General features: G+C 40.8%; 1 protein-coding gene across 1 annotated transcript; it reads right to left on the reverse strand.

Annotated features, from left to right (window-relative positions):
* Positions 1-4014: 4014 nt before the first annotated feature.
* On the reverse strand, positions 4015-52835 carry LOC307117906 (uncharacterized protein; the record flags this gene model as incomplete). Its single annotated transcript, XM_079803143.1, has 5 exons — positions 52403-52835; positions 31893-31922; positions 31601-31708; positions 11406-11492; positions 4015-4078 (listed from the first exon to the last, which is right to left on the reverse strand). Exons 1-5 carry the CDS (start codon positions 52636-52638, stop codon positions 4015-4017), a joined length of 525 nt encoding a protein of 174 aa, XP_079659269.1. The 5' UTR covers positions 52639-52835.
* Between the last annotated feature and the right edge of the window lie 19254 nt (positions 52836-72089).

The following is a 72089-nucleotide window of genomic DNA, read 5'->3' on the forward strand; positions in this document are numbered from 1 at the left end:
AAAAAACCTTTAATTTCTGAAATGCGCATCCAGTGGCCATCTCACTATCCCATGAGGCCACGGGAGAGGAGTTGTCAGACTCAAAAATGTCTGGGAACATGGCTGATGTTGTGCTGTAGGTCAGGGGTTTTCAAACGTTATGATGCCAAGGACCCCCAAATATGATTAACCTTTATGAGGGACCCCCTTCCTAAATCCATCTATTTTAATGTACGAAAAAACATTTAAACTGTTAAATAAATAGTACGTCTGACATTATAAATACAACATAACTTTCACAATAAATGTATGTAAGCAGCGTATGTCCTGTGTTAAGAAAACTGCCTTAAACCCCAGTGAGCAAGATAAAGGGGACTATAGTGAGAAAAACTCACTAAAGATACAAAGCAAAAATATACAATTCTGCAATGTATACTGCAAGAAAGGAGAGAAGCATGAAACAGAAATGAAACAAAAAGACAAGGCAAAAATGGATAAAGTCTACTGAATATTCTAACTATTGTATGAAATATTCTGGGGACCCCTTAGAACCTTCTGGAGGACCCCTGGGGGTCCCGGACCCCAGTTTGAAAACACCTGCTGTAGGTTACATGACACTGTATAAGTAGCTATGGTATGGCGCACTTTAAAGAATGTACTTTATTAACCGTCCTCAAGCACTTCACCAAATGCAATGGTCTAACTCAACATCAGTGTGTGAAACGTTGCATTCTGCACATTTTGATAATCTGACACTGACAGAAAATGAATGTTCTGTTCACAGAAGAATGCATGAGTAGAGACTCTTGCTAACAGGGAATGTTCTCAGAACGTTCTGGCAAGGTTCTCTCAAAGTTATGAACAAACGTCCCGTAAACTGAACAACAGAATGTTCCGTTATCTGGTATTTAACAATGTTCTCAAAACGTTAGCACAAAAAAATTATTTATACATCATTCATGGAAAAAAAAAATGTTACGTTCTCTGAACATTCCCATAATGTTGGCAAAATGATAAAATGGAATGTTCCCTTAACATTTTTGGACTTTTAAACGTTCAGAGAAAATACAGAACTAATGTTTTTATAACTCTATGGGAACGTTAACAAAACATTCTTAGAACATATTTTTGTTCGCAATGTTTTAGTGTTTTACGATTTGACCTGTCCTGCATGTCTTTGTTCAGGCCATTGTTCAGAATGGCTGTGTTTTGAGAGAGGTGTGCTGGTGTCTTGACCAGATATATAAACTAGCTTAACCGCCTTTAACCCCGGGTAGAGCAACATTTTGCACTTATATAATCTATAAGTAGTGCTAGCAGCTCTTTTGACCCGGGGCTGTGAAACACTGCAGTGTTAACTCCGCATTGCCATGCCAGACTTGCGCAGTGTGAAACAATGAGAATGTTTGGCTAGATCAGGGCTGGACAACTCTGGCCCTCAAGATTCATTGCCCAGCAGAGTTTAGCTTCAACCCTGATCAAACTCACCTCTTTGATACCAATCTTTCATTTGAAAGCCACGTTTCTAGCATCTGTAAAACTGCTTTCTTCCATCTTAAAAACATATCTAAATTACGGCACATGCTCTCAATGCAAAATGCTGAACAGTTAGTTCATGCGTTCATGACCTTGAGGCTAGATTATTGTAATGCTCTACTGGGTGGTTGCCCTGCTCGCTTAATAAATAAACTCCAGCTGGTCCAAAACGCAGCAGCTCGAGTTCTTACTAGAACCAGGAAGTATGACCATATTAGCCCAGTTCTGTCAACACTGCACTGGCTGCCTATTAAACATCGCATACATTTTAAAATCTTGCTTATTACTTACAAAGCACTAAATGGTTTATCTCCAGTACTTGAGCGAGCTCTTAACACATTATCCTCCATCACGTCTACTGCGCTCTCTAAACTCTGGCCAGTTGATCATACCGAGAATATCCAAATCAACTGCAGGCGGTCGATCCTTTTCCTATTTAGCACCTAAACTCTGGAACAGTCTTCCTAACATTGTTCGGGAAGCAGACACACTCTGTCAGTTTAAATCTAGACTTAAAACACATCTCTTTACTGTGGCATACACATAAAACACTTTTTCAATGAAATGATTGTTAGGCTGCATTAACTAGGTCAGCCGGAACCGGGAACACTTCCCATAACACCTGATGTACTGGTGACATCATCAGAAGAATGGCATCTACGCTAATGATAGTCTCTCTGTTTTATTCCCGAGGTTTACTGCAGTCAGCCGGATCCGGGCCGTATCCAGTTCAGATGGTGGACCTGCGCCCAGAGAAGACCAACACAGGACCCCGAAGTGTCTGAGAGACCGTGATTAGACGCCCCTGCAACTGCCTCATCGACACGGCATCTCAATAAACCCCGTCTCCGGCGTGATGACTCAGATTGTTCGAATATTACAATTAAATAATACTTAAATCGATATGTCATCCTCAATAAACCCGTCTCCAGCGTGTTGCCTCCGATCATTCGAATATTGCACTTTAATAATTATTTAATCATCATCATCCTCAATAAACCCGTCTCCAGCATGTTGCCCCCGGTCCCTCGAATATTCTGATCTATTATGACCTCCGAGCTGTAAAACTGCCAGAATAATAATAATAATAATACGCTGTTTGTTAATTGGCCAGAGGAGAACTGGCACCCCGACTGAGCCTGGTTTCTCCCAAGGTTTATTTTTCTCCATTAGGTCGCCTGATGGGGTTTTGGTTTCCTTGCCACTGTTGCCTCTGGCTTGGCGTGCTCAGTTGGGGACACTAAATTTTTCAACTAAACATTGAAATAAATCTAATTAATAAACTAAATTAACCATTTAAACTAAATTACTGATCAAATTATTGATCTAAAGCCCACACTGTCACTGTATGATAATTGACATCAGCGTTTTCTCCAGAATGGCTATACAGCTGAATAAAATTATGCTGCATTATTTTCCTGTTTAACACTGTAAAGCTGCTTTGAAACAATCTACATTGTTAAAAGCGCTATATAAATAAAGTTGACTTGACTTGACTTGACTTGACCTTCTTGGTAACTTTGTAGTAACTTTCTAGCTAAACTCTTCAGGAAAGTGGATCTCAAGGGCCAGAGTTGGCCAGCCCTGTGCTACTTGCTTATACATGAAGATAAACACTATACTGAGTATACAATAGTACGCAATGACTGCACTAATGCCAGTAACAAGTGAGATCTCACTTGTTCATTAAATATACATGCCAAACAGGATACATTTAGCATGTGCATCTATGATATATTTTGAAATGAAATAGATAATTGATTCCATGGCTACAACTCTACAAATTCTACAATTTAACTTAATTTTTTTGAGTAATCAACTTAAAAATGTGTGTTCCTGCTATAAATGATACAGTTCCTCAATGTAGCTTGCTGGTTGACTAATTTTATTAGAAGTTGTCATAACTCAACAAAATTGATGCAAACAGTTTTGTCATATTTTTCACAATATTTCTAGAATATATTTCTAAAAACACAGGAAGTAGTACATACTGAGCAAAATGAATACAGTCCTTATTAATCACAAATTAAAAAAGAAAAACATCTGCAACTGTTAATCATATACAAGAGGGTCAAAAATGAAACTTTAATTTGAATCCTCTTACATGTTCAAGACAATAAGCTACTGATATCAGGCAAAGCAAATACAGTAGTGATACAGTAATTGATATGTAAATAGATATTGCTTTTTCAAGTCACGCATGCTCTTTCACTCTTCCACACGGTTCAAAATACACTCCGTTCTGAATCTTTGTATTAGAGGTACACGTTTGCGGTGAAACGCTCAACTGCATGATTCAGTTCTAGCACTATGGTTGTGTTTTTCCAGTGTTTATGGACTGAGCTACTGCAGAAAGATTTCCATCTGTCCAACACAGTGATGTTTATTCCCCAGAGGAACACACTGTTCCCTCAGGAGACGGGCCGAGGGATGGAGGGATGGAGGGATGGAGCTCTTTTGGAAGAACGCTTTGTGGCTGGGCAGGAGATGTTCTTCCTGCTATCTTGAAGGACTGCTGTTTCCAGATGGAGGACAACAGAACTGATGCAGCACATGATCATTCCTGTGAGAGAAGCACACTATAAGAACAGCACACACACTGCTTACTCTAGGCCAGCAGTTCTCAGCAAGTACAGCTTCAGGACCCACTTGACATCAAGGAGCGGCCCAAATTATTTATTTATCGCACAAAGGTGAACAAAAATGAACCGCATAGATGCTAAATTATTAACATGATCAGTGGCGGATCGTCCAAGCAAGAGAGGCTGAGCCTCCGCAAAAAGTACTCAAAAATTATCAGAGTGTATATTCACACCAAGTGCAAATGGCGCGCCTTGTTGGCAAATGCTATTCGCACTAGCGCCGTCTAACAATGCCTGGTTGGGCCACACAAGATTTTTAAAAGACGTGCAAGGTTCACCATCTTCAGTGGCGCAGTCAGTCAGTAAAGCATATGGCTAAAGGCTCTTGGTTTTGACGCAATTGACCCGGGTTCGAATCCGCCTTTTGCAGAGCTCGCTCTTATCTCTTTTCCAATCACAAATCACATCGGAAAGGCATTTACTCATAAATTGGAAATAAAGTGCCTAACAAAATGTTTATTAATAATAATAAAAGCATTTATTGGGTAGGGTTAGGGGTAGGTGTAGGGAGGGCTCTATGTTATTTAGTAGATTAACTTAGTAAATAGCATCTACAGCTATTTGCACTTAGTATAAATATAATCTATTGCTATAATCTGACTGCCAAATTACTTGTCTGGCATGCATAACACAGTGTTTTTAGTCGTTTTAGTCGTTTCCGCGATCCATGTGAACAGGAATCATTTTGAAATCATTTTTATCTGTACAGAGGACAAGGGAGGAAGGCCTTCACAGGGGAGAGTCGAGCAACGTCATAAGCTTCTGTCAAAAACACTTCCAAAAAAGGGAGGCAAACTGAAATGTGTTCCAGAAAAATAACCAATTACAATCAAAAGCGTTGATCTGCCATTCCTAAAACCAATTAGCTTGAAGCAAGCCTGCCATTGGTTACGAGAGAAGCTCAACCTCACTGTAATCGCAGGTGTGGAAAATGAAAAGAAAAGTGAAGAGCAACTCTCCCGTTTGGCCAAAATATCAACTAAGTGGCCATTTGAAGGAGCGGAGAATGAAGATCCTCTACGAACAGGCGAGTAGAAATGTTAGACTGAACGAGGCCTTCCATTCACACATGAATTGGTCATAGTCCTGTAGACGGCACTGTGTGGTTTGTTCTAATAATTTCCACCTTTGACAAGCGTTGGTGATCTGATTATAAGGTGATTATAGGTTATAAGGTGTTGTCATTTATCAAGTCTTTATATCTACTTATAGCAGAGTAATTATCACAAAAATTATAATAAACCCAAGTCTAATATTGCTTTATTAAAGCTAACGATTTCCAGCCCACCAGCCGCCACTGAACATGACAGGAGTAAATGAATTAGAGAATTGACAATTCAAATGCGATGTACCTGGATTTAATGTAGAATGTAATGTCGTTTTTTTTTACGTTTTGTTCATTGTTTTGAAGGCATGTCATGTTGGCATCTGTATTATTTGGTGTATAATAAATGTGCCAACATATGTGACCCTGGAGCACAAATCCAGTCATGCGTCTCACGGGTATATTTGTGGCAATAGCCAACAATACATCGAATGGGTCAAAATTATCAATTTTCCTTTTATTCCAAAATCATTAGGATATTAAGATCATGTTCCATGAAGATATTTTGTACATTTCCTACCGTAAATATATAAAAAAATTATTAGTAGTAGTAATATGCATTGCTTAGGACTTCATTTGGACAACTTTAAAGGTGATTTTCTCAATATTTAGATTTTTTTGCACCACCAAATTTCAGATTTCGGCCGAATATTGTCCAAACCATACATCAGTGGAAAGCTAATTTATTCAGCTTTCAGATGATGTGTAAATCTCATATTCCAAAAATGACTGGTTTTCCAGGGTCACATATGTTTGGTCGGACGGACGTCAACAATAACAAATATGAAAAGTGTTTCCTCTTTCTTTTTAACGGTTGACAAGTCTGTTTTATTCATTAGCATTTTATTACGCGCTTTTATTCCTCAAGAAGGCCTGGGACTCATTTTGGGTGGTGACCCATCAGTTGAGAACCACTGGTCTAGGCATCCTAAAGCATACATCATCTGACTTCTCATTCAAGCTTCACATATCTATAATTCTGATTATAGACCAATCCCAATGTCAGCAAACACTGCAGCACATGGACACTAAATGATGGCAAAATGTTGTATGGAAAAAATGCATCTTCAACCCATCTCCCCCCGCAAAAAAACCCTGATGTGATGGTTTCTATGGTTCATCTGCTCTGAAACAATTTGTATTCTTCTTAAAGGCACAATATGTAGTTTTTCACCACTAGAGGTCGCCTATTTAAAACAAAGGCATAGCTTGATGACGGCGAGATTGAGTGTGGATTCATGGGAGATGTGGTCTTCACCTCTACAGCCGGTGGGAAAGAATCAGACGGGCCTCGGGCAGAAATCATGTATATTGTGTAGTGTGAAGTGTTGTGGAGCTGAAAGAGGCGCTGGAGCGATTGCTGATGAGAGACGAGCGACACACACGGCTCGAACGCAGCGCTGTTTTATCATAATACACACATTTGAGTGTGTTGAACATGATGCTATAACATTACTCTGTGCGTTCGCTCCGTTCATGTACATTCTTGGAAACAGCTGGGATAATGTACATAAGTCAACAAAATATATAACATTGTTCTAGTGGTTTTTGGATTTTTGAATGCAAAAATCTTACATATTGTGCCTTTAAATCTCTTTTTTTCTATCATCCGGCAATGGTTGTGTAATTGAACCAACTGGCAAAGGCATGAATGGGCACATATACATGTTTACCTCACTGCGACAATAGCATTTGACATCAAATTAGCACTTTTTCAGGAACTATTTTTTGAATGTGTCCCATACTCGAGTGCAGGATTAGAGTGTAACGGCAGACGGGGACGATGATCAGAAACAGGCGTTTTGACACTCAAACAAGAGTTGATTGTGCAGCACAACATTGTAAACTGACTAGATAGTGTTGTGTTTGTGCTTTGCGTTAATCTTTTTAGATTAAACACTTTTTCGCCATCACTTCTGCGTGACATAAGCTGTGACATTGATAAAAAATTGGTCTATAATATCACATGGGTCACATCATGTTCATGTAAAAAAATCAGGTAATGAAATTCCAGTTCATGAGAATAATAGGACAGGCATCTTTTCATAGCCTAAAATGCAGAAGCTTCAAAAACCTCAAGGAATCTATTAAACACAGCTAATGAGACACAACTGCAGAACACACATAAAATATAAATCATAATAAACTGTGGTTCTTTTGTGCCAACAGTGACTACTCAAGAAGGAAGCAGATTGAGTCGCATGCAAAGACGTTCCCCGTTTGGAGTGCAATGTCCTGTTCACACTCAGTTCACTTCTGAACGAGACTAGACTACAACTCAAGATGACCATCTTAAATACAGGAATCCCAAGTGTGTTCGGGGACGTGATAAACAACGAGCTGTTGACTACGGTGCATATGGGATGAGGCAGTGAAATCATAGAAATCATTCAATCATTCATCACCTGATGTAAATACCTTTCACTGTTGTTATTTGTACAAATTACTCAATATAGATGCGTGGAACCCACTTGACACTGCTTTTTTAAAGGGTTAGTTCACCCAAAAATGAAAATTCTGTCATTAATTCCTCACCCTCATGTGGTTGGACACCCGTCAGACCTCCGTTCATCTTCAGACACAAATGAAGATATTTTAGTGTAAATCTGATGCTCTGAAAGGCCTCCATTGGCTCAATGCACGGTTCACTCTCAAGACCCTTAAAAGACACTAAAGACGTCGTTACAAAGTCCATCTCACTACAGCGGCTCTACAATAACTTTATGAATCGGCGAGAATAGTTTTTGTGCGCAAAAAACCCCTAAATAACGACTTATATAGTGATGACGATTTCAAAACACGGCCTCATGAAGCTTCGAAGCGTTATGAATCAGTGAGTCGATGTCAAACCGCCAAACTGCTGAAATTTGGCGATTCAAACTGCTGAATCGACTCACTGATTCATAACGCTTCGAAGCTTCATGAGGCCGTGTTTTGAAATCGTCATCACTATATAAGTGAACGGAGGTCTGACGGGTGTCCAACCACATGAGGGTGAGGAATTAATGACAGAATTTACATTTTTGGGTGAACTAACCCTTTAAGTATATCCAACACATTTTTTTTTTGAGTGCAACAGATTCACACCCAATAGTACATTTTTGATTTAAAAAAAATCACATTGAACCATTCACAATGCTTCATATTTGATTTTGGATAAAAGTGCAGTTTTGTAGGTTTAAATCATGTGAATTGTAATTTTATGTAAGTATCTTCTTGAATTATGTTTTGATAGGTGAAAAATGTAAACAATTTATATCAAATGTCAAGTAATTTTAAGATCTTCATGTTTTTCTATAACCTTGTTGGGCAGTTTGATAGTATGGAAACAAACAAAAATCATTCTCATGAACTGGAATTATAGTAAATGTCCAATAAAATCACATTTCACAATATTGCCCTGACACAACAGATATTCCTTATTCACAGCTCTTCACTTTTTCCACATTTTGTTATGTTACAGCCTTATAACAAAATGGATTCAATTTATTATTTTCTTTAAAATTCTACAAACAATACCCCATAATGACAATGTGAAAGAGTTTGTTTGAAATATTTGCAAATGTATTAAAAATAAAAATAAATAAAAATCACATGTACACGAGTATTCACAGCCTTTGCCATGAAACTCAAAATTGAGCTCAGGTGCTCCTGTTTCCACTGATCATCCTTGAGATGTTTCTACAACTTGATTGGAGTCCACCTGTGGTAAATTCAGCTGATTGGACATGATTTGGAAAGGCACACGCCTGTCTATATAAGGTCCCACAGTTAACAGTGCATGTCAGAGCACAAACCAAGCCATGAAGGCCAAGGAATTGTCTGTAGATCTCCGAGACAGGATTGTGTTGAGGCACAGATCTGGGGAAGAGTACAGATTTCTGCAGCATTGAAGGTCCCAGTGAGCAGAGTGGCCTCCATCATCCATAGATGGAAGAAGTTTGGAACCAGCAGGACTCTTCCTAGAGCTGGCCGTCCGGCCAAACTGAGTGACCGGGGGAGAAGGGCCTTAGTCAGGGAGGCGACCAAGAACCCGATGGTCACTATGACAGAGCTCCTGTGTTTCTCTGTGGAGAGAGAAGAACCTTCCAGAAGAACAACCATCTCTGCAGCTCTCCTCCAATCAGGCCTGTGTGGAAGAGTGGCCAGACGGCACATGACAGCCCACCTGGAGTTTGCCAAGAGGCACCTGAAGGACTCTCTGACCATGAGAAACAAAATTCTCTGGTCTGATGAAATAAAGATTGAACTCTTTGGCCTGAATGGCAAGCGTCATGTCTGGGGGAAACCAGGCACTACTCATCACATGGCCAATCCCATCCCTACAGTGAGGCGGTGGTGGCAGCATCATGATGTGGGGGTGTTTTTCAGTGGCAGGAACTGGGAGACTAGTCAGGATCGAGGGAAAGATGAATGCAGCAATGTACAGAGACATCCCTAATGAAAACCTTCTCCAGAGTGCTCTGGACTCATCTTCCAACAGGTTCATCTTCCAACAGGACAACGACCCTAAGTACACAGCCGAGATAACAAAGGCGTGGTTATGGGACACTTCTGTGAATGTCCTTGAGTCCAAAGAAGAATGGGAAAAACTTCCCAAAAATAGCTGTGCCAAGCTTGTAGCATCAAACTCAAAACGACTTGAGGCTGTAATTGGTGCCAAAGGTGCTTCAACAAAGTATTGAGCAAAGGCTGTGAATACTTATGTACATGTGATTCAAACAAACTTCCTTCACGTTGTCATTATGGGGTATTGTTTGTAGAATTTTGAGGAAAATAATGAATTTAATAAATTTTGTAATAAGGCTGTAACATAACAAAATGTGGAAAAAGTGAAGTGCTGTGAATACTTCCCGGGTGCACTGTAGCAAAGATTTAAAGATCTTCAACAATGAAGTATGTTTTCTCAAATGACCATCATATTATCCAAGATCAAGCTAGTCAACATTATTATTATTGAAAAGCTGCATTATACATGAAACCTTTAAAATTAGGGTGCGTTCACGCCATGTTTACCAGATAGTTACGAGATTTGTAAAAAGCGTTCACGTCCTCTTGTAATCTGGGAGTTTTCAGACCGCTCCTACTTGTACCACGTGACGCTGCAGATTCATTTAGACATTGATATTTCATATTCATATTTCTGAACAGCTCACGTGTCACGGACAACAGTCACGTGTTGTCATCTCGAAATTGCGGTAATTACGAAATGGCGTGAACACAGTACACTCTCAGAAAAAAAAGGTACAGTGGAGGTACAATTTTGTTCCTTAGGGAACAAAACGTATAACTGTACCTTTAAAGGTACACAATTGGTTCTTAGGGTACAATTTCCCCTACAATTAACCATTGGCAGGCAAGTTCGGTCCTAGTGAGCCGATGTCCTGCAGAGTTTGGCTCCAACCCTGAAAGACATCTATAGAAGCTCTAATTGAGAATTAACAGTTTAAGATGTTGATGTTTTATTGAAAATATTTGGTCGCCATTATGGTGATCAGTGTTTCCTTTAGTTGGGCAGTTTAACTCTTGGCTTTTTTATTTGAGTTTGTGGTTTTTGTTGCAGTGTTAACAAAACACAAAATCTGTTAAAGTCAAAAGAAGCCATAAACAAAAATTGTCATGAAGAAAAATGTTTGACTAAAACTATTAATAAATTATATTCACCAACAATGCTTTCTTGACACAGATCAGGCATTCTGAATTTTGATTTTTAAATACATTCTAGGGGGGAAACAGTTTAGACGCACACAGATATCAAGAATCAGCATATGAATCTCAACAATGGTGACATACTTAATGCTGCAATGCATGCTGGGAGCCATGCGTTTTATACTGTGGTGGTTTAGTAGGGTTGGAGCTAAACTCTGCAGGACATCAGCTCTCTAGGACTGAACTTGCCTACCCCTGACTTAGAGGTACAAAAATGTACCCTTAAGGGTACAACCCCAGTGACGGACACTTGTACCTTAAAAGGTACAATTTTGTACTCTTTTTTTTTTGAGAGTGTATATGACACAGACCAAAACATGAGACAAGTTGATGAAATGCATTGAACTTCACTATAACATGGTGACCAGGTAACTTTTCTCTAGTTGAGTGTGATGAGCAGCATTGGGTCAGTTTTGGCCTAGAGCGCCTCTTACCTGCACTCAGAGAGAGGAGCAGGTACAGCTATCTGCTTAGAGCGACACGGAGCAGGACAGCAGTACTGGTGCAAAGCATTTACATACCTACGACACAAGGAGAAACAAACACGTCATCACACTTCAGCCTTCCTCAGGTCTGCATTACTCTGGCCACGGCTGGCCATTGAGCTGCTATGATGATTCAAACACACACTCATTCCAAGACAGGATCTGATGAGGTCGTGTTTAGACAACGGAAAATCCAAGTTTGCCGTTAGGGGAACTAAAACACACGTTTGTGCCTTTTAGCATCTCTCTAGATTATAATCGCTCTCATCCTTTGAAGTGGTGTACATTTCATGTACAGAAATGAGTGTGTCTGGTATTGATGAATAAATGACAGGTGAAGATGTGAGTTCATTTCTCCATGAGTCTTTATGTAACTCTGCACCAGACTGCCGTCTCACACACACAGCGTCACTGCTTCAGTCACAGATGCACATTTTCAGACACTTCAGCCAAAGCCTGCATGGACGTAACAGGGGAAGTTCACAAATGTTCCAGTGTTTGTCACACGTAATTGCTTCTCTTTTGTTCCCCCCAGCAGATTTAAACATCACAAATATGTTTGACTTCCACAAAAGGACAAAACTATTAATGGCATCATCTTGGCATCATTTCAAGTGGCAAATAATGTTCATAGCTGCAATATGAAATAAACGCTACTAGGGCTGGGTGATATGGCAAAAAAAAAGGAAATCTTGATTTTTTTTTTCAGGATGATTGACCGATTCAGATTTCGATTAAAATGTTTAACTAGTCAACCTAAAAGCTTTCAAGTAACATTCTCTTTAGTAACAATCTGATTTAAAAAAGTTACATTCCAATGGACAGATTTACTAACAGCTCGCGCCAGTGCAAACCCTCTTTTGGCGTTAAACTACTGTCTTGATTTACTAAAGACACGCTGTCACAGTTATGTTCTGTTGGGTTTTGTTTTCATGGACATTCAGTTTGGTCTCATCTGTCACATGTCTTCCTTTGTTCTGTTTTCCCGCCATCTTCAGTCACCATGGACACTAATCGTCTTCATCTACTTCGTCTCCGTCTTCATCTCCCTAGAACCTGATTGTAACAGAATACCAGACCAGTACAGAAAGATGGATCTAGCCTCCATCAACGTTGCCCCGATGAGGGGTAACCAACTTTTGAAAGGAGTGACAGTGTTTGTGTTTCAGCGTGGCAGAGACCTGGACCGCTACGTGGAGGAGTTCCTCGACCTCTGCCATCTAGCCACCTGCGACGACGTCTGTCTGATTCCGGTGTGGCCTGGACGAGGCCCTCCGCTTCATCATGCCACCCGGCGATCCCGGCTGGACACTGAAGGCATACATCAACTTCGCGCTGTGGACATGGGGATCCACGGTCACAGTGAGCGAAGCGGAGGGCGACAACACCCTTGTTCAGCCACACCCCACAGACGTCTCGCAGGCCGACCCAGAGCACAGCCCACCAACGCCCTGCACCATGGAGACGACACCGCCTGAGCCCCCCGCAGACGGAGAGCTTCCGCCCGCCACTGACACAGGGCCTGTGACGACAGCGCCCACCGCAGCCCCGGAGCCGAAGATCCCAAGCAGAGGTGGACAGTAACGAAGTACATTTACTTGAGTAATGTACTTAAGTACACTTGTTGAGTATCTGTACTTTACTGAAGTATTATTTTTTAGGGAAACTTTTACTTTAACTTCACTACATTTGAAAGACAAATATTGTACTTTTTACTCCACTACATTTCTATCAAGGTCCTCGAAGTCAAAAGTCGTTTCTGTAGCAGCTTTGCAAGTCAGTGAATGATTTTCTTCTTTAAACGTTTTTTTTTTTTTTTTTTTTGCTAAATGTAAATGTCTGGGAGAAAGAGAAGCATAGACATATGGATGAATCTGAAAAAGCATGATGAAAGAGCTCAGTTCAGTCTGTTTTTTTGTGCCTCTGAGATGCCAGAGCACGACTGAATAGAGCTTTCTTTTGTGTTTTTTTCGCACTTAAACAGACCAATACACACAAAATGTCAAAAGTTTCATTTTGGAAAGTATTCACGTAAACAAAGTTGATTATGTCTTAAGTGAACATAAAGAGTTGGGGGAATATCGGATGTGTATCAGTGTGTAGGATTTGTGCATTCTGCCTTAAAGTGACAGCAGCTTTGTAAAAAACGTTGTAACTTTTAAGTATTTAAATTAGTTCAAGGTGGTCGTATGCTAGCATGTTGGATGGAGCATCACTGACTGGCTTAAACCACCATGGCATAGCGTGCATTTATACAACAATGCAACAATAATAAAATAATGCATTGACATAAAAAAGGGAAATTTACTTTTGATACTTAAGTACTTTTAAAAGCAAGTACTTCTGTACTTTTACTTAAGTAAAAATAGTTTTTAACAACTTTCACTTGTAACAGAGTAATATTTGACCAGTAGTACTTTTACTTTCACTCGAGTAATGGAGTTGTGTACTTTGTCCACCTCTGATCCCAAGTGAGTCTGACCAGTGGTGTGAGCCGGCAACAGCCGTCCCAGAGGGAATTCTGGTGGAGCTTAACACTGGGGAGGACTGGCTCATTGACTGGGACACTGAAGTACTGTCTCCCACCCTGATTTATGTGAACTGTCTCCTGTGATCCCTCTTCCTTCTGTGCCATTTGAAACTGCCAGTCCTCCAGCCCTGCCTCAGCTGTCCTCGTGCTGGCCTGTGCCTTCTCCTGTGCTTCCCCACAGTGCGGATAAGCCTCAGAACCAGCACTCACCGGTCTCGTCCATTCAAGTGGATCCATGGGTTCTTCCTCCGGCCTCTGATCCTCTCGCCTCACCTCGGCCCCGTGACCTGATGGCTATACCGTGGCTCCTCCCACCCTCGGCACCACCAGAATCCCTCGACCTTGCAGCTTCACCGGGTTCCTTCATCCCTCCGGCTCCCCCTTGGTCAGTCATCACCCTTGCGCCACGGACTTACGATCCTCCCGCTGCGTTTCGGATCTCCACCCCTAGGGCTGCAGTGGGATCCTCCTTCCCCTCGGACTCGCCTTGGTCTTCAGTCACACCGCCTCCGCCTCAGGCCTCGAGAGTTCTGGTGTCCCCTCAGGTGCTCGTCCCTACAGCTCCGCCCAGGTCTCCAGTGCCAGCAGCGCCGCTCGGGACCATCGGCTCTCCATCATCACATGGGGATCCCCTGACATCGGTTGCGTCTCCGGTCGTCCCACGGAGTTTGTTGACCACGCCCACTCCTTGGCTTCTCCCTCCATCAACGCCACCGTGGGCTGTCGTCAGCTCTGTGCTCTGGGTCTGTACCATCTGGCCACTCCTCCCGTCAGCGCTTTCAAGGACACTCCCTCCAGTTCCTCCATGGAAGCTCTTGCCTGCCTGTCGGTCGACCTGCCCGTTTCTGCCCGCTCCTCCTTTCCAGCCCTTCTCCTGCTCCTCGCCCGCCTCCAAAGCCTCCACCCTCCCTCATCTGTTTATTTTGTTCTTTTTACGGCGCGAGGACGCGCCTTCTCGGAGGGGGCGTAATGTCACAGTTATGTTCTGTTGGGTTTTGTTTTCATGGACATTCAGTTTGGTCTCATCTGTCACATGTCTTCCTTTGTTCTGTTTTCCCGCCATCTTCAGTCACCATGGACACTAATCGTCTTCATCTACTTCGTCTCCGTCTTCATCTGCCTAGAACCTGATTGTAACACACACAGTGATAAATTAGCGCTGAAAAGGTTATTTTTGCAGCTGATCTTATCAATTCACACAAGGTGAATTACTAAGGTTTGCGCGAGTCAATTTACTGGTGTTTGCGCCATTATTTACCGCCCAAAAAAAGCATGTCTTTAAGTTAAAGTATGTCTTTGACGCTAACTGGTAGATTGTGTTCGGTTGCGTCTGTGTGCTTTAATGTGTGTCGTCAGTAGATCACACGCTAAACTTTACACTCCCATCAGCGTTTTTATGAATTTGCTCTGTTTAAGTAAATCTGGCCCCAAGTGCACACACACCTGAAGTGATCAATGTAAAACAAATGACTTATTTCTTAAAGCTACACTGTGTAACTTTTTTAGTTTATTCTTAGCTAAAAACACTTAGTTCTTTCAAAAATATATGTGCTCATTAATGTATATTTACTTCTTTCAAGTAATAAAGTATTCTGGTAAGTTTATAATATGCCATTGTAAACACATACGGGTGAGGGTTTGAATGCGGGTCGCCATGTTGCTCCTCCATCTTGAAAGTACATTAGCCAAAGAGGGACATTCCCGTAAATTCAAGCTTCGCCTTTGCCGTTTTAACACTCGATGGCACCGTGTCGAATGTGGACGAGGTCGAGCTGGAATTCATGTTAATCTTGGACTAAATCGGCCACCGTAGGAGTTAAAACAAAATCGGAATTGAGAGGAACAGAAACTAATATTCTCTGGATGGTCATATACAAGTTCACCACTAGATGGGGGAAAATATCACAGTGTAGCTTTAAATATCTTTGCAGAAAATATGCATGAAATATGAAGGCAAATATTGTACAAACACATCTTCAAACATATTCTATATACTAAATAATATAAAATAAGAAAAATCTTAGCCAAAAAGTAATAGAAATAACAGCAGTAATAGGCTATTATTAACAGCAAATGCTTTGTAAACACAGAGAATAACAGCAGCTTTCAGCCTGTCACCATCATGCAAACATGAAATAATCAGACACACAGTAGTGGTTCTTTACAGGTTTTTACAGACTATTTTTCTATTGTTTTTATGTTTGGCGGATGTGTTTGGCTGCGCTGCGTCTCGTGTCTTTAGCAGCGTCTCACCCATGAAACGGCATTTTAAAACACAGCGCTCAAGGTAGAAGAAAGTTCAACTCGCATCTGATATCTTAGCTTTTTTCCCATTCCACTGCCCGCGTCTTGTTTTTTTCAATGCAATTTCGCATTCTGTGTGAACAGCCGCTTTAGACGTGGTGTACGTTCACTGAGCGCGTCACACGAGAGCGGGTAATCATCAGGTGCTCGGATCATTTTCTTCTCTTAACTGTTATCATTGCTGAATAATCAACATGTCTTTTGAATACTTTATTATGAGGATTTAAAACTTTATAGACTAAAAGAGCTAACTTCCGGCGGTCAGCAGTGCGCGAGTCGACTAAAAGAGTTACCCCTGACGCTACGTTTTGTTTTGCTGTATCCTCTGCGCTTCTGCGTTCGTCAATACGCATGAGTCAAGGGTCAAGGGTTGCGTACGGCAATCCGCCGGAAGCTAGTTGTTTTAAATATGGATATTTTTTCTTACACAAACGCATTGCTTCTCTTCAGAAGGCCTTTATTAACCCCCTGGAGCCGTGTGGAGCAGTTATATGATGGATAGATGCACTTTTATGGACTTCAAAAAGACCTATCAAGTCAATGTATAAACTTTACACAAACCTATACAAACTTATCAAGACCTATCAAGTATAAAGCTTGGATTAGCCAGGACTTTTTTTTAATATAACTCTGATTGTATTCGCCTGAAAGAAGAAAGTCATATACACTATAGAATGGCTTAATGGTGAGTAAATCATGGGGTCATTTTCATTTTTGGGTGAACTATCGAACTATGGGTGATCTGTTTAAGCACAAGTCTCTTAGCCACGATCATACCCAGCATTAGAGACTGGTTTAATGCTCCTGAAAGGCAAAAATGGCAAGTTCAGCGTCCAGTGGAAGAGGCCTTGGAGAACCAGTCAAAAATGCTTGACCAAAAACCAGACACTAAAGGGCAAATTATCAACATGTCAAAATGTAAAATTTGCTCACATTTTTATTCAAAACCACGATTTCTCGATTTAAAAATAATACAATCGTGGCAAAACATTACATTCGAATGAATCTGAAACAATCGGGAAAATCGGCAGCCCTAAAGGCTACCCGGAGAGCCTGTGGATCAGCAACACCAGCTCAGGTTTGCTTGAGAACCGGTCCACCAGCCAGACCAGCTCAAACCAGCCTGGACCAACATGGATTTCGTTCTGGTTTACGCTGGGTTTCAGCAAGGTATTGCTTATTTGAAATAAAAATAAAGTTGTCCCAACTGTTTCACAAGGCAGCATGTCAGCACAGGGCAGAAGTGTGCTGGTTTGGTGGTTTCATGTGGTCTTTAAACTCACTTTGAAATGTAATGGTTTGGTCCCTGTGTTTGATTTAATCGCGTCAGTACAATGTGTCCTTCAGTGAATCTTCATCAATCCAATCAAATCCATGTTTTATTCAATATACAGTACAATATTCACATTTCTTTTTTTAATTGAGTTGTTTTATATGCATTATTATTGCCACATTGACATTTTGGCCAAATTGTGCAGCCCTACAAATACATGTACACAAAATAAGAAAATAAATATATTTCTGATTCTAACTGGCTGCCACGGGCTGAATTACTAATGTGATGAGGTCATATGATGAAGCACACTACTAATGGAAACACTTATCAGTGCACACTTCATACTGCAAGCTTTTTGCAACAACAACAACAACAACAACAACAACAACAACGCAAAAAATATCCGGCGGTGAACCGTCAGCACTGCGATCACCTTGAATTCAGCATTGAGTGCAAATTCCCTTCAGACCACGAACTAGTGCTAATGAGTGCTTGAGTTTAACCTCGGTCACCTTGAGAGGGTCAAATAAACACAAACGCACGCGCTGATTTCAGCTTGCGCTCTGCTGCGCTTTACATGCTGAAAAGAGCAAGAGCATACAAATAAACAGCAAACAGAAAGAGATCGTGCTTTTCTGTGCTGCACATGAAGAATAAATGCATCGGTTTATAGCAGCACATTGCGCTCTAAGCATGTGACAGTGAAATTGCGTCATAATGCACATCAGCTCCAAACACACACACACACACACACACACACAGGACCACAGCTCCTGGTGTTTTGTATGACGCATGAATACACAGCTCAGCAGAGCAAACACCGTCATTCTGTCATTCACCGCAACACACATCCTGCTCATGACCACAACTGAAGAACGCCATTAGTCCTGTCATCACACACACACACACTTGCAAGCCCATCAAAAAGCCTCCACAGAACACAGGTGTGGTAAACCCGTTGATCATGCGAGCTGAATGGTGTACTCACATCATGCTGAGTCTGTGTGCCATGGCCCGGCTCTGCGTGTGCTCCAGAGCTACACTCGCTCATTCAGCATCAGCTGCTCACAATGGGTCAGCGCTGCACTCGTGGCCCTGACGTCACATGAGCATCACACACACATCACACACACATCAGCAGCAGCCCGAAGCAGGAGCGCGCTTTCACATAATGCACAACGCGCACCGGAATTACTAATGCTGAGGAGGAGTGTGTGTGTGCACACTGAAGCACACGTGTGAGATTTCTTCATGTGCAAGACATGCTCTGCCTCCTCCATCTGCAGTCTTTAGTACAGTCCGCAGCCTTGGAAGCTGATTGGCTCCCTGGTCTCCATAGAAACAGGAGGAGAGAGCTCCTGAACACACGTAATAGAGTACATCAGCATCAGCAGAGGTCAAGAAGATGAGAGCGAATGCGTTTCGGTTCTGGGAAATCAGACAGCGTTAACAACACACAAAAATAATGTTCCTTCATAAAAAATAAAAAAAAAGATTAAAAATGGTTGTGTCATAACTTTCTTTTTATTTTAGTTGACCTGGAGATGCTCTTGATCGGGTTCATGTCTATTCCATTAAATATCAAACGTATTTTGGTGCTACTGCGGTTCTATTGTGATATCATGTTGAAGTACATCAAATCAATTCCACCCAAACACAAAAGAAATCAAAGCTTGTGCTGAACTCATTCCTGACTGCCGTTCATGAGCTGTGGAGGAGCTCTGGCTTCTGCTTCAGCTCTTGTTCTGTAAGCATCCACATCCTGTTTCTTTTCATCTTTTATGATTTTATTATATGATCCATATATCTATCCAGCCATCCATCCATCCATTCGTCTATCAATCATCCATCCATCTATCCATCCATCCATCCATTCATCCATCCATACATCCATCCATCCATGCATCCATCCATACATCCATACATTCATCCATTCATCTATCAATCATCCATTCATCCATCTATACATCCATACATTCATCCATTCGTCTATCAATCATCCATCCATCCATCCATCCATCCATGCATCCATCCATACATTCATCCATTCATCCATTCATCTATCAATCCATCCATCCATTCATCTATCAATCCATCCATCCATACATCCATCCATTCATCTATCAATCCATCCATCCATCCATCCATTCATCTATCAATCCAGCCATCCATCAATCCTTACATTCATCCATTCATCTATCAATCCAGCCATCCATCCATCCATACATCCATCCATTCATCTATCAATCCATCCATCCATACATCTATCAATCCATCCATCCATCCATACATCCATCCATTCATCTATCAATCCAGCATCCATCTAGAGCTGCACTATTCTGGATAAATTGAGAATCACACATTTTTTGTGTAAAATGGAGATTGCAATTCTGAAGAGAAAAAAACATCAGAAAACTAAACAAAGTAACATGCAAACTAGAGGTTCTGACAAAATGTTCATTGCTGTAGTCTATTTACAGTTTTTCTCAGTCGCTGTGGTACATTTCTCGAATCATCCTCGACATTTGCAAAACAGTAAGTCCATTTCTCGAAGCAATTCGTAAATAGCAAAACACCAGGATTATCTGCAAAAGCCAGTCTCTTGCTCAAAATCCTCAGTTCATCTCTCAGAAGTAAATCTCTGTGTCAATGAACATGTCAGTGCCATCAGAATGACAGTCCTTGAGTCATTGTATATGAATAAGACAGTCAAATTGCTTAGTCATATTGTCAATATAACTGTCCTCTGGAGGGATGTTCTGATGTAAATATGGCTGAAATTTTGATGACAATTATTGTAAATTGTAGGTTACACCTCAGTGTGTGTGTGAGTTTGAATGCAAGAGACTGGACAAGATTCACTTTTACTGTTTTACTGTTTGTACTGTAATGTGTTGACAGACCATGTCATTGCGATACAGAAAGGAAAAGACAGCACTGCATAGCACAAAGAGGAAAAAAACTGAAAAACAAAAGGAGAAATGTGAACGTCTAACAGAAATGTATAGAAATATGCTTGACATTTTATGACAACTTGTTCTGCATTTTGTAAAAAACTGTTAAAAATTCATTTGATTATTGATTATTTTGTTCAATGTCTTATCACGACTTGTTTCGTTATCGGATGAATCAGCGTTTGAGAATAAATCTTTTAAATGAATGATTTAAAGACAATTTTAAACCCTCACAAAAAAACGTTTTGAAAAGATGATGTACTCTTATCGCGCGTCACTCCCGGATAACAGAAAATGGGCAAAGAGGCGGGACATGGGTGGAGCTGAGGTGACGCGATGACTAACAGACAGCAGATAAATGTGTTTTCAATTCATTCCGATGGAAGTTCATAGCAATGCATTGGAGGAACCCGTCATTCATTATCATGGGCAGCGGCAAAACATGAGCTGTTGCATTGTGAAACAGGCATAAAAGACTGAGCAGAATCATGGTCATTTAGGAATAAGATCACGGGGGTGTTTGAATAGCGATCGCCATCTTTTAAAGATTAATCGTGCAGCTCTACATCCATTCGTCCATCCATCCATCCATCAATCAACCAATCAAATCACTCAACATCAGGATAAGTTATCTCTCAGCAGAGGCTATGCCAGAATCGTCCCCTATACCCTTAATTAAATAGGACACTATTTGAGGGGAAAGCCATTTGTAGTGGTGTCCGAAACCATAGTGGACGTTATCGAGTGCACTCATTCTATCCCACAATGCACCGCAAAAATGAGTGTACAGCCAATGTACACTCAACAGCTGTCCGACTTCACGCACTCGTTTTCATTCACTCCATCAAGTGAACTGTATTAGTGGACTAAAGTAGGGAATAGTGATTGAGGGTTTAGGGTTTAGATTCAGCCTATCTTCTAGGCAAAATATACAGTATATAAACAATAGTTTGATTTATTTTTTAAATAATATATTTTTTGAACGATTATTTAGCTTCACTGTAAAAAATTTACCGTAAAATTTACAGTAACTTACTGGCAACTTCATCTATCTCTTTCCTTCAGTGATAAAAGCAGGTGTTCATCAGGTGTTTGAATTCACTCACTTATTTTCGCTCACTATCAGTAAACTAGTGTAGGGAATAGTGAATGAGGGTATTAGGTGTGATTTGGAGCACAGCCTCTGAGTGTCGACTTTGAGCACTGTTAATTCACGGTATATTCCTGTTGGCTATTTTCTCGAAAATTACAAATATTACCCAGAATGCATTGTTTTCTACGGTATATTACTGTTTTAATGGAAAACAGCATTTTACTGTAAAAATTTCCCCGTTTTTTTACAGCATTTTTTTACAGTGTAAATAAATGTGATTATTATAACATGACAATGTATACAATAGTAACGAACGGCTCAAAAGTCGGATAATTTCTGTTGATGCGTTGCCATAACGCGTTGCTATGGGTCGCGTGCGTTTTGATTGACTGCTGATTTTCCACTGTTCGAAAACGGCTCTCGAGCCAAATATGGTCCTTTCAGAGAGTGTGTGGCCTCACGGGAAAAAAGTAAGCCAATGTTTTTTTTTTTCATCCATAATCAGAGCTAATGTGTTGATTTAATTACAAATCTATATATTAGCTATATATTTTAAAGTATTACACAATTCACCAATGCCCGTTTGTCATGTATATACACCAACCAATCGTGATCTGGCAAAGCAAGTTCAAATTCCATTGGGCATGTGAAGCGGTAATTTTCTGTTCTTATTCATAAATCGGTTGAAAATTACATGGACAGACGAACTAACGTTTGTGGAACGATTTCCTGCGGTTTGTCTCATTTTATAAATTGCATCACTGACAAAATGGATTTTAACTGACAACAAACAAATCACTGCACAAAACCACAGCAGCAAAAGTCGCGTTAATGGTAAGTAGTGTTAAATTCACTTGTACTTATGTAAATTGATACACCGTTTACTATTTCATGAAACTATCAAAGTTAACAAAACCCAAGTGCCAGCGGCTCCTACAGGCCTATTATGTGAAGTGTAGGCTGGAGAAATGGTTACATGAAAGGAAAGGACTTACCATTTTTGAATATTATGTAGCATTATGAAAGAAGTCTCTTATGTTCATCAAGCCTGCATTTATTTGATAAAAACAGCAATATTGCGAAATATATTAAAATAATGGTTTTCTTTTTTTAAATAATTTAAAATATAATTTATTCCTGTGATCACAGCTGAATTTCCAGCATCATTACTCCACTCTTCAGTGTCACATGATCATTCAGAAATCATTCTAATATGAGGATTTAATGTCAATGATGGAAACTGTGATACTCTTTTCAAGATTATTTAATTAATAAAAAGTTAAAAAGAACACAATGTAATAATATTTCACAATATTAGGCTACTGTTTTTTCTGTATTTTTGATTAAATAAATGCAGGCTTGATGAGCATAAGGATATATATACATATACATACATATATATATATATATACATATACATATATATATATATATATATATATATATATATATATATATATATATATATATATATATATTTATATATATATATATATATATATATATATATATATATATATATATATATATATATATATATATATATATATATATATATATATATATATATATATATTTATATTTATATATTTATATTTATATTTATATTTATATATATTTATATATTGCCCCTTTTTTACATTTGAGCCCCTGCCCCTGACGAACTCTCTGCACGACCCTGACTTAAAGCTCACCTTCGAGTATTTATATCATATTCCGGTAATGAATTCTGAACAACAATAATCTGTTTTTACATAATAATCTGGAAAATTACAGTAGTTTACTTTACTATTTACAGTACTATAGTGGCTAAATTGTGATTTTTTTACAGTAATGCTTTGACTACTGTGATTTCAACTGTAATGCTTGGACTACTGTGTTTTTTACGGTCTTACTGTAAACTTTACAATATTCTACTGTAAAAATCGTTTACAGTACTGTTACTGTGAAATCGACAGTAAATAACTGTAGATTTCACAGCCATTTTTTACAGTGTTGATATATATTGTCAACACATCATGGGTAAAACATTTTCTATTTTGATTTAGTATTTTGCACAGATGCTATTCATCCTAAGTCTAAAGGGGTGTAATGATACCCTCATGTCACGACTCGATACATATAGAGTTTTTGTTACACCCCTACTAAATAGTATTTTATATATATATATATATATATATATATATATATATATATATATATATATATATATATATATATATATATATATATAAACAGCTTTCCAATCTTATATGTGATGGGAAAATCAAGAAGAATGAGTTTGGAAAAAGGCAGATTCTGACTTCAAGAGTTACCACTAGCCGCTTTACTCTCAACGCCACTCCTCCTGTTGTTCAATGGGTTTCTTTTGTAAATTGTAAATGTAAACTTGTAAAATCCAAACATTGGTGGGTGTAGTTAGTGTAAATAATTTGATATATACTTTAATCACTGGTCACTGGTTATAGATGATATTCATGGCAAGCGTAATAAAATATAATACGCGAGTTTGCTCATAGAGAAGTATGAGCACTTCGAGAATCAGATCTGTAAGCAAATGCGGTTGTCAATTCCATACAGCGTGAGCATAGTCATAGAAACGTAAGTGGTTTGCCAATGATTGGCGTTACGCACAGCACAGCATAATAGTATTGTAATAGTATTGTAAATTGACTTTTCATTAACTTTGTTAAGCTGTACAAGGAAATGTAAGTGTTTTTGTGTTTTGTTTTGATGGTCATTTAGCAGACGCTTTTATCCAAAGTGACTTACAAAGAAGATTAAGGAAATAGTCAGACAGTGTGGTATTACGATCACACTTGTGCCCTCAAGATTGCATTTCGTGGAAGGAAAGTGTTATTGCATACAGGAAGGCCTTAAAAAGATCTGCTTACTTTTCAACTCTCTTAAGAATAAATATGCACCTTAAATCTGTGGGCCAGGGAACTCATGGGTAAAAAGTGTCAAACTCAGACAAAGTTGTGTCCAAAATCGCCCCCTATGCCCTTAAACATGGTACTATTTGAGGGAACAGCCTATTACTAGAACCACATGTGAGTTTCACGAAGGTTCCTGTGTTTGAACACACAGCATCAGGTTGAAAGACTGAGGTTTTGACGCAATGATTTGCCATTACATACAATAAGGTCTGATTCATGATTCACAGGATTGAGCTGAGGTCAGGTGGTCAAAAGCCTCTACAAACATCAAGCAATGCGCCTACATCTTTTAAATACATGTGTAAAATGCTCAATGATGAGGTTCCTGACATTGGCATGTAGCATAACATAGCCACTAGATGGCAGTACAGTTAACCACAAGTTCAGAAACAAATGCAGAGATCATCATGGCAGATGACTTGCTCATGCTTAATATTATTCTGTCTGTCTGCCTGTGCAGTGAACCGGGTCTAAGCAGACATTGCTGAACTGTAGAGGAGAAAACACATCTGCAGCTGAGAGATGAGAGATGAGAGATGAGAGATGAGAGATGAGAGATGAGAGATGAGAGGCAGAATCTCCTGCTGCATCTTCCCCTGGGACACATCACATGAACACCTGCGCTAGTCGAGGATTTGCAAATAATGTGTAAAGATGGCCTTCTGATGAACAGGATTCATTTAAAAGAAGTATGTACTTCCGTATATTGACAAAAGATATTGTGGACAGTATGCAGCCCCATACGCAACAAACTGTGACACCTTTCTATCAGAACCAGCATTAACTTCTTGAACAATCTGAGCTCCAGTAGCTCGTCTGTTTGATCGACCACACGGGCCAGCCTTCGCTCTCCACATGCATCAATGACCCTGTGGCCGGTTCTCCACTGGTCCTTCATGACCCTGTGGCCGGTTCTCCACTGGTCCTTCATGACCCTGTGGCCGGTTCTCCACTGGTCCTTCATGACCCTGTGGCCGGTTCTCCACTGGTCCTCCATGACCCTGTGGCCGGTTCTCCACTGGTCCTTCATGACCCTGTGGCCGGTTCTCCACTGGTTCTTCATGACCCTGTGGCCGGTTCTCCACTGGTCCTTCATGACCCTGTGGCCGGTTCTCCACTGGTCCTTCATGATCCTGTGGCCGGTTCTCCACTGGTCCTCCATGACCCTGTGGCCGGTTCTCCACTGGTCCTTCATGACCCTGTGGCCGGTTCTCCACTTGTCCTTCATGACCCTGTGGCCGGTTCTCCACTGGTCCTTCATGACCCTGTGGCCGGTTCTCCACTGGTCCTTCATGACCCTGTGGCCGGTTCTCCACTTGTCCTTCATGACCCTGTGGCCGGTTCTCCACTGGTCCTCCATGACCCTGTGGCCGGTTCTCCACTGGTCCTTCATGACCCTGTGGCCGGTTCTCCACTGGTCCTTCATGACCCTGTGGCCGGTTCTCCACTGGTCCTTCATGACCCTGTGGCCGGTTCTCCACTGGTCCTCCATGACCCTGTGGCCGGTTCTCCACTGGTCCTTCATGACCCTGTGGCCGGTTCTCCACTGGTCCTCCATGACCCTGTGGCCGGTTCTCCACTGGTCCTCCATGACCCTGTGGCCGGTTCTCCACTGGTCCTTCATGACCCTGTGGCCGGTTCTCCACTGGTCCTTCATGACCCTGTGGCCGGTTCTCCACTGGTCCTCCATGACCCTGTGGCCGGTTCTCCACTGGTCCTTCATGACCCTGTGGCCGGTTCTCCACTGGTCCTTCATGACCCTGTGGCCGGTTCTCCACTGGTTCTTCATGACCCTGTGGCCGGTTCTCCACTGGTCCTTCATGACCCTGTGGCCGGTTCTCAACTGGTCCGTCATGACTCTGTGGCCGGTTCTCCACTGGTCCTCCATGACCCTGTGGCCGGTTCTCCACTGGTCCTTCATGACCCTGTGGCCGGTTCTCCACTGGTCCTCCATGACCCTGTGGCCGGTTCTCCACTGGTCCTCCATGACCCTGTGGCCGGTTCTCCACTGGTCCTTCATGACCCTGTGGCCGGTTCTCAACTGGTCCGTCATGACTCTGTGGCCGGTTCTCCACTGGTCCTCCATGACCCTGTGGCCGGTTCTCCACTGGTCCTTCATGACCCTGTGGCCGGTTCTCCACTGGTCCTCCATGACCCTGTGGCCGGTTCTCCACTGGTCCTCCATGACCCTGTGGCCGGTTCTCCACTGGTCCTTCATGACCCTGTGGCCGGTTCTCCACTGGTCCTTCATGACCCTGTGGCCGGTTCTCCACTGGTCCTTCATGACCCTGTGGCCGGTTCTCCACTGGTCCTTCATGACCCTGTGGCCGGTTCTCCACTGGTCCTTCCTTGGAGCACTTTTGATAGAGTCTGACCACTGCAGACCAGGAACACCCCACAAGAGCTGCAGTTTTGGAGATGCTCTGACCAGCACATCCCAAAGCTGCTCTGTTGGATTGAGATCTGATGACTGTGGAGGACATTTTAGTTTAGTCAACTCACTGTCATGTTCAAGAAACCAGTTTGAGATGATTAGTGACATGGTGCATTACCCTGCTGGAAATAGCCATCAGAAGATGGGTTTACTGTGGTCATAAACGTATGGACATTGTCAGCAACAATACTGAGGTAGGCTGTGCTGTTTCAACAATGCTCAATTGGTGCTAAGAGGCCAAAAGTGTGCCAAGAAAATACCATTACATCACTACCAGCAGCCTGAACCGCTGAGAAGGCTGGGTGGATCCATGCTTTCCTGTTTACACCAAATTCTGACCCTACCATCGGTCATAAAGTCACTACTTCAATTTCTGCACTACAAGGTTTTGCTATCAATTCTTTTAAATCAAAATAAGTTAAATATCCTGTATACTCATCTTAGACATTACGGTATTTTTGAGAATGCATTCATTTATTCAATTTAACATTCTGCTAAACACACACAAGGAAAATGTTTTTCTGGCGAGTTTTAAGAAAAAGTAAAGGTTTGACGACCCTCAGTGCTGTCACGGTGACAGATGAGATTTCTCCTATTTCAGTGAGATCTGTCCAAATATATTACATATGTGGCAACAATTTATGTGTTCTTCCAAAAAATAGAACTTTACAGCAGCTTTAATTATCAGCCTTATCTGCCTCTCTTCATTGTCTTTTATATACACTCATATTTTTGCTGAGTGTCATTCGCCGACTGCTCCAAAAGGAAATTAATGCACTACAAAAGCTAGCTATAGTACACTAGCACTATCGGTTTCCTTCACAGCAACAAACTCACTGTCAAAGCCAAATGGAGAACATTACTGAGTAAAGTTACAAGATGGCCATCAAACCACTGACACCAGAGCCGTACAAAGCTAATTTATTTTAAAAAAAAAAAAACTAAAAAAAACCCACATAATATATATATATATATACACACACACACACTGAATGGGGTAGTATTGCTTTTTTTGATGTTGTTGTTGTTGTTGTTGTTGTTGATGTTGATTTATTTTTTTGCCTTGATAGATAAGTATAGGTTGATAATTAATTCTGTCTATTAAGACAAAATGCATCTATATGACGCTTTGTATATACAGTATATACTATAGACACACACACAATTTCAAAGCACTATGTAGAGGCATGATTTTGTCTAAATAGAACTACTTTAACTTAAGCTACTTGTAAGTTAAAGTAGTTAAGTTACATTCAAGCTACCCTTTTGAAAAAATATCAACACTACAAGTTACTATCAAAAAACTTTTTTTCAAACTGTCAAAGTGCAAAATGACTACAAATTTAACATCAGTTCAAGAACAACATGTACCTTATGCAACTTAAATGAAATACTCAGGAGTCAGGATTAGTCTAAAGATGTGTGTTAAACTCACAGCACATGCAGTGATGAAGCGCAGCATTTTGAACAGAACCGCTCTGAGACACCAGTCATGAGCTGCTCGCGCGAACACTGCGCTTTGCTTGACTATTTCTTTTCGTTTCGAATCGTTTCGTTTAAAAATGGACATTTCAAGCTTTCTATACACATATTTCTCATGTCTGTGAGGCAAGTAGCCGCTGAGCTTTGGTTCATTTATTGGACGCGCTCCAGTTCATGTGCAGTGAAAGTGATCGCTCCGGCGCCTTCATGTCACGATTATTGCCTGCTATAGCCTATTTGCTTATTATTTATTAAATTCAGGCAATTGAAACATTGATTAAAATTAAGTTACAATGTATTTATAAAAAACGAAATTCACTTTAAAGAAATGCTTTCTACAAAACAAAACTTAATGAAGTGGTCAAAATAATTTCTGACCCCATGTCTTTGACATACTGTATATTACGCATCTTTGCACTTTTCATAATAGCCAAGATGAAATTTAAAAATAGCACTATAATATTTAAACATAAATATGAAACAAATAGCTACATTGTTTAATGGCTACAACAAGTTCAGAGAAATTTCATGTCAGAGCGGGATTTGAGCGCTTGGGCCGTGAGCGATTGAGTGGAGCGCGCCTGCATAGAGTGGATTTTATTGAGCTCCGCTTCGCTCATTACAGGCTCGTTCTCGTCAGAACACAAAATGGAATGTAGCTTATGTTTATTTGCACATTTATCTTGAACCCCCTCACCGAAAGCATAACTAGTCGATCACGAGTGGCTCAGCGGGTAGATCTATAGATTAACTCATCTTTCAGGCATTTGACTGACCGGGTTGACACTTCAGCGTGAGAAATCGGGGGTGTGGCCAGGGCCGTAACCACCATAGACATTAAGTCCCCCCCAATAATTAGAAATGGCCAAATTGTGTATTTATCTACAACCCCAAATCAGAAAAAGTTGGGACAGTATGGAAAACGCAAATAAAATAAAAAAGAAGTGATTTCTAAATTTACTTTGACTTGTATTTCATTGCAGACAATATGAACACAAAATATTTCATGTTTTGTCTGGTCAACTTCATGTCATTTGTAAATATGCATCCTTTCCTGTCATTCAGACCTGCAACACATTTAAAAAAAAGTTGGGAAAGGAGCAATTTAGGGCTAGTAATGAGGTAAAATGGTTAAATAATGATGTGATTTGAAACAGGTGATGTCAACAGGTGATTGTAATTATGATTTGGTACAAAAGCAGCATCCAAGAAAGGTCTAATCCTTTAGGAGCAAAGATGGGCCGAGGATCGCCAGTTTGCCAACAAATACGTGAGAAAATTATTGAAATGTTTAAAAACAATGTTCCTCAAAGAAAGATAGGAAGAGATTTGGATATTTCACATTCAACAGTGCATAACATAATTAAAAGATTCAAGGAATCTGGAGGAATTTCAGTGCGTAAAGGACAAGGGCGCAAGCCTAAGCTGAACAACCGTGATCTCCGATCCCTCAGGCGGCACTGCATCAAGAATCGTCATTCATCTAGAAGCCATATCACCACATGGAATCAGGACTACTTTGGCAAACCTTTGTCAAGTACCACAATACGTCCACAAATGCCAGTTCAAACTGTACTGTGCCAAAAGGAAGCCCTATGTTAACAGTGTCCAGAAGCGCCGTCGACTTCTCTGGGCTCGAGGCATCTGGGATGGACCATCACACAGTGGAAACGTGTACTGTGGTCAGATGAATCAGTATTTGAGGTATTTTTTGGGAGGAATGGACGCCGTGTGCTCCGGACCAAAGAAGAAAAGGATCATCCAGACTGTTACCAGCAACAAGTCCAAAAGCCAGGGTCTGTCATGGTATGGGGTTGTGTCAGTGCCCTTGGCAAAGGTAACTTGCACTTCTGTGAAGGCACCATTAATGCTGAAAAGTACATAGAGATTTTGGAGCATAATATGCTGCCTTCAAGAAGACATCTTTTCCAGGGACGTCCATGCATATTTCAACAAGACAATGCAAAAGCACATTCTGCACACATTACAAAGTCCTGTCTGCGGAGGAAGAGGGTTCGGGTACTTGACTGGCCTGCCTCAGTCCCGACCTGTCTCCAATAGAGAATGTGTGGAAGACCCCGTACTGTTGCCCACCTTAAGACTTGTTTGCAGGAAGAATGGGACAAAATTACACCTGAAACACTTCATCACTTGGTGTCTTCAGTCCCTAAACGTCTTTTAAGTGTTGTGAAAAGGAATGGCAACATTACAAAGTGGTAAATGCTTTACTGTCCCAAGTTTTTTTGAAATGTGTTGCAGGTCTGAATGACAGGAAAGGATGCATATTTACAAATGACATGAAGTTGACCAGACAAAACATGAAATATTTTGTGTTCATATTGTCTGCAATGAAATACAAGTCAAAGTAAATTTAGAAATCACTTCTTTTTTCTTGTTTTTTTGCGTTTTCCATACTGTCCCAACTTTTTCTGATTTGGGGTTGTATGTAAATCTATGTATTTATTCACTAATGCGAAGAATCCCGGGACTAATAAAATATTTGACGCAAATAAATGCAAATATTGTTTGCAAATAGCCCCAAAATAATTATTTCCCAACTAGAAATAGAGAATTTCGTTGACTGTTCTGTTTCTTTATGCTTTATAAAAATCTAAAAATTGTTTCCCCCCAATGTTCAAGGCATGGTTACGGCCTTGGGTGTGGCGTGTCAGACCAATCAAATGCGTGTGTCTCGCGGCCAATGCATGAGAGTTGGCAGCTCTGCTGACACATTCATCACAGCAATCCTCACTGAGCTTATGTCTTATCATGTGTTCTGTGATCTTACAAATTCAGCATGAAGTCAATCTAGCTGATGCTTCGCTAGTTTAACACTCTTTTCACTTTTATTCTGTTCATTAATAAGGTGTGTCTGCTATTATAAACATAAATATCATTTTGTGTGTGTTTCGACAGATGTTCATTTAATGAAGCGCCTAATGAACTGAAGATGTTCTGTATGATAAATTATGCTATAATATAATATCATTAATAAAGGTGTAAAGATGAATTGATGCATTGTGACTTCGTAAAGTTCGTAATTTCAATGTGTTTTATTTGCTATAAAATGCTGTCATCTAAAATAAAACCCTAGTGTTATAGAGTGTAAATGAAGATGAGAGTTGAATGTACCCTGTGGTTGCAGATGTCCACTTTTGGCTGGGCCCGGTTCTCCTGCACATGGCTGATCTGAGGCTGCTGGGGCCGTCTGTCACGCCCACAGGAAGTGAGGCGTGTCTTCTGCAAACACAGCACGCACACACTCAACCTCATAATACTAGTTTATAGCAGAATGTCCAGGCTGATCGGATAAAAGAGGATGAGGACCGGGACAGCTGCTGTCACCAAATGTGATGCATCCAAATGAAATGCCTTGTGGATTATAATGGACATTATGTACAATAGAAGCAAATGCACGACATACCTGACGATTCTTGTACTGCCATATTCTGATCTGGAACACACAAAAAGTATTTTTTCAGGAAAAAAATTATCTAAGCAGCACAACGAGTCAAAGCCATATACAGAAGGTGCGCTTATGTACTATTCCAAGCCAGTCGGAAGCGTTAAAGTCACCATGAAATACTTTTTTGTTTAAGAATTATGGAATATTGCAGTATTTATTATTAGCGGTATAACAATATATTGCAATACAAAAATGCAACAATATGTATTGTGAATAGTTCACCCAAAATAAAAATAAAAACACTATGCGGGTTAAAAAATTCTAGTTCATAGAGTTTGAATGTCAGTACTACGTTAAACTATACAATATAATGATGAATATAATGTATAATAATGCAATGGGGGAATATTTGTGGTCCTGATAATGCCAAATGTCTTATGTTACCAGTAAAACGTGTCCTACATTATTTTAAGGCAGCGGCTATTTGCACTAAGTGAAAATAGTAATATATTCTATTTACACCATGTAAAAGTAGCAGTTCTTTGCAATATGTGTAAATAGTAATAACATGTTATTATACTTTATTTTGACAGATACATACTATTTGCACCTCAGTATTCTTGTACATTAACAGGATGCAATAATAACATAGAGTGTAAATGAATTAAAATTATTAAATGGATGCAGCTTTAATGGGACAATAAAAGCCCTCCCTACACTCTCAGAAAAAAAGGTACAGTGGAGGTATAATTTTGTTCCTTGAAGAACAAAACTTATAACTGTACCTGTAAAGGAACACAATTGGTCCTTAGGGTACAACTATACCATTGTCAGGCAAGTTCGGTCCTAGTGAGCCGATGTCCTGCAGAGTTTGACTCCAACCCTGAAAGACATCTATAGAAGCTCTAATTGAGAATTAACAGAGGTTTAGATGTTGGTTTTATTGAAAATGTTTGGTCACCATTATGGCGATCAGTGTGTCATTTAGTTGGGCAATTTGACACTTAGTTTTTTATGTGAGTTTGTGGTTTTTGTTACAGTGTCAACAAAACACAAGATCTGTTAAAGTCAAAAGAAGCCATAAACAAAAATTGTCATGAAGAAAAATTAGTGACTTAATCTCATCACTGACTAAAAATATAAATAAAATATTCACCAACAAAACTTTCTTGCCACAGATCAGGCATTCTGAATTTTGATTTTTAAATACATTCTAAGGGGAAAACAGTTTAGACGCACACAGATATCAAGAGTCAGCATATGAATCTCAACAATGGTGACATACTTAATGCTGCAATGCATGCTGGGAGCCATGCGTTTTACACTGTGGTGGTTTAGTAGGGTTGGAGCTAAACTCTCCAGGACATCAGCTCTCTAGGACCGAACTTGCCTACCCCTGACTTAGAGGTACAAAAATGTACCCTTAAGGGTCCCACCCCAGTGACGGACACTTGTACCTTAAAAGGTACAATTTTGTACTCTTTTTTTTTGAGTGTACACTTACCCCTACCCTACCCAATAAATGCTTTTATTATTATTAAACATTTTGTTAGGCACTTTATTTCCACATTTAGAATATTTCTGAATTTTTCTGAATTTTTCTTGAAATTAAATGCCTTTCCGATGTGAGATGTGATGGGAAAAGAGAGAAGAGCGAGCCCTGCAAAAGGCGGATTTGAACCCGGGTCGATCGCGGTTAAAGATCCTTTAGCCATATGCTTTACATGTTGTTTGGCCAAACCAGGAATTGTTAGGCGAAGCTAGTGCGAATAGCACTTGCCAACAAGGTTTATTGATCACCGATCACCGGTTGGGTGAGGTTTATCGATCACCGGTCACCGGTTGGGTGAGGTTTATCGATCACCGATCACCGGTTGGGTGAGGTTTATCGATCACCGGTTGGATGAGGTTTATCGATCACCGATCACCGGTTGGGTGAGGTTTATCGATCACCGGTTGGGTGAGGTTTATCGATCACCGATCACCGGTTGGGTGAGGTTTATCGATCACCGGTTGGGTGAGGTTTATCGATCACCGATCACCGGTTGGGTGAGGTTTATCGATCACCGGTTGGGTGAGGTTTATCGATCACCGATCACCGGTTGGGTGAGGTTTATCGATCACTGGTTGGGAGAGGTTTATCGATCACTGGTTGGGTGAGGTTTATCGATCACTGGTTGGGAGAGGTTTATCGATCACTGGTTGGGTGAGGTTTATCGATCAGCGGTTGGGAGAGGTTTATCGATCACTGGTTGGGTGAGGTTTATCGATCACTGGTTGGGAGAGGTTTATCGATCACTGGTTGGATGAGGTTTATCGATCACTGGTTGGGTGAGGTTTATCGATCACTGGTTGGGAGAGGTTTATCGATCACTGGTTGGGAGAGGTTTATCGATCACCGGTTGGGTGAGGTTTATCGATCAGCGGTTGGGAGAGGTTTATCGATCACTGGTTGGGAGAGGTTTATCGATCACTGGTTGGGTGAGGTTTATCGATCACTGGTTGGGAGAGGTTTATCGATCACTGGTTGGATGAGGTTTATCGATCACTGGTTGGGTGAGGTTTATCGATCACTGGTTGGGTGAGGTTTATCGATCACTGGTTGGGTGAGGTTTATCGATCAGCGGTTGGGAGAGGTTTATCGATCAGCGGTTGGGAGAGGTTTATCGATCAGCGGTTGGGAGAGGTTTATCGATCACTGGTTGGGAGAGGTTTATCGATCAGCGGTTGGGAGAGGTTTATCGATCACTGGTTGGGTGAGGTTTATCGATCACTGGTTGGGTGAGGTTTATCGATCAGCGGTTGGGAGAGGTTTATCGATCACTGGTTGGGTGAGGTTTATCGATCACTGGTTGGGTGAGGTTTATCGATCAGCGGTTGGGAGAGGTTTATCGATCAGCGGTTGGGTGAGGTTTATCGATCACCGGTTGGGAGAGGTTTATCGATCACTGGTTGGGAGAGGTTTATCGATCACTGGTTGGGTGAGGTTTATCAATCACTGGTTGGGAGAGGTTTATCGATCAGCGGTTGGGAGAGGTTTATCGATCAGCGGTTGGGAGAGGTTTATCGATCACTGGTTGGATGAGGTTTATCGATCACTGGTTGGATGAGGTTTATCGATCAGCGGTTGGGAGAGGTTTATCGATCAGCGGTTGGGAGAGGTTTATCGATCACTGGTTGGATGAGGTTTATCGATCACTGGTTGGATGAGGTTTATCGATCACCGATCACCGGTTGGGTGAGGTTTATCGATCACTGGTTGGGAGAGGTTTATCGATCACTGGTTGGGTGAGGTTTATTGATCACTGGTTGGGAGAGGTTTATCGATCACTGGTTGGGTGAGGTTTATCGATCAGCGGTTGGGAGAGGTTTATCGATCACTGGTTGGGTGAGGTTTATCGATCACTGGTTGGATGAGGTTTATCGATCACCGATCACCGGTTGGGTGAGGTTTATCGATCACTGGTTGGGAGAGGTTTATCGATCACTGGTTGGGTGAGGTTTATCGATCACTGGTTGGGAGAGGTTTATCGATCACTGGTTGGGTGAGGTTTATCGATCAGCGGTTGGGAGAGGTTTATCGATCAGCGGTTGGGAGAGGTTTATCGATCACTGGTTGGGTGAGGTTTATCGATCACTGGTTGGGAGAGGTTTATCGATCACTGGTTGGGAGAGGTTTATCGATCAGCGGTTGGGAGAGGTTTATCGATCACCGGTTGGGTGAGGTTTATCGATCACTGGTTGGGAGAGGTTTATCGATCAGCGGTTGGGAGAGGTTTATCGATCACTGGTTGGGAGAGGTTTATCGATCACCGGTTGGGAGAGGTTTATCGATCACCGGTTGGGAGAGGTTTATCAATCACCGGTTGGGAGAGGTTTATCGATCACCGGTTGGGAGAGGTTTATCGATCACTGGTTGGATGAGGTTTATCGATCACCGATCACCGGTTGGGTGAGGTTTATCGATCACTGGTTGGGAGAGGTTTATCGATCACTGGTTGGGTGAGGTTTATCGATCACTGGTTGGGAGAGGTTTATCGATCACCGATCACCGGTTGGGTGAGGTTTATCGATCACTGGTTGGGAGAGGTTTATCGATCACTGGTTGGGTGAGGTTTATCGATCACTGGTTGGGAGAGGTTTATCGATCACTGGTTGGGTGAGGTTTATCGATCAGCGGTTGGGAGAGGTTTATCGATCAGCGGTTGGGAGAGGTTTATCGATCACTGGTTGGGTGAGGTTTATCGATCACTGGTTGGGAGAGGTTTATCGATCACTGGTTGGGAGAGGTTTATCGATCACTGGTTGGGAGAGGTTTATCGATCACTGGTTGGGTGAGGTTTATCGATCACTGGTTGGGAGAGGTTTATCGATCACTGGTTGGGTGAGGTTTATCGATCACTGGTTGGGAGAGGTTTATCGATCAGCGGTTGGGAGAGGTTTATCGATCAGCGGTTGGGGGAGGTTTATCGATCACTGGTTGGGAGAGGTTTATCGATCACTGGTTGGGTGAGGTTTATCGATCACTGGTTGGGAGAGGTTTATCGATCAGCGGTTGGGAGAGGTTTATCGATCAGCGGTTGGGAGAGGTTTATCGATCACTGGTTGGGAGAGGTTTATCGATCACCGGTTGGGAGAGGTTTATCAATCACCGGTTGGGAGAGGTTTATCAATCACCGGTTGGGAGAGGTTTATCAATCACCGGTTGGGAGAGGTTTATCGATCACCGGTTGGGAGAGGTTTATCGATCACTGGTTGGATGAGGTTTATCGATCACCGATCACCGGTTGGGTGAGGTTTATCGATCACTGGTTGGGAGAGGTTTATCGATCACTGGTTGGGTGAGGTTTATCGATCACTGGTTGGGAGAGGTTTATCGATCACTGGTTGGGTGAGGTTTATCGATCACTGGTTGGGAGAGGTTTATCGATCAGCGGTTGGGAGAGGTTTATCGATCACCGGTTGGGTGAGGTTTATCGATCACCGGTTGGGAGAGGTTTATCGATCACCGGTTGGGAGAGGTTTATCGATCACTGGTTGGATGAGGTTTATCGATCACCGGTTGGGAGAGGTTTATCAATCACTGGTTGGATGAGGTTTATCGATCACCGATCACCGGTTGGGTGAGGTTTATCGATCACTGGTTGGGAGAGGTTTATCGATCACTGGTTGGGTGAGGTTTATCGATCACTGGTTGGGAGAGGTTTATCGATCACCGGTTGGGAGAGGTTTATCGATCACTGGTTGGATGAGGTTTATCGATCACCAATCACCGGTTGGGTGAGGTTTATCGATCACTGGTTGGGAGAGGTTTATCGATCACTGGTTGGATGAGGTTTATCGATCACCGGTTGGGAGAGGTTTATCGATCACTGGTTGGATGAGGTTTATCGATCACCGGTTGGGAGAGGTTTATCGATCACTGGTTGGGAGAGGTTTATCGATCACTGGTTGGGTGAGGTTTATCGATCACTGGTTGGGAGAGGTTTATCGATCAGCGGTTGGGTGAGGTTTATCAATCACCGGTTGGGAGAGGTTTATCGATCACTGGTTGGGAGAGGTTTATCGATCACTGGTTGGGAGAGGTTTATCGATCACTGGTTGGGAGAGGTTTATCGATCAGCGGTTGGGTGAGGTTTATCGATCACCGGTTGGGAGAGGTTTATCGATCACTGGTTGGGAGAGGTTTATCGATCACTGGTTGGGTGAGGTTTATCGATCACTGGTTGGGAGAGGTTTATCGATCAGCGGTTGGGAGAGGTTTATCGATCACCGGTTGGGAGAGGTTTATCGATCACTGGTTGGATGAGGTTTATCGATCACCGATCACCGGTTGGGTGAGGTTTATCGATCACTGGTTGGGAGAGGTTTATCGATCACTGGTTGGGTGAGGTTTATCGATCACCGGTTGGGTGAGGTTTATCGATCACTGGTTGGATGAGGTTTATCGATCACCGGTTGGGTGAGGTTTATCGATCACCGGTTGGGAGAGGTTTATCGATCACTGGTTGGATGAGGTTTATCGATCACCGGTTGGGAGAGATTTATCGATCACTGGTTGGATGAGGTTTATCGATCACCGGTTGGGAGAGGTTTATCGATCACTGGTTGGATGAGGTTTATCGATCACCGGTTGGGAGAGGTTTATCGATCACTGGTTGGATGAGGTTTATCGATCACCGGTTGGGAGAGGTTTATCGATCACTGGTTGGGAGAGGTTTATCGATCACTGGTTGGGTGAGGTTTATCGATCACTGGTTGGGAGAGGTTTACCGATCAGCGGTTGGGTGAGGTTTATCGATCACCGGTTGGGTGAGGTTTATCGATCACCGGTTGGGTGAGGTTTATCGATCACTGGTTGGGAGAGGTTTATCGATCACTGGTTGGGAGAGGTTTATCGATCACTGGTTGGGAGAGGTTTATCGATCAGCGGTTGGGTGAGGTTTATCGATCACCGGTTGGGAGAGGTTTATCGATCACTGGTTGGGAGAGGTTTATCGATCACTGGTTGGGTGAGGTTTATCGATCACTGGTTGGGAGAGGTTTATCGATCAGCGGTTGGGAGAGGTTTATCGATCAGCGGTTGGGAGAGGTTTATCGATCAGCGGTTGGATGAGGTTTATCGATCACCGATCACCGGTTGGGTGAGGTTTATCGATCACTGGTTGGATGAGGTTTATCGATCACCGATCACCGGTTGGGTGAGGTTTATCGATCACCGATCACCGGTTGGGTGAGGTTTATCGATCACCGGTTGGGAGAGGTTTATCGATCACCGGTTGGGAGAGGTTTATCGATCACCGGTTGGGAGAGGTTTATCAATCACCGATCACCGGTTGGGAGAGATTTACCGATCACCGATCACCGGTTGAGAGGTTTATCGATCACCGGTTGGGAGAGGTTTATCGATCACCGGTTGAGAGGTTTATCGATCCTCGAAACCTCACCGGTTGAGAGGTTTATCAATCACCGGTTGAGAGGTTTATCGATCACCGGTTGAGAGGTTTATCAATCACCGGTTGGGAGAGGTTTATCGATCACCGGTTGGGAGAGGTTTATCGATCACCGATTGAGAGGTTTATCGATCACCGGTTGAGAGGTTTATCAATCACCGGTTGGGAGAGGTTTATCAATCACCGGTTGGGAGAGGTTTATCAATCACCGGTTGGGAGAGGTTTATCAATCACCGATCACCGGTTGGGAGAGGTTTATCAATCACCGGTTTGGGAGAGGTTTATCGATCACTGGTTGGGTGAGGTTTATCGATCACTGGTTGGGAGAGGTTTATCGATCAGCGGTTGGGAGAGGTTTATCGATCAGCGGTTGGGAGAGGTTTATCGATCACCGATCACCGGTTGCGAGAGGTTTATCAATCACCGGTTTGGGAGAGGTTTATCGATCACTGGTTGGGTGAGGTTTATCGATCACTGGTTGGGAGAGGTTTATCGATCAGCGGTTGGGAGAGGTTTATCGATCAGCGGTTGGGAGAGGTTTATCGATCACTGGTTGGGAGAGGTTTATCGATCACCGGTTGGGAGAGGTTTATCAATCACCGGTTGGGAGAGGTTTATCAATCACCGGTTGGGAGAGGTTTATCAATCACCGGTTGGGAGAGGTTTATCGATCACCGGTTGGGAGAGGTTTATCGATCACTGGTTGGATGAGGTTTATCGATCACCGATCACCGGTTGGGGGAGGTTTATCGATCACTGGTTGGGAGAGGTTTATCGATCACTGGTTGGGTGAGGTTTATCGATCACTGGTTGGGAGAGGTTTATCGATCACTGGTTGGGTGAGGTTTATCGATCACTGGTTGGGAGAGGTTTATCGATCAGCGGTTGGGAGAGGTTTATCGATCACCGGTTGGGTGAGGTTTATCGATCACCGGTTGGGAGAGGTTTATCGATCACCGGTTGGGAGAGGTTTATCGATCACTGGTTGGATGAGGTTTATCGATCACCGGTTGGGAGAGGTTTATCAATCACTGGTTGGATGAGGTTTATCGATCACCGATCACCGGTTGGGTGAGGTTTATCGATCACTGGTTGGGAGAGGTTTATCGATCACTGGTTGGGTGAGGTTTATCGATCACTGGTTGGGAGAGGTTTATCGATCACCGGTTGGGAGAGGTTTATCGATCACTGGTTGGATGAGGTTTATCGATCACCAATCACCGGTTGGGTGAGGTTTATCGATCACTGGTTGGGAGAGGTTTATCGATCACTGGTTGGATGAGGTTTATCGATCACCGGTTGGGAGAGGTTTATCGATCACTGGTTGGATGAGGTTTATCGATCACCGGTTGGGAGAGGTTTATCGATCACTGGTTGGGAGAGGTTTATCGATCACTGGTTGGGTGAGGTTTATCGATCACTGGTTGGGAGAGGTTTATCGATCAGCGGTTGGGTGAGGTTTATCAATCACCGGTTGGGAGAGGTTTATCGATCACTGGTTGGGAGAGGTTTATCGATCACTGGTTGGGAGAGGTTTATCGATCACTGGTTGGGAGAGGTTTATCGATCACTGGTTGGGTGAGGTTTATCGATCAGCGGTTGGGAGAGGTTTATCGATCACTGGTTGGGTGAGGTTTATCGATCACTGGTTGGGTGAGGTTTATCGATCAGCGGTTGGGAGAGGTTTATCGATCAGCGGTTGGGTGAGGTTTATCGATCACCGGTTGGGAGAGGTTTATCGATCACTGGTTGGGAGAGGTTTATCGATCACTGGTTGGGTGAGGTTTATCGATCAGCGGTTGGGAGAGGTTTATCGATCAGCGGTTGGGAGAGGTTTATCGATCACTGGTTGGATGAGGTTTATCGATCACTGGTTGGATGAGGTTTATCGATCACCGATCACCGGTTGGGTGAGGTTTATCGATCACTGGTTGGGAGAGGTTTATCGATCACTGGTTGGGTGAGGTTTATCGATCACTGGTTGGGAGAGGTTTATCGATCACTGGTTGGGTGAGGTTTATCGATCAGCGGTTGGGAGAGGTTTATCGATCAGCGGTTGGGAGAGGTTTATCGATCACTGGTTGGGTGAGGTTTATCGATCACTGGTTGGGAGAGGTTTATCGATCACTGGTAGGGAGAGGTTTATCGATCAGCGGTTGGGAGAGGTTTATCGATCACCGGTTGGGTGAGGTTTATCGATCACTGGTTGGGAGAGGTTTATCGATCAGCGGTTGGGAGAGGTTTATCGATCAGCGGTTGGGAGAGGTTTATCGATCACTGGTTGGGAGAGGTTTATCGATCACCGGTTGGGAGAGGTTTATCGATCACCGGTTGGGAGAGGTTTATCAATCACCGGTTGGGAGAGGTTTATCGATCACCGGTTGGGAGAGGTTTATCGATCACTGGTTGGATGAGGTTTATCGATCACCGATCACCGGTTGGGTGAGGTTTATCGATCACTGGTTGGGAGAGGTTTATCGATCACTGGTTGGGTGAGGTTTATCGATCACTGGTTGGGAGAGGTTTATCGATCACCGATCACCGGTTGGGTGAGGTTTATCGATCACTGGTTGGGAGAGGTTTATCGATCACTGGTTGGGTGAGGTTTATCGATCACTGGTTGGGAGAGGTTTATCGATCACTGGTTGGGTGAGGTTTATCGATCAGCGGTTGGGAGAGGTTTATCGATCAGCGGTTGGGAGAGGTTTATCGATCACTGGTTGGGTGAGGTTTATCGATCACTGGTTGGGAGAGGTTTATCGATCACTGGTTGGGAGAGGTTTATCGATCACTGGTTGGGAGAGGTTTATCGATCACTGGTTGGGTGAGGTTTATCGATCACTGGTTGGGAGAGGTTTATCGATCACTGGTTGGGTGAGGTTTATCGATCACTGGTTGGGAGAGGTTTATCGATCAGCGGTTGGGAGAGGTTTATCGATCAGCGGTTGGGGGAGGTTTATCGATCACTGGTTGGGAGAGGTTTATCGATCACTGGTTGGGTGAGGTTTATCGATCACTGGTTGGGAGAGGTTTATCGATCAGCGGTTGGGAGAGGTTTATCGATCAGCGGTTGGGAGAGGTTTATCGATCACTGGTTGGGAGAGGTTTATCGATCACCGGTTGGGAGAGGTTTATCAATCACCGGTTGGGAGAGGTTTATCAATCACTGGTTGGGAGAGGTTTATCGATCACTGGTTGGGAGAGGTTTATCGATCACTGGTTGGGAGAGGTTTATCGATCACTGGTTGGGTGAGGTTTATCGATCACTGGTTGGGAGAGGTTTATCGATCACTGGTTGGGTGAGGTTTATCGATCACTGGTTGGGAGAGGTTTATCGATCAGCGGTTGGGAGAGGTTTATCGATCAGCGGTTGGGGGAGGTTTATCGATCACTGGTTGGGAGAGGTTTATCGATCACTGGTTGGGTGAGGTTTATCGATCACTGGTTGGGAGAGGTTTATCGATCAGCGGTTGGGAGAGGTTTATCGATCAGCGGTTGGGAGAGGTTTATCGATCACTGGTTGGGAGAGGTTTATCGATCACCGGTTGGGAGAGGTTTATCAATCACCGGTTGGGAGAGGTTTATCAATCACCGGTTGGGAGAGGTTTATCAATCACCGGTTGGGAGAGGTTTATCGATCACCGGTTGGGAGAGGTTTATCGATCACTGGTTGGATGAGGTTTATCGATCACCGATCACCGGTTGGGTGAGGTTTATCGATCACTGGTTGGGAGAGGTTTATCGATCACTGGTTGGGTGAGGTTTATCGATCACTGGTTGGGAGAGGTTTATCGATCACTGGTTGGGTGAGGTTTATCGATCACTGGTTGGGAGAGGTTTATCGATCAGCGGTTGGGAGAGGTTTATCGATCACCGGTTGGGTGAGGTTTATCGATCACCGGTTGGGAGAGGTTTATCGATCACCGGTTGGGAGAGGTTTATCGATCACTGGTTGGATGAGGTTTATCGATCACCGGTTGGGAGAGGTTTATCAATCACTGGTTGGATGAGGTTTATCGATCACCGATCACCGGTTGGGTGAGGTTTATCGATCACTGGTTGGGAGAGGTTTATCGATCACTGGTTGGGTGAGGTTTATCGATCACTGGTTGGGAGAGGTTTATCGATCACCGGTTGGGAGAGGTTTATCGATCACTGGTTGGATGAGGTTTATCGATCACCAATCACCGGTTGGGTGAGGTTTATCGATCACTGGTTGGGAGAGGTTTATCGATCACTGGTTGGATGAGGTTTATCGATCACCGGTTGGGAGAGGTTTATCGATCACTGGTTGGATGAGGTTTATCGATCACCGGTTGGGAGAGGTTTATCGATCACTGGTTGGGAGAGGTTTATCGATCACTGGTTGGGTGAGGTTTATCGATCACTGGTTGGGAGAGGTTTATCGATCAGCGGTTGGGTGAGGTTTATCAATCACCGGTTGGGAGAGGTTTATCGATCACTGGTTGGGAGAGGTTTATCGATCACTGGTTGGGAGAGGTTTATCGATCACTGGTTGGGAGAGGTTTATCGATCAGCGGTTGGGTGAGGTTTATCGATCACCGGTTGGGAGAGGTTTATCGATCACTGGTTGGGAGAGGTTTATCGATCACTGGTTGGGTGAGGTTTATCGATCACTGGTTGGGAGAGGTTTATCGATCAGCGGTTGGGAGAGGTTTATCGATCACCGGTTGGGAGAGGTTTATCGATCACTGGTTGGATGAGGTTTATCGATCACCGATCACCGGTTGGGTGAGGTTTATCGATCACTGGTTGGGAGAGGTTTATCGATCACTGGTTGGGTGAGGTTTATCGATCACCGGTTGGGTGAGGTTTATCGATCACTGGTTGGATGAGGTTTATCGATCACCGGTTGGGAGAGGTTTATCGATCACTGGTTGGATGAGGTTTATCGATCACCGGTTGGGAGAGGTTTATCGATCACTGGTTGGATGAGGTTTATCGATCACCGGTTGGGAGAGGTTTATCGATCACTGGTTGGATGAGGTTTATCGATCACCGGTTGGGAGAGGTTTATCGATCACTGGTTGGGAGAGGTTTATCGATCACTGGTTGGGTGAGGTTTATCGATCACTGGTTGGGAGAGGTTTACCGATCAGCGGTTGGGTGAGGTTTATCGATCACCGGTTGGGTGAGGTTTATCGATCACCGGTTGGGTGAGGTTTATCGATCACTGGTTGGGAGAGGTTTATCGATCACTGGTTGGGAGAGGTTTATCGATCACTGGTTGGGAGAGGTTTATCGATCAGCGGTTGGGTGAGGTTTATCGATCACCGGTTGGGAGAGGTTTATCGATCACTGGTTGGGAGAGGTTTATCGATCACTGGTTGGGTGAGGTTTATCGATCACTGGTTGGGAGAGGTTTATCGATCAGCGGTTGGGAGAGGTTTATCGATCAGCGGTTGGGAGAGGTTTATCGATCAGCGGTTGGATGAGGTTTATCGATCACCGATCACCGGTTGAGTGAGGTTTATCGATCACTGGTTGGATGAGGTTTATCGATCACCGATCACCGGTTGGGTGAGGTTTATCGATCACCGATCACCGGTTGGGTGAGGTTTATCGATCACCGGTTGGGAGAGGTTTATCGATCACCGGTTGGGAGAGGTTTATCGATCACCGGTTGGGAGAGGTTTATCAATCACCGATCACCGGTTGGGAGAGATTTACCGATCACCGATCACCGGTTGAGAGGTTTATCGATCACCGGTTGGGAGAGGTTTATCGATCACCGGTTGAGAGGTTTATCGATCCTCGAAACCTCACCGGTTGAGAGGTTTATCAATCACCGGTTGAGAGGTTTATCGATCACCGGTTGAGAGGTTTATCAATCACCGGTTGGGAGAGGTTTATCGATCACCGGTTGGGAGAGGTTTATCGATCACCGATTGAGAGGTTTATCGATCACCGGTTGAGAGGTTTATCAATCACCGGTTGGGAGAGGTTTATCAATCACCGGTTGGGAGAGGTTTATCAATCACCGGTTGGGAGAGGTTTATCAATCACCGATCACCGGTTGGGAGAGGTTTATCAATCACCGGTTTGGGAGAGGTTTATCGATCACTGGTTGGGTGAGGTTTATCGATCACTGGTTGGGAGAGGTTTATCGATCAGCGGTTGGGAGAGGTTTATCGATCAGCGGTTGGGAGAGGTTTATCGATCACCGATCACCGGTTGCGAGAGGTTTATCAATCACCGGTTTGGGAGAGGTTTATCGATCACTGGTTGGGTGAGGTTTATCGATCACTGGTTGGGAGAGGTTTATCGATCAGCGGTTGGGAGAGGTTTATCGATCAGCGGTTGGGAGAGGTTTATCGATCACTGGTTGGGAGAGGTTTATCGATCACCGGTTGGGAGAGGTTTATCAATCACCGGTTGGGAGAGGTTTATCAATCACCGGTTGGGAGAGGTTTATCAATCACCGGTTGGGAGAGGTTTATCGATCACCGGTTGGGAGAGGTTTATCGATCACTGGTTGGATGAGGTTTATCGATCACCGGTTGGGGGAGGTTTATCGATCACTGGTTGGGAGAGGTTTATCGATCACTGGTTGGGTGAGGTTTATCGATCACTGGTTGGGAGAGGTTTATCGATCACTGGTTGGGTGAGGTTTATCGATCACTGGTTGGGAGAGGTTTATCGATCAGCGGTTGGGAGAGGTTTATCGATCACCGGTTGGGTGAGGTTTATCGATCACCGGTTGGGAGAGGTTTATCGATCACCGGTTGGGAGAGGTTTATCGATCACTGGTTGGATGAGGTTTATCGATCACCGGTTGGGAGAGGTTTATCAATCACTGGTTGGATGAGGTTTATCGATCACCGATCACCGGTTGGGTGAGGTTTATCGATCACTGGTTGGGAGAGGTTTATCGATCACTGGTTGGGTGAGGTTTATCGATCACTGGTTGGGAGAGGTTTATCGATCACCGGTTGGGAGAGGTTTATCGATCACTGGTTGGATGAGGTTTATCGATCACCAATCACCGGTTGGGTGAGGTTTATCGATCACTGGTTGGGAGAGGTTTATCGATCACTGGTTGGATGAGGTTTATCGATCACCGGTTGGGAGAGGTTTATCGATCACTGGTTGGATGAGGTTTATCGATCACCGGTTGGGAGAGGTTTATCGATCACTGGTTGGGAGAGGTTTATCGATCACTGGTTGGGTGAGGTTTATCGATCACTGGTTGGGAGAGGTTTATCGATCAGCGGTTGGGTGAGGTTTATCAATCACCGGTTGGGAGAGGTTTATCGATCACTGGTTGGGAGAGGTTTATCGATCACTGGTTGGGAGAGGTTTATCGATCACTGGTTGGGAGAGGTTTATCGATCAGCGGTTGGGTGAGGTTTATCGATCACCGGTTGGGAGAGGTTTATCGATCACTGGTTGGGAGAGGTTTATCGATCACTGGTTGGGTGAGGTTTATCGATCACTGGTTGGGAGAGGTTTATCGATCAGCGGTTGGGAGAGGTTTATCGATCACCGGTTGGGAGAGGTTTATCGATCACTGGTTGGATGAGGTTTATCGATCACCGATCACCGGTTGGGTGAGGTTTATCGATCACTGGTTGGGAGAGGTTTATCGATCACTGGTTGGGTGAGGTTTATCGATCACCGGTTGGGTGAGGTTTATCGATCACTGGTTGGATGAGGTTTATCGATCACCGGTTGGGAGAGGTTTATCGATCACTGGTTGGATGAGGTTTATCGATCACCGGTTGGGAGAGGTTTATCGATCACTGGTTGGATGAGGTTTATCGATCACCGGTTGGGAGAGGTTTATCGATCACTGGTTGGATGAGGTTTATCGATCACCGGTTGGGAGAGGTTTATCGATCACTGGTTGGGAGAGGTTTATCGATCACTGGTTGGGTGAGGTTTATCGATCACTGGTTGGGAGAGGTTTATCGATCAGCGGTTGGGTGAGGTTTATCGATCACCGGTTGGGTGAGGTTTATCGATCACCGGTTGGGTGAGGTTTATCGATCACTGGTTGGGAGAGGTTTATCGATCACTGGTTGGGAGAGGTTTATCGATCACCGGTTGGGAGAGGTTTATCGATCACCGGTTGGGAGAGGTTTATCAATCACCGATCACCGGTTGGGAGAGATTTACCGATCACCGATCACCGGTTGAGAGGTTTATCGATCACCGGTTGGGAGAGGTTTATTGATCACCGGTTGAGAGGTTTATCGATCCTCGAAACCTCACCGGTTGAGAGGTTTATCAATCACCGGTTGAGAGGTTTATCGATCACCGGTTGAGAGGTTTATCAATCACCGGTTGGGAGAGGTTTATCGATCACCGGTTGGGAGAGGTTTATCGATCACCGATTGAGAGGTTTATCGATCACCGGTTGAGAGGTTTATCAATCACCGGTTGGGAGAGGTTTATCAATCACCGGTTGGGAGAGGTTTATCAATCACCGGTTGGGAGAGGTTTATCAATCACCGATCACCGGTTGGGAGAGGTTTATCAATTACCGGTTGGGAGAGGTTTATCAATCACCGGTTTGGGTGAGGTTTATCGATCACCGATCACCGGTTGGGAGAGGTTTATCAATCACCGGTTGGGAGAGGTTTATCAATCACCGGTTGGGAGAGGTTTATCAATCACCGGTTGGGAGAGGTTTATCGATCACCGGTTGGGAGAGGTTTATCAATCACCGGTTGGGAGAGGTTTATCGATCACCGGTTGGGAGAGGTTTATCAATCACCGGTTGGGAGAGGTTTATCGATCACCGGTTGGGAGAGGTTTATCAATCACCGGTTGAGAGGTTTATCGATCACCGGTTGGGAGAGGTTTATCAATCACCGGTTGAGAGGTTTATCGATCACCGGTTGGGAGAGGTTTATCGATCACCGGTTGGGAGAGGTTTATCGATCACCGGTTGGGAGAGGTTTATCGATCACCGGTTGGGAGAGGTTTATCTCCTCCCGTTTCCCGCTGTACTCTGCGTGATAAACCACAACCACAACGCTGAAAATCAGCCCGGCTCAAAAAAAAAAGTTGCATGAGTCAGAATTTGGCTCAAAATCAGACAAAAATTTTCTTCAACGTGCTAAAGTCAAACTCAGCAGAATTACAAGAATTACAAATGAGTTGCTATGTAGAGCGCTCCAATTAAATTAAATCAGCCACTTATGAGCTTTTATGAGAGGTCAACTCTAAGAATGACTGACAACTATAACCATAACCAGTGTTGTGCAAGTTACTTCCAAACTGTAGTCAAGTCAAGTCAACAATATTTATATCGCGCTTCTTACAATGACGATTGTTTCAAAGCAGCTTCACAGTGTAATACAGGAAAATAATGCAACAGAATTTGATTCGGCCGTACAGCCGTATGTCATCAGCTCATGACAGTTGGGCAGATCAGTAATTTAGTTTACTAATTAGATTCATTTGGATATTTAGTTGAAAATTTTGTGTCCCCAAATGAGCAAGCCAAAGGCGATCTATAATACATTATAGATGACTTATTACTGTTATTTAAAAGTAATTATTTTCCTTACAATATTACTGTCTCAGAATTGTAATGTCACATTGCTCCTGTATTACTTTTGAGTTACTTTCACCAAAATATCTACAGAAGTAGAACTTAACATTCTAAAATGACAATGTACTACAGAGCGTTTTACATCCAGTAGACGGTGATATGATGTAGCATAATGACTGTGGGCTATCCTACTAACAATATAGCATATCATTGGCAAAGTGAAGGCTCAAGACAATGCAAGAAAAGATGACAGACAGAATCACACGTTGTGCAGAGGAGCATGTTGTTGGAGACACTTTCAGTGCCATTTTCTCCAGCTGCAGAGCGAAATAAAAAACATCACAGCTGATCAGAATCCACCTGACTTTAAAGCACGCAGAGCAATTATGAGCACAGAATAAACATAACGTTTGGCCATTGTATGGATGCTTATCATAGTTATTGTTATATTTTCTTCTTGGTGTGAACAGGCCTTTCTTAGGCAGTACAGTGAAGAAGCTCACTGGTGTTAGGAGATGGTTGAGTAAACAAAGCTCACGACAAAGGAGAATGAAATAGAGTTATATTAATAGCAAACTTGGAGAACAACAATGATAAACACAACCAAACACAATCTCAAATGAGGACAAACAGAGATTTAAGGGGGTTTAATGGACAGGGCAAAGAAAGGAGATAATGAAGGAACACAGGTGGAACCAAATGGCAGTCAATTAACAGGGAAACTAGGTCATGGGTAAAACACAAAGCATTATGGGAAATGTAGTGAACACGAGACAACATAGAGCATACATGTAACAACTAGGTTTTCAAATAGAACTTCATCAAGGCCAGCCGTGTACAATACAGAATATGCAAACACGGGAACGTCTTGTTTGTTCTTACATGAAAAAGCCAGATGTCAACCAATCAGACGTTTCTGGATGAATATGGGTTTGGCAGAAGAGTTCCTGCACGTATTCACTGTCAGCTCTCATTGGAAAGATCATTCAACACTCAGAATGGCACAGAAGGAACTCTCTGATCTCTGATTCAGCATCTGAATAGAGAGCTGGGTCATGTGACCTGCCCGGCGGCTGGCAGCACACTTCTTCAATCGTGTCAGGAAGCATTGATTTATAACATTAGCCTATTTGGTAACACTTTATTTTACAGTGTCCTTGTTACATATCTGACCCTGGAGCACAAAACCAGTCATGCGTCTCACGGTGTTATTTGTGGCGATAGCCAAAAATACATTGAATGGGTTAAAATGATCAATTTTTCTTTTATGCCATAAATCATTAGGATATCAATCATGTTCCATGAAGATATTTTGTAAATGTCCTACCGTAAATATATCAAAAATCACTGTAAAAAAACACAACTTGAAAAAAGTTGAAAAGACTCATTTTGTTTTGTTGGTTCAGCAAAAATCCACATTGTAAAAATCTCGTACAACAAAAAAAACATTGTACTAATTTCCCTTCGCTTTTTCTTGTTGACTCAACTTTTGTAAATAACAGTTATATGAACTGAAAATATGTTGTCTGTGACACAAACATTTTTTTAGTTGAGTCAACTCGACATTATTTGTTTTCTGGAGAGATGCAACTATTCTGTAACAAAACTTTTGTAGTTGAGCCAATTCAACATTTTGTGTCTATTGGAAACAGATTTTTTTATTGAAAATGTTTGGTCACCATTTTGGTGATGAGCATTTCCTTGAGTTGGGCGGTTTGACTCTTGGCTTTTTATGCGAGTTTGTGGACTTTATAACAGTGTTTAGCAAAACACATAATTTGTTTTAAAGAAAAGCCATAACCAAAAATGATCAGGTGATCTAGATAACAGCATTATAAAGGGCAGGTATTTACTACTTTATTCATAATTGAAAGTGATTATTTATGAATGTGTTATATTTACCAACAAAACTCTTATATAGCAGATCAGTCATTGTGAATTTAGATTTTTAAAAACAATGTTGGATTTTTATCAGACACACAAACACAGACATAAAGAATCAGCATATGAATCTCAACCATGGTGACATGTTTCATGCCACAATGCATGTTGGGAGCCATGATTTTAATACTATGTTGGCTCCCATGTCACCATTGTTGAGATTCATATACTGATTCTTGATGTCTGTGTGTCCCAAAATATTTATTTCCATGTTATATATTTTAAATTCAGTATGTCTGATCTTCTGCAACAAAGTTTTGCTAGTAAAATATTTATAAAAAGATATTTACTTCTGGTCAGAAATGAGATTAGTGATTTATTTGAATTTATGAGACTGAAAATTTGATCATCTTGATTTCTTTCTTAGAAACAAATGATGTGTTTTGCTGATCACTGTTAATAAGACCACAAATTCACACAAAGAGGCAAACTGCCCAACTAAAGGAATATTGACCAAATCACACATCAATGTAAAGCTCATTTATTCAGAAAATTGACCCTTACACAGTAAAATCCCCAGTGTTAAATGAACACTGCTCAGAGCACATATGGTCCCACTCTACAGAGTGTTAAAGTAACACTGAATCAGTGTTAAAGTTAATGAGATAATTAAGATATTAATTAAGTGATGATTGACCATTAGTGATGAACACCTGATGATAATGAGCAGAATCACTGAAGAAAATAGAAAAAAGAAAAACACAAGAACTACCACTGACTATAAAAAAGACATTCAATCTCTGAAGATCTCAGCAGAGGAGGATTAAACAACTCCACAAACAGCATTACCAGCTTCACACATTTCAAACATTCAATCGTTTTTTATTTAAAAACATTATCTCAACATTATTTATGCATTTGTAATTGATCAGTTCAGACGCATCGACCTCTTCAGTGCATAGATGAATTGTGTTGTTAATGATTTGATTGGTAAAAGCTCTATATAGCGTCTTATTCTAATTATATGTATTGATTAAAAATAAGTAATTTCTCAGACGGTAATGTGGATCTTTATGAATTTGAGTAGTGCTGGTCTGGTCTTGACTCGGTCTCGCCCTGCCTTGGTCTTGTCTTGGTCTCAACACACATTGTCAGTCACACATTGACTATATCTTGTGGACTATATACACTCTCAGAAAAAAAGGTACAGTGGAGGTATAATTTTGTTCCTTGAAGAACAAAACGTATAACTGTACCTTTAAAGGTACACAATTGGTCCTTAGGGTACAATTACACCATTGTCAGGCAAGTTCGGTCCTAGTGAGCCGATGTCCTGTAGAGTTTGGCTCCAACCCTGAAAGACATCTATAGAAGCTCTTATTGAGAATTAACAGAGGTTTAGATGTTGGTTTTATTGAAAATATTTGGTCACCATTATGGTGATCAGTGTTTCCTTTAGTTGGGCACTTTGACTCTTAGATTTGTATTTGAGTTTCTGTTTTTTATTACAGTGTCAGCTAAACACAAAATCTGTTCAAATCAAAAGAAGCCATAAACAAAAATTGTCATGAAGAAAAATGGTTGACTAAACTCATCACTGACTAAAAATATCAATAATAATATTAACCAACAATACTTTCTTGCCACAGATCAGGCATTCTGAACTTTGATTTTTAAATACATTCTAGGGAGAAAAAAGATGAATATCTAGCAAAAAAGAACGCATGTACGACAGTTAGCGGAAGTTAGAGATTACAGTTTGTAAAGTTGTATAATATGGATATTTATATCCATATAAATATATGGATATATGGATATACACAAATGCATGGCTTTGCTTCAGAAGGCCTTTATTAACCCCCTGGAGCCGTGTGGACAGTTATATGATGGATAGATGCACTTTTATAATGGATAGACGCAATTTTACAATGGATAGAAGCACTTTTCTAATGGAAAGATGCACTTTTATGGACTTCAAAACATTCACTGCCATTATAAAGCTTGGATTAGCCAGGACATTACCTATCTCTGATTGTGTTCGTCTGAAAAAAGAAAGTCATATACACCAAGGCTGACTTGAGGGGGAGTAAATCATGGGCTAATTTTCATTTTTGGGTGAACTATCCCATTAAGTGAGCATGTAAGTGTGTGTGTTGGCGGAGGACCCTTACTGCAGCAGCGGCGCGCTGGTGCCCGGGGCGGAGCGCAGTCTGCAGGCGAGCAGGTGCCGCTGGTGCTCGTGCCTCAGGCGGAGGTTCTCGGCGCGCAGCTCCGACACGCGCTGCTCCAGCTCCAGGATGCGCCTCTTCTGACGCTCCAGCAGCGTCTGCTGGGTCTCGATGATCGCGTTCAGCTCCTTCAGATAGCCCGCTGCTGCCTTCGTCGGGTGCTCGGTCCGGCTGTCCATCTCTGCTCATTCAACCGCACTATCCCGAGTCAAATACACGAGAGGAGCGCACGTCCCGCGCCCAGCCATGCTCTTGTCAAACACGGACACATGCGGTGCCAATGTGCCACTAGAGGTTACATATCGTTTCCATCACAGTTAGTGGATCAGAGCAGAATATTAAATCCTCTGGCACTTCAATGGTGACGCAGTAGCCTAACACCCTGACACCGCATGCAACGTGACAACGCAGACCTACAATAAACCCGCCGCACGCATAAACAAAGGCTTGGATTGGTCCACTACAGGTCTGGGTCCTGGACGCTTGCAGTGCTGCAGCATCTTTACTGGGCTACTGCTTGATGTGTTGATGTTTAACTGGGATGTGCTCTATTTCTGTAGAGGAGGGGAAACAACAATACAGATTTATCACAATCCTGATACAGCAGTCAATGCCTCAATACATCTAATTATTTTTGGTATTTGTCACAGTGTTATCAGCAAACTGCCTAGGTTTAAATTCTACAACTAAAGCTGCGATGCCATTATACTGATTTATTTTTACATGCATTGCCAAAACCGGAGAGACATAAATAAAAAAGGAGAGAGGGCATCCTTGCCTAAACCGACTGACACTGAAAAACAACTTTCATTGAAATCTCATACAAAAACAAAATCAACCTTCATTGAAATTTCGCAATGGACCAAAGTCGATCGTTGTTAAAAAATCTTATAACGGAACAAAACTGACCATCATTGAGATCTTGTAACCGAACAAAACCATCTGCACACAAGTTTTATGTATTTACATTACAATTTTCCATCCTTTTGGATTAGTTTTAACATAAACAAACTAATAAACTTAATGTGATTCATATTTATCAGTCATACATAAATGAAATAGTAAGTTTTATGTAATAATACACAGCAAAATGCACATGATAAATTAACACAGCCTAGTGCACACTACTGAGATAAAGTAGCATTGAAGCAGTGTTGAAGTTAATGAGATAATTGAGTGATGATTGAGCATTAAATGAAACTCGATAAATCATCATCTAAACCTTGGTTAATTGTCATAAGAACTTTTGTAGACTTCTAACAAACAAAGTCAGTCTGGTTAGTAATGCGTGAAGCTGGTAATGCTGTTTGTGGAGTTGTTTAATCCTCCTCTGCTGAGATCTTCCGTCTTTTTATCTTCAGTTGATTTCATCTAAAGCTGTGGCTGAAGTCAGTTGTAGTTCTTGTGTTTCTCTGTCCTTCAGTGATTCTGCTAATTATCATGATCAGGTGTTCATCATTAATGCTCAATCATCACTCAATTATCTCATTAACTTCAACACTGCTTCAATGGTACTTTATCTCAGTAGTGTGCACTAGGCTGTGTTAATTTATCATGTGCATTTTGCTGTGTACTATTACTTAAAACTTACCTATTTGATTTATGTATGACTGGTAAATATGAATCAAATTAAGTTTATTAGTTTGTTTATGTTAAAACTATGTAATCCAAATTTGATGGAAAATTGTAATGTAATTCAAAGACATAAAACTTACATTTAGACCGAAATATTTTTTTCTCATAAAAGAACAAAAGCTGTTTATTAAAATCTTACAACGGAACAAAATTGACCGTAATTAGGGCCCAAGCCCAAAGGGCGCAGAGCCCTATTGTTCTTCCTCAGATTATTCTTTGTTTTTTTTTTTTTTGTTTTTTTTTTCGACTTCTCGGGTACTTTTGGGGCACTTAACATGCTCGAAAACTCTTGAAACTTCGCACGGGCGTCGGAATGAGCGGCCATCAGAGCCGGGCTGAAGCTGGTACCCGGGCGTGGCAGGGGGACTCGACAGCGCCCCCTAAAGTGGGGTCTGAAAACTTGGTCCATATATCAAACACACTTGCACGTACATGTATGAAACTCGGTACACATATAGACCTCATCAGGCCGAACAACTTTCGTGCTCTAAGTTATGCGTCAGCCCTACAGGAAGTGAGCTATTATGGGTTGTTCGGAAAACGCATGCTCTGGATTTTAATATACTCCTCCGAGGCCATTGTTTCGATCATTGCCAAACTCGGTCAGCATGACGAGAACATATCCAGGATGCTAAATTGCGAGCGGATTTTTGATATCTCAAATGGTTTGGCCGTGGCGAAGCAACGAATTTATGGCGAGAAAAGGGAAACAGGAAGTGTGTTATAACTTGTGCAAACATTGACTGGTTTGGATGAAACTTCAGCTGTGTGTTTGTTGTAAGAAGCCGATCACATGGATATGACTTTTGTGAGTCAAAGTTATAGCGCCACCAACTGGCAGCAGGAAGTGTGTCACTTTCAAAAATGCTTTGAATCACCATCTTATTTTGACCCGATTTATTTCAAACTTCATCAGTATAATGTGAAAACATGACAGATAGAGACGTATGAAATGGATTCCTGAAATTTCAAATACTGTTGCCATGGCAACGTGTCAAAGTTTAATAATCTTTTGGCTGTTCTGAGGCTCTTAGCATGCTTGAAATTGCTTGAAACTGCTTGAAACTCAACACACACATCAGAGATGTCAGTCAGTACACATGGACAAAGCCTCAGAAACGGGTGGGGATGAGGGGCTCTCTAGCGCCACCTTTTGACAAAAGTGGGGGGGTTAGTTTTATCTTCAGTCACCAAACTCGGTACATATATTGTTCTCTTCGAGCCGGACAACTTTCTAATTTACAGTCATTAGCTCCGACCAACAGGAAGTCAGATATTTTGGTTTGAAGGTGAATATTTATGTAATTCAGGGTCTGAGTTTTTACGTTCTCCTCGTAGGCGATTTATTCAATCTCCACCAAACTCGGTCAACATGAAACAAAGATACGGAAGATGCTAAAATGCGAACGAATATTGGATATCTCAAACGGTGTTGCCATGGCGAGGGATTAAATAAGGACAAAAAAAGGGGAACAGAAATTGTCTCATATCTTGTAAAATAATATTTTGATTTAAATTAAATTAAGATTGTATGTTTGGTAATTGAACTTAGATTAATTTAAAATGACTGTACTATTTTTCAGATGAATATATATATATTTTATAAATATTTATTTGTATAATGTATTGTGCCCGTGTGTGCTGCCCTTCCCTCAATGAACACAAGATGGCAGCATTGTGTTAGTTTTGAAGCAGGATAAAAAAAAACTTGTTTCTCTCTCTCTCTCTGTGTGTGTGTGTGTGTGTGTGTGTGTGTGTGTGTGTGTGTGTGTGTGTGTGTGTGTGTGTGTGTGTGTGTGTGTGTGTGTGTGTGTGTGTGTGTGTGTGTGTGTGTGTGTGTGTGTGTGTGTGTGTGTGTGTGTGTGTGTGTGTGTGTGTGTGTGTGATTTCTGAGGACATACATTTGTAGACATTTCATGTGTCCCCGTACATATATTGTTCTCTTCGAGCCGGACAACTTTCTAATTTAACTAATCTAATTTAACTAATTTAAAACTTTCTAATTTTAAATAAAAACGTCATGTGCTGTGTTTGCCAAGATCACGTATGATGCATATGCAGGGTATATGCAGGAATCCTGAAGTAAATTTTAATACCTTTTTAAGACTTTTTTAAGACCTTCTCAAAATATTTAAAGACCTCATCGGCGATGAGAACTACTGTTGAGCAATAAAATAAAAATCTATAATCATAAGCTATAACAAAAATATATATTAAATTAGGTGAGTGGATAGTTTAAAAAAATTGCAATTACAAAAAGTAATTCTTGAAAAAACATCTCTGGACTAATTATCTTATCACCTGACAGCCGTGATTTCATGTACTCATTCAGACAGAACTCTTTTTTAAAACAGAGGAGTGTGAGTGTGTTTTCTATACATGTGCTTTAAGGTCATGTGCTGTGTTTGCAAAGATCACTTTTGACACATTTGTCTTTAAATTCATTATTTACTGGCATAGTTCAAATTTATTTTAAAACAAAATTCACATTGTTTTCTACAAGTGTCTGTTTATAAGTGTCTTTTTTTCACAGAAAGTTTTTGTTTGAACGTGAATATTTGTATAATTCAGGGTCTGAGTTTTTACGTTCTCCTCGTAGGCGATTTATTCAATCTCCACCAAACTCGGTCAACGTGAAACGGAAGCTTAACGCATTAAAAATATTTAACGCAAATAACGCAGCGTCCGTTTTTATATCCATTTTTGCTTAGCGTTACATGATCACGCTCCTATTCATGTACATGCTTCCAAGCGCGACAAGACACAAGAGAGCGCGCTGTATGCCAATGTCCTGTCTGTGTGTGTGTGTGTGTGTGTGTGTGTGTGTGTCAGTGTCCTGTGTGTGTGTGTGTGTGTGTGTGTGTGTGTGTGTGTGTGTGTGTGTGTGTGTGTGTGTGTGTGTGTGTGTGTGTCAGTGTCCTGTCTGTGTGGATGCGTCTCATGTCAGCTAATCAAGGGACACTGACACACACACACACACACACACACACACACACTCGACGCATAGATAGACACGCGTTAGTTTCCTGCTCACATCGAGTTCTCTTTTGCTCTTGAACAACCAATAACACAGAGGATTTTGAGTATTCTCATATTAGAGTCTTAAATTAGTTAAATAACGTCTTAAATGAACTTAAAGAGTTGTGAGGAAATGAGATGCGCGGGACAGCGCGTGAGACCCGCGGCTGTTCTTAAAGTGACAGTAGCACTGATGATGCCTGTCATTAAAGGGTTAGTTCACCCAAAAATGAAAATTCTGTCATTAATTCCTCTCCCTCATGTGGTTGGACACCCGTCAGACCTCCGTTCATCTTCAGACACAAATGAAGATATTTTAGTGTAAAGCTGATGCTGAGAAAGGCTTCAGATAGGCCTCCATTGGCATTCAGTACATTGACACTTCCAAGATCCATGAAAGGCACTTAAAACGTCGTTACAAAGTCTATCTCACCACAGTGACTCTACAATAATCATACAATGCGACGACAATAGTTTTTGTGCGCAAAAAAAAATCAAAATAACACCTTTATCCAACTTGTTCTCGACTTCCGTGTATGCCTCCACGACGCATGCGCGAGAATATGACGCAGATCCGGCGTTCGGACACATGACCCAGAAGCGATTTGTTTACGAGCAGAGGAAGACGCGCGTATCTCAGCTGTTGAATTCTACATTGATCGTGCTTTAGGTCTCGGCGTAGTTCTCAAAATGGGGCTTAAGTGTGCATTTCATCGATTCCCGAACACCGGCGCTACGTCATATTCTCGCGCATGCGTCGTGGAGGCGCACACGGAAGACAAGAACAAGTTGGATAAAGGTGTTATTTTGATTTTTTTTTGCGCACAAAAACTATTGTCGTCGCATTGTATGATTATTGTAGAGTCACTGTGGTGAGATAGACTTTGTAACGACGTTTTAAGTGCCTTTCATGGATCTTGGAAGTGTCAATGTACTGAATGCCAATGGAGGCCTATCTGAAGCCTTTCTCAGCATCAGCTTTACACTAAAATATCTTCATTTGTGTCTGAAGATGAACGGAGGTCTGACGGGTGTCCAACGACATGAGGGTGAGTAATTAATGACAGAATTTTCATTTTTGGGTGAACTAACCCTTTAATGTTCATCAAAGAACAACGGGAACAGAGAAAATTGTAGCTTTAATGATGATTCATCTATATTTGATTTATTATTTATGCAGTTAAGAAAGATAACTATTACATTTCTGTATAACAGGTAAGGCCATGGGTAAATATAACATTTATTATTTTGGGTTTATGTAAAGATTGTTTTAAGTTCACTTAAATTAAAAGTTGTTTTTTAAAGCCTAATAAATGTTGAAATTGGGAGCATTCAGTTATACTGTAATGTAACGTCATTAATGTTTCATAGAGACTTTATTATCAGTGATACTGGCCTTCATTCATAAAAATATGACAATACAACACATATTTACAATATGCTGTCTTTAAATTGTTTCAAAATTAATTTGGAGAGTAACTGAAATTATTACAATATCAAAATATTAAAAACTTAAAATATTAAAAACTTGCGATTAATCGCGATTAATTACAGAAAAAAATGTGATTAATTAGTTAATTTTTTTGTTAACGATGCCCAGCACTAATATATATATTATAAATATTTCTTTGAATAATCTATTGTGCCTGTGTGTGCTGCCCTTCTCTCAATGAACAAAAGATGGCAGCATTGTGTTAGTTTTGAAACAGGAAATAAAAAACATTCCATGTCTTTCTTTCTGCCACTCTCTCTTAGGCTTTCACAAATAACTATCACTTGAAATAAAAACGTCATGTGCTGTGTTTGCCAAGATCACATATGATGCAGATGTATTTTAATGAATAATTTACTGATATAATATAAATGTATTAAAAGTAAATTTCACATGGTTTTCTAAAAGTGGCTGTTTATAATAAACTTCCATAAAATGTAGACACGTATCTTACTCTTACCTGACACTGATATTAAAATCATCTTTGCATTTTACTGTGATTTGGCTCAATTTATAAATTTTTTTATAAAAAAAAATGTATTGGACCACCCATATTGAAATGAAAGCACGCTTTATGGTGCATAAGATTGGTGCACAAACGGTAGCTAAGGTAGGTCAAAAACACATGAAGAGAAATGTTAGGATAATACAACATCAGCATTTGAATGGTATTGTGAACTCATTCCAATTTGACCTTTGACATCATCTGACATGAAATTAATTTAAATTTAATTGATCTCATAGATGTGGCTGTTGTGGTTCGTTGTCATAGCAGCACCAACTGCTGCAGTTAATGTGGTGAATTCAGATGACTTTGACATAGTCCTTTTAGTTTTTCCAATTTTAAATGCCTATTGCCTGCCGTGCACAGTTAAGCTGATGCCACCGGGGTGGCGGTGCCACCGGCTTGGGCCCGTCATCGCTGCTCGCAGCTTTAATTAAAATCTTGTAACCTATCAAAAACCTCTGTCTTTGAAATCTCATAAAAGAACAAAACCAACCGTCATTGAAATCTCAAAACAGAACAAAATTGACAATCAGTGAAAACACATAATCGAACAAAACTGCTCATCACTGCAATTTCTCATCAACTTGTAATTCTTGAACAAAACTGACTGACACTGAAAAAACAACTTTCATTGAAAAAAAACAACAATAAATCAACCGTCATTGAGATCTCGTAAAGGACCAAAGTCCATCGTTATTAAGATCTCATTGAAAACTCGTAACAAAACCTACCGACACTGCAATCTTGTAATTAAACAAAACCGACTGACACTGAAAAATGACTTTCATTGAAATCTCATAAAATTAGAAACCTCATAACCGAATAAAACTGACCATCATTGAAAACTTAAAAAAGAACAAAGCCAATTGTCTTTGAAGTCTTGTATAACTAAAACAAAGTGAACATGATTGATTTCTTATAATGGAGCAAAACCGACTGCCACTGAGATCTCTAAACCGAGCAAAACCGTAAGTCCTTGAAATCTCATAATGTAACGAAACTGACCATCATTGAAGACTTGACCGAACAAAACAATTGAAACAAAACCAATTGACTCTGAAAAATGACTTTCATTGAAATCTCATAACTGAATAAAACCAACTATCACTGAAAACTTGAAACAACAAGAAGCCGATTGTCTTTGCAATCTTGTAACAAAACAAAGCAGATCATCACTGAAATCTAATAATGACAGAAAACCTACCGCCATTGAGATCTCAAAACCGAATAAAAAAAATGATTGTAACAGAACAAAGCTAACTGTTAGTGAAATGTCATAAATTAATAAAACCGACCACCATTGAGATCTCAAAACCGAACAAAGCCGATTGCCTTTGAAATCTTGTCATGAAACAAAGCCGACCATCATTGAAATCTCATAATGAAAGAAAACCTACTGTCATTGAGATCTCATATCAGAATTAAACCATCCGTTTTTGAAATCTCATAACAGAACAAAACTGACCATCATTGAAAGCTCATGACCAAACAAAACTGTCTACACTGTAACTTTTCATTGTCTTGTAATTGAACAAAACTGACTGACATTGACATCTCGTAATGGACCAAAGTTGATCATTATTAAATCTTATAATGGAACAAAACTGACCATCACTGAGATCTCGTAACCGAACTGTCTGTCTTTGAAATCTCATAACGGAACGAAACTGGCCATAATTAAAAACTCATAACCAAACAAAACTTGAAAAAGAACAAAGCCGAATGTCTTTGAAGTCTTGTAAGTAAAACAAAGTGCAAGTCACTTTTCAGTGTCAATTGGCTTTGTTCAATTACAAAATTTAAATAATGAGAAAAACATTTCGGTCACAAGTCTTCAATGATGGTCAGTTTTATTCGGTTATAAGATTTCAAAGACGGTTGGTTTAGTTCTATTACAAGTTTTCAATGATGGTCAGTTTCATTCCGTTATGAGATTTCAAGACAGACATTTTTGTTAGGTTACAAGATGTTAATGACCGTCAGTTTTGTTCCATTATAAGATTTGAATAAATGGCTTTGGTCCGTTCCAAGATCTTAATGGCGGTAGGTTTTCATCCATTATAAGATTTCAGTGATGATCTGCTTTGCTCACGAGATTGCAAATACAATCGGCTTCGTTCTGTTTCGAGATCTCAATGATGGCCGGTTTTATTCAGTTTTGAGATTTCTGTCACGTAATTTATTAACAAAATAAACAAAAACACAAAACAAAACCCACAAGGGGGAAAATCAAACAAGAAATACAAAATGAACTAGGAACAGAACATCAATAACCACGGGGAAAACAGGAGACAGACAACGATCCGACACAAGGCTGCAAACACGAGGAGACTATAAAGGGTAATAATCAGGAGGGAACAGGTGGAGTTAATTAAACAATAATGAGATAGCAGTCAATCAGTTATGTTCAATTACGAGATTGCAATGTCAGGAGATTTAGTTCGGTTACGAGATCTCAATTATGAAGAGAATTCAAAGAAAGATGCTTTTTTAATGATGAGTTTTACTCAGTACGCAAGCTCAGTCCTTGACAGCCACTGTCCTGCAGATCAGCATGAATCTCAACAATGGTGACATACTTAATACTGCAATGCATGCTGGGAGACATGAGTTTTATACTATGGTGGCATTGGCGCTTAACTCTGCAGGACATCAGCTCTCTAGAATCAAACTTGCCTTCCCCTGTCCTACAGCTAGAAATGTTATTGTTCTAAGAATGTTTTGAGAACATTGTTATGTAATATTTTCAGTGGCTAGTTTTATTTTTGTTACCAGAATGTTCTCCTTAAAGGTAGGATAACACTCTCTAAAATATTCTAAACGTGTTTTGTGAATCAGTGAGTCGATTCAGCAGTTTGAATCGCCAAAGTCAACTGATTTCAGCAGTTTGGCGGTTTGACACGCGATCCGAATCATGAATCGACTCACTGATTCATAACGCTTCGAAGCTTCATGAGGCCGTGTTTTGAAATCGTCATCACTATACAAGTCGTTATTTAGGGTTTTTTTGCGCACAAAAACTATTCTCGCCGATTCATAAAGTTATTGTAGAGCCACTGTAGTGAGATGGACTTTGTAACTTTAGTCTTTAGTGTCTTTTAAGGGTCTTGAGAGTGAACCGTGCATTGAGCCAATGGAGGCCTTTCAGAGCATCAGATTTACACTAAAATATCTTCATTTGTGTCTGAAGATGAACGGAGGTCTGACGGGTGTCCAACCACATGAGGGTGAGGAATTAATGACAGAATTTACATTTTTGGGTGAACTAACCCTTTAATGGCTGGTGAAAAAGTATATTTGCAGTAAAATATATTAAAATGGAAAATCATTATTTTAAAATGTAATATTTCACTGCTTTTTTCTGCATATTTGATCAAACAAATGCAGGCTTGATGAGCATACGAGACTTGTTTGAAAACCATTACATATAGTAACAAGAAAATAGAAGCTTCCATGTAAGAACTAAATATAGCACTATACAATTATAAACTAACTATGTGAAGTCAGGGATTATTTTTGCCTCAGGGTTTCACCCCTTATTGTCTGGGGTTTATTTGAACCCTTTATTCAGCACAGTGTATGGTGACTGTACTGGGCGGTGGGAGATGTGTGATGTGCTATTTTACACCAGGGTTTCCCTTCATACAGTACAGCTTATTGTGACTGTACTGGGGCGTTAGGACCCACTCGGGCTTCAGGGTGATCAGACCTGGCTCCTCTAACACCTCCTCCAGCAGCTTCAGTCTCAGGAGGTCTCCCATCCAGATAAAGACGGGGCTCAATCCTGCTTCGCTTCAGTGGGTGTGTGAAAGCTTCAGATTGACCACTGCTGGCTGATGATGATGTTAGTGCTGTACTCCTATTTATCCCAACTAATGGAAAAACTAATCACCACTATGGTTACAAACATTAGAGTTAAACCCCTGTTAATTCTCAATAACAACTTTTGTAAACTTCTAACAGAAATAAAGTTAATCTGGTTAGTAATAAGTGAAGATGGTAATGCTGTTTGTGGAGTTGTTTAATCCTCATCTGCTGAGATTTTGAGAGATTATGATATGTATTTTATCTATACAGTTGATTTCATCTTTGGGGTTGATATATATTCATAATGGTCACGTGTATTGGTTATAGACATGATATAGAATTATGCAGTCGAAGGCTGTTTGAATGCAAGTAAGTCTGACGATCAATCTTTTTTTTAAATGATTTGATGCAGTTTATATGTAACAACAGTTCCTGTGAGTTTTCCTGTGGATTGTAAGCGTGTCACGCAGAGTTCATTTAAGTTCGGCCGTTATCTTAGTTTGTCAAAGTTTGCAGGGCAATAAAGTACTTAGCTAGGTTTTTTTTTTGTTAAAGTGATGCAGACTGACCGGCATCCACTTCAATTGAGGCCATAAATTGTTGATTTGTTGAGTTGAGTTTTGTGTGGAATTATGTTTGAACGAATCATCTGGAAGATTCATTTGTGTCTGGTGCTCCCTCAATCCCTACAGAGTTTTCAATGACAGTCAGTTTCGTTATGTTATGAGATATCAAAGACGGATGGTTTTGCTCGGTTACAAGATCTCAATGATGGTCGGCTTTGTTCAATTATAAGATTTCAATGATGGTCGGCTTTTCGTCCATTATAAGATTTCAGTGATTATCTGCTTTGTTTTGTTACGAGATTGCAAAGACAATCTGCTTCTTTCTGTTTTGAGTTTTCAATGGCGGTGGATTTTGTCCTTTTATGAGATTTCAATGAAAGTCATTTTTCAGTGTCAGTCGGTTTTGTTAAATTACAAGATTTCAATGATGAACGGTTTTGTTCGGTTACGAATTTTCAATGACGGTCAGTTATGTTGTTAAGAGATTTCAAAGACGGATGGTTTTGTTCCGTTACGAGATCTCAATGGTGGTCGGTTTAGGTCCATTACAAGATTTCAATTACACTGTAAAACTCAACAAGTTCTGCTAACTTATTTCATTTGAGGTCACAGATTACCTCAAACCATTTAGGTTTATAAAAAACAATAGTTATGAGTACTCTGCACTTATTTTAATCAAGTCCACTAAAAAAGGATATTTCTTAATATAAAATTAAACTTTACACTGCATTCAAATACTTGATATAGCTGAACAGCTGAAAATTATAACCTTTAAATGAACTGTTTGCAGTTGAAGTATTTGCAGTTACTGCACAGTAAAATCCCCAGTGTTAAATGAACACTGCTCAGAGCACATATGGTCCCACTCTACAGTGTTAAAGTAACACTGAATCAGTGTTAAAGTTAATGAGATAATTAAGATATTAATTAAGTGATGATTGACCATTAGTGATGAACACCTGATGATAATGAGCAGAATCACTGAAGGAAAGAGAAAAAGAAAAACACAAGAACTACGACTGACTATAAAAAAAGACATTAAATCTCTGAAGATCTCAGCAGAGGAGGATTAAACAACTCCACAAACAGCATTACCAGCTTCACACATTACTAACCAGACTGACTTTATTTCTGCCAGATGTCTACCTAAGCTCTTATTGAGAATTAACAGATTTGTTGTTTGATTTTGTTGTGAAAATTGTTAGTTTTTAATGTGACCATCATGGTGATCAGTGTTTTCTTCAGTGTTTCTTTCTTTAGTTGGGCAGTTTGATGACTTATTAACATTAGTGTTTCTCTGGCTGCTGTAACTGAGTTTGCTATGGCAAGAAAAGCAAGAGTAAACACAATCAGATGCTGCCGGCTGCTTGATGATGAGAATATGATCATTGTATAGTGATTTAATTCATCGATTTTATGACTGAGTATGAGCAATATACTATTAACTTTTTTTTATTGTGATTCTAGAAAAGATCCAACACGGTTTTAATCAGAAAAGCTGAACAAGCTTTGAAATAGATTGTACACTAATCACTTCTAACTCCTGCGAGATGAACTCACACACACACATCAAGAATCTGCCTATGAATCTCAACAATGGTGACCTGCTTAATGCCACAATGCATTCTGGGAGCCATAGATGAGTTTTGCGTGATGCACCCAGAATGCATTGCGGCATGTCACCATTGTTGAGATTCATAGGCTGATTCTTGATGTCTATGTGTGAGTAAAACTCACAGGAGTTAGAAGTGCTTGTTGTGTGATGTGTTATTAAACGCAGAACAAAACTTATGTAAAATTTATTTGATAATTGTTTAGTTTATCTGATGAAAATATTGCTGGATCTTCTGCCCTAGAGTCTCAAGGTTACTATAATCAATCTCCAAACTAGAGATCAGCAAATAAGGCTGATGATGATAACAACTGTATCACAAACAACAAGCATCAAGTTTTTCTTGCCGTTCTCACCGTAACGAACAGTTACAGCAGCCAGAGAAAAACGTATGATAGCAAGTCAAGGGTCAAGAGCCCAACTAAAGCAAACCCTAATCACCATAATGGTAACTTCAAACAACTTTTATTTTCAATAAAACATCAACATCTAAACCTCAATAAGAGCTTCTGTAGACGTCTGACAGAAATAAAGTCAGTCTGGTTAGTAATGTGTGAAGCTGGTAGTGCTGTTTGTGGAGTGGTTTAATCCTCCTCTGCTGAGATCTTCAGAGATTTAATGTCTTTTTAATAGTCAGTTGTAGTTCTTGTGTTTTTTTTTTCTCTTTTCTTCAGTGATTCTGCTCATTATCATCAGGTGTTCACCACTAATGGTCAATAATCACTTAATTCATATCTTAATTATCTCATTAACTTTAACACTGATTCAGTGTTACTTTAACACTCTGTAGAGTGGGACCATATGTGCTCTGAGCAGTGTTAATTTAACACTGGGGATTTTACTGTGTGCTAGCTCACAATAGCACACACAAAGTCAAATCTAGTACACTGTAAAACCCAACAAGTTAAGCTAACTGATTACCTCAATTAAATTGAGTTTAACAAACTTAATTGAAGTAAAGAAAAACTGTAGTTATGAGTACTCTGAACTTATTTTAATTGAGTCCACTAAACCAAGGATATTTCTTAATATCCAATTAAACTTTACACTGCATTCAAATAATTTTTACAGCTAAAACTTCACTATAATGAGTAAAACAACAGAAATAACAAACTTTTAATTAACTCAGAGAGCTTGCTAGTTACTGCCAGCTCACAATAGCACACACAAAGTCAACCCCAATGAGTTAAGCAAACTCATTACATTTGAGGAAACTTATTACCTCAAATAATTTGAGTTTAAAAACCAACAGTTATGAGTACTCTAAGCTCATTTCAGTTGAGTACACTAATAGACATTTTTTAAATGATTCTTAATATATGTTGCAGTTGAGTAATTAAGTGATTCATTAAGTGATGATTGAGCATGAATTATGAACACCTGATGATAATGAGCAGAATCACAGAAGGAAAGAGAAACACAAGAACTACAATTGATTTAAGCCACAGCTTTAGATGAAATAACAGAAGATAAAAGAAGACATTAAATCTCTGAAGATCTCAGCAGAGGAGGATTAAACAACTCCACAAACAGCACTACCAGTTTCACACATTACTAACCAGACTGACTTTATTTCTGTCATTTCTGTTTTAATGAAAATAATAGTTTAATTGATCATTCATTCATCATGTCACCATGATGGAGATGAGTCTTTTCTTTAGTTGGGCTCTTGACCCTTAAACATTTCACTTTAATTTTGTTTCCTCTGGTTGCTATAACTTTGAGTTTAGAAAGCACATTTGTTATGGTAAGAAATGCTTAGAGAAAATGTCATTAGGTGATGTTGGTACAAACATCATGCGGTGGCTTAAGTCACTGATCTCACTCAGAGTCTTATGCTCTGGTTATAGCAGTATTGTGTTCTTAATATTTGTATTATTCATAGTGGTGCATACGTGATTCAGCAGCACGAGATCCAGCACTGTTGTGGTAATTGAATATGCAAAATCATTTATAAAATCATGTAATGCTCAAAAGTTGTAATGCAGTTTTAATCTATGACATTACTTAGACACACACAAATTTCAAGAATCTGCGTATGAATCTCAACAATGGTGACAATCAATGAAAAGCTTCATGCTGCAGTGCATGCTGGATACCACCGATCAAAACTCCCTCATGGGTCCCAGCATGCATTGTGGCATGAATAAATTATGCATCTGAATTGTGACTAATTTTCTTTGATTCTTACTATTTGCTTTTACTTTTGCTGTGTTTGTTGTGATGTTTTTGTAGCTTGTTTTATGTTCAAAGTTGATCTGTTTATCTGAATATATTTTTTGATTGTCACCATTGTTGAGATTCATACTCTGATTCTTGATGTCTGTGTGTGTCCCAGTACTTTTGCAGATTATAACCTTCTGTGCATTAAATTTATTTTTATCCTGCATATTGTTCGATTTCCACAACCGTCCTGGATCTTGTACTGTAGAATCACCTAGGTTCTTATATCAATAATACAAAAAAAACAAAAAATCTTAAAACTTCTATAACCAGAGCATTAGACTCTGAATGACATAAGTGATTTTGTCATTACATAACAATAATATCATCAGCAAAAAACAATCAACATCAACTCATTACATTTCATCTTGGCTTTTCTGATCATAACAAATGTGCTTTGTTAAAGCAGCCAGAGCAAGACATGTTTTGTCAAGGGTCAAGATCCCAACAAAAGCAAACACTGAACACCATCATGGTGAATTCAAACAAAACTATTATTTTCAATATATCAGAAATGACAGAAATAAAGTTAGTTTGGTTAGTAATGTGTGATTTAATGTCTTCTTTTATCTTCAGTTGATTTCATCTAAAGCTGTGGCTGAAGTCAGTTGTAGTTCTTGTGTTTCTATTTCCTTCAGTGATTCTGCTCATTACCATCATCAGGTGTCACCACCAATTTGCAATTATCACTTATTTAATCACTTAACAATACAAGTATTATCCAATTATCATGCTGGGAACTAGAAATGTTCTATGGCCCTGTCCACACGAACACGGGTATTTTCAAAACCGCAGCTTTTTCTACGCGGTTTGGCTGTTCGTCCACACGCAAACGCAGTATCCGGTTACTGAAACCGGACTTTTTTGAAAACTCCGGCCAGGGTGAAGTTTTTTAGAAACTCCGGTTACAGCGCTGTCGTGTAGACGGTGAAACCGGAGATTTTGGCTTGTTAAGTTGAAATGTGCGCCGTTCTCTCCTTTGTTTGACATCAGATTGTGCGCCGTTATCGCTTTTGTTTATACATGAGTGGAGTCTATGCAATGGCGGACGTAACTTTTAATAACTCTGCTAACAGCGCTTATTACATACAGATACATGCGCAGTTATCTCATTGTATTGCAGAACAGAGGCGCCAGAATACAAAAATACAACATAGTAAGGCAAGTGTGTGAAGCTTCAGTCCACTTGAGCCCTGCCCCTACAGTTGTCAGTGTCACTAATTCCAAAGTAAACTTGTAGAAGGGTTTCACTGAGCCCATGGCATCCCTACATCGGTGCCGTGGATGGGACCCATGTGGAAATCAAGCAGCCAATCATAGCGCGGTTTTGCGTTTTCATGTGGATGGAGATTTTTTTTAAACTGTGCTTGTGTGGACGCGATTGTTTTTTAAAACGGAGGAGGAAAAACTCTGGTTATAAAAATACCTGTGTACGTGTGGACTAGGCCTATAACTCATTCATTTTGAGTTCTGTTTCAGTCATTGTGTCAACACAACATTCTGTAATGTTTGAGTGCAGTGAACTCATTTTTATTTAGTACATACAACTGTTAGGTTTTACAGTGTAAGTTAAGCTATCTCATTAAATTTGAGGACACTGATTACCTTAATTCTTTAAATTTTTAGAAAACAATAGTTATGAGTACTTTGAACTTATTTCAGTTGAGTTCACTAAAATAAGACACTCATTGCAATCAAGAAATTAAGTGATTAATTAAGTGATGATTGAGCATTAGTTATGAACACCTGATGATAATGAGCAGAATCACAGAAGGAAAGAGAAACACAAGAACTACAACTGACTTCAGCCACAGCTTTAGATGAAATAACAGAAGATAAAATAAGACATTAAATCTCTGAAGATCTCAGCAAAGGAGGATTAAACAACTCCACAAACAACACTACCAGATTCACACATTACTAACCAGACTGACTTTGTTTCTGTCATTTCTGTTTTAATGAAAATAATAGTTTAACTGAAGTCACCATGATGGAGACGAGTGTTTGCTTTAGTTGACCTCTTGACCCTTAAATTTTTAACATAGGTTTTTTCTCTGGCTGATTTATCTGTGTGTTTAGACAGCACATTTGTTATGGTAAGAAATGCCAAGAGAAAATGTGATTAGGTGATGTAGGCCATACAATGATGTTGGTATAATCATCATATAATGGCTTAAGTCACTGATCTCCCTTAGAGTCTTATGCTCTGGTTATAGTGGTATTGTGTTGTTAATATTTGTATTATTCATAATGGTGGCTACATAATTCAATAGCACGAGATACAGTACTGTTCTGGTGATTGAATAATATGCAAGATTATAAAATCATGTAGTGCTCAAAAGGTTTTAATCCATGGCATTACTCAGACACACACATACATCAAGAATCTGCGTATGAATCTCAACAATGGTGACAATCAATGATAAGCTTCATGCTGCAGTGCATGCTGGGTACCACCAATCAAAACTCCCTCATGGGTCCCAGCATGCATTGCGGCATGAATAAATGATGCATCTGAATTGTGACTAATTTTCTTTGATTCTTACTATTTGCTTTTACTTTTGCTGTGTTTGTGATGTTTTTGTAGCTTGTTTTATGTTCAAAGTTGATCTGTTTATCTGAATATTTTTTTTGATTGTCACTATTGTTGAGATTCATACTCTGATTCTTGATGTCTGTGTGTCCGAGTATTGTTGTAGATTAAAACCTTATGTGCATTCATTTTATTAATTTAAATCCTGCATTGTTCAATTACCACAACTATCCTAGATCTTGTGCTGTAGAATCACATTATCCTTACACATTATCCTTATCCTTATAGATTATCCTTAACTGACCTGCCTATATATAGTGTAGATTTTTTGATAAAATCAGCCACAATGGATTCCAAAAGAAAACCGAACTGGCGGGAGGAAGAAGCGCTACTGCTTGCTGAATTAGTCGAACAGTGGAAACATGTAATAAAAGGCAAGTTCAGGCCATCATTAACCAGCAATGACAAGAAAAAGGCATGGGAGGACATCGCAAGACATTTAAATGCTTCACAGACCTCATGCACTCAGTCACCATCTGACTGCGAGAAGAAATGGTACAACGTTCTCAGCAAAACCCAAATTGAAATAGCCGCCTTCAAATCAAACATTTTGCGCTCAGGTATAGTTAATTTCTTTTCCATTTGCATGCCTGTGCCCTTTGTTATTAGCCCTACCTGATTTTATTATAACTGATATTCAAACTCAGGTGGAGGCAAACCCCTGATCTCCCTTTGTGAGGTGGTGCAACGCATACTTGTGGAAGACAATGCTGTCATCTCCGTAATGTGGAGGGTAGCCAGGATCCTGCAGCAATGAAGTTCGAAATTCTATCAGAAAAGTGCAGCCCAAATACATTTTTTTTTACTCAAAACCATGACAACAATATTCAACATTTGAAATGTTTTATTTTCCAGTTATAATAAAGATGAAGGAGAATCGCTTGACCCGGCCACCCTAAACATGGGCTCTCCATATGCCACCGTTGCTTTCGATGTCCTCCCAAGCTCCTCAAGTCAGGTCTCCCTGGTGGTGGATGACAGCTCGACAATGGTCCCGCTGCCAGGTGACCTGCAAGCACTGCGGAGAGAAAAACTAAAACTTCAAATTAAAGTATTGAGACTGCAAGAGGAATACTACACTATAGCACTGAAAAAACAAACACAACAGTGAAAATAAAATGGCTTGAAAAACGTGTGTATTAATACTTAATTAATAATTAAGTGTACCCAAAGTGGAGGTTGGCAAAGTGTTGTCTGAAGGCAACATGGCGACCCGCATTCGAACCCTCACCCGTATGTGTTTACAATGGCATATTATAAACTTACGAGAATACTTTATTACTTGAAAGAAGTAAATATACATTAATAAGCACATATATTTTTGAAAGAACTAAGTGTTTTTAGCTAAGAATAAACTAAAAAAGTTACACAGTGTAGCTTTAAGTCACGGATCTCTGTTTCATTTACGTAAATCTGACATATATGAATCACATTCAGATTATTGATTTGTTAAAAATATGTAATCCAAATGCATGGAAAATTTATATGCAATTCAAATACATAAATCTACGGAGCCCCTAAAGGGACCTTTGCGAAAAAAAAAAAAATACAGACTATCGCGTGCGCACGAGAAACTTATCTACCTTATAATTTCCGGTTTGCGTACAATTTGACACAGGAGACCTACACCTGTGCAAGACAGAATGCACATTTCGATCGTCTATGCCATGTGACAGTGATGTCTATGACATTTGTAATACTGTTATGACAGGGGCACACTTTGAGCTTCCAAAGGACTCGTATCAAGCAATATACTAGCATTTAGAGCTTAGAGCGGGCTCAAAAAAATCAAGCCCGACCCTACCCGAGCCTTAAACAATGTATTTTGTTTAATATTTATGTTTAAATATTATAATGTTATTTTTAAATTTCATCTGATTATGAAAAGTGCAAAGATGCGAGTGGGTCAGAAATTATTTTGGTGGTTATTATATTTTGTTTAATATTAAGTTTCATTTCGTATGAAGCCCTTCTTTAAAATGAATTTATTTTTGTATAAATTGTATCTTAATTTTAATCAAGGTTTCGTCAGCCAATTGCTTGGATTCAATAAATAACAAGCAAATAGAGTAATAGCAGATGATAAGGGTGAGATGAGGTCGCGCGGGAGCGATCACATGCATTGCACATGAGCTGGAGTGCGAAACTCAGCAGCTACTGCCTCACAGACATGAGA

Source organism: Gobio gobio, assembly GCF_949357685.1.
Source record: "Gobio gobio genome assembly, chromosome: 21".
NCBI lineage: Eukaryota > Metazoa > Chordata > Actinopteri > Cypriniformes > Gobionidae > Gobio > Gobio gobio.